The sequence below is a fragment of the Labeo rohita genome, chromosome 4 (genome assembly GCF_022985175.1).
Source record: "Labeo rohita strain BAU-BD-2019 chromosome 4, IGBB_LRoh.1.0, whole genome shotgun sequence".
Lineage (NCBI taxonomy): Eukaryota > Metazoa > Chordata > Actinopteri > Cypriniformes > Cyprinidae > Labeo > Labeo rohita.
In genome coordinates, this window is record NC_066872.1 from 39,703,278 (window position 1) to 39,764,225 (window position 60,948).

The 60,948-nt window shown below is 33.0% G+C and overlaps 2 protein-coding genes across 2 annotated transcripts in view; both read right to left on the minus strand.

Annotated features, from left to right (window-relative positions):
• The window catches only part of ovch1 (ovochymase 1), an 8,403-nt gene extending 3,247 nt beyond the window's left edge, over positions 1-5,156 (minus strand). The window contains exons 1-6 of the mRNA XM_051108116.1: positions 4,963-5,156; positions 4,807-4,875; positions 4,549-4,735; positions 4,394-4,469; positions 1,271-1,460; positions 1,035-1,174 (exon numbers count right to left, since the gene is read on the minus strand). Of these exons, the coding sequence (XP_050964073.1) occupies positions 1,035-1,174; positions 1,271-1,460; positions 4,394-4,469; positions 4,549-4,735; positions 4,807-4,875; positions 4,963-5,038 (738 nt within the window). The 5' untranslated portion in view covers positions 5,039-5,156. The remainder of the gene's footprint in view (positions 1-1,034; positions 1,175-1,270; positions 1,461-4,393; positions 4,470-4,548; positions 4,736-4,806; positions 4,876-4,962) is intronic.
• A 3,362-nt stretch (positions 5,157-8,518) lies between these two features.
• Positions 8,519-59,932, minus strand: tmtc1 (transmembrane O-mannosyltransferase targeting cadherins 1). Its single transcript, XM_051107551.1, has 20 exons — positions 59,499-59,932; positions 51,297-51,474; positions 42,442-42,515; positions 40,468-40,644; positions 31,691-31,772; positions 31,057-31,160; positions 28,159-28,237; positions 27,968-28,078; positions 21,140-21,261; positions 18,745-18,912; positions 18,392-18,505; positions 18,068-18,211; positions 16,401-16,509; positions 16,176-16,278; positions 15,912-16,047; positions 15,666-15,810; positions 13,071-13,208; positions 12,580-12,702; positions 10,292-10,369; positions 8,519-8,913 (listed from the first exon to the last, which is right to left on the minus strand). Exons 1-20 carry the CDS (start codon positions 59,807-59,809, stop codon positions 8,791-8,793), a joined length of 2,619 nt encoding a protein of 872 aa, XP_050963508.1. The 5' UTR covers positions 59,810-59,932; the 3' UTR covers positions 8,519-8,790.
• Between the last annotated feature and the right edge of the window lie 1,016 nt (positions 59,933-60,948).

The window sequence follows — 60,948 nt, forward strand, 5'->3', positions numbered from 1 at the left end:
TCATAAAAGGTCAAATTATATTTTAAGAGACTAACTGACCTTGACACATATTACACACACACACATCATCATTAATATATTATTTTTACATAATTATAACAATGATTGTAAGTTTATATACTAAATAATAATCTAATATTATATATATATATATATATATATATTATTACTAATATTACTTACTTTAATGAACTATAATATACTAAATAATATATATATAAAATACTTACATTTATTATTTTATTATTATTTATAATAATAATAATAATAATAATATTTATATATCATAGTAATATTAAATTATTATATAATATATAAATTATATAAAATATAATTATTTTTTATCATTAGGGTTAGGGTTATTTGACATAATAATAATAGGAATAAGTTTATATAGTTACTATTTTTTTTACAAATTACTACTAATATTACTTATTTTAATGAATATATATATATATATATATATATATATATATATATATATAAGTTTATATAGTATATAATAATCTAATATTATATAAAATATACACTTAAAATTATTATTATTTTTTTATTATTTGTTATAACAACAATTATTATTATTACTATACATTTAAATATTATATAATACGGAATTGTTGTATGCATTATATATATATATATATATATATATATATGTATATATATATATATATATATATATACATACATATACACACACACATATATATATATATATATATATATATACACACGTTTCTTTTATTTATATTTTTATATTTTAATTATTATTCAAATTTATTGATAATTCCTATGCGTATTTTTCTAAGATATAAGAATAATGACTTAATTAACAAAAAGTAATTTTAATGAGACTTTTTTAAATTCGTTAAGATATCAGTGTAGTTGTATGACCCTGATATTTTTAATTCGAAAACGAAAAACATGTACATCACATATTCTTGAATAAATAAAAAAAAATATAAAAAAAAACATAAGTGCCTCTTCTGGTATTTTTTGGTATTAAAAAAAGTAAAATAAAAGCAAGTGTGTACCTGACATGCATCCATTCCGCCAGCATCTGCCCCAGCACACATCATAAACTTGAGCATTTTCCCTCCATAATATTTGTTACACGTTTGTGGCTCGAAAACAGTTACATTGACCTCTTGAAGTCTGGAAGCACGAGGCCCATCTATAAAGAGACAAATTAATCTAATCACTTATAGTATAACCACTACTAATGAAGCTCATTACACAGGTTAATATATTCCTGCTATTAAGTGCTTACTCTCTCTGATGGCGCCCCAGCCGGTGACAGTACAGCTTTCCTGAGGGGGCAAATCACCATTTAAGATGGCAACAGGCCTCACACACTCATTAAACTGCAGGGGACTCTCCAGTTTCACCAGGGCAATATCATTCTCGTTTGTCTTCGGGTTGTAGTCCTTGTGGGAGATGATTTTTTCCACCTCTATGGTCTTTACATAGAAAAGGGAAAAGAGTTATCCACCTTTTTCTTTAACGCGGAAGTAAGTCTATGGGTGATATTTCCGGTTTTAACAAAAACCAAAAAACGTGGAGTAAACGGTTTGCAATAAACCAATGTGTTCATAATTAAGACAATATGTTAAAGGAGAACTCCACTTCCAGAACAACAATTTACTCCACGATGTTCATGTCTTTCTTTCTTCAGTCGTAAAGAAATAAAAACATTTCAGCATTTTTCTCCATATAATGGACTGATATGGTGCCCTGACTTTGAACTTCCAAAATGCAGTTTAAATGTGGCTTCAAACGATCCCAAATGCATTTGTAAACAATCCCAGCTGAGGAAGAAGGGTCTTATCTAGCCAAACGTTTGGTTATTTACATTAAAAAAAAATACAATTTAAATACTTTTTAATCTCAAACGCTCGTCTTGCCTTTCTCTCCCTGAACTCTGTGTATTCTGGCTCAAGACAGTTAGGGTATGTTGAAAAACTCCAATCGTATTTTCTCCCTCAACTTCAAAAATCATTTTAAAATCATCCTGCATCGCTGCAGAAGTACCGACCCAGTCTTTGCAAAGTGAACATGCAAAGAAGATCAAACACCCTTAACAAAAAAGGTAAAACAGCGATATAGGACGATTTTGAAGTTGAGGGAGAACATAAGATGGGAGTTTTTCGACATACCCTAACTGTCATGAACCGGAGAGTAAGACAAGATGAGCGTTCGGCACTAAAAAGTATATAAATTGTATTATCTTTATTAAAATAACTGATCGTTATGCTACATAAGACCCTTCTTTCTCGGCTGGGATTGTTTACAACCGCATCTGGGATCGTTTGAAGCCGCATTTAAACTGCATTTTGCAAGTTCAAAATCGAGGCACCATATCAGTCCATTACATGGAGAAAAATGCTGAAATGTTTTCCTCAAAAAACAATTTCGTTACGACTTAGAGAAAGAAAGACGTGAACATCGTGGATGACAAGGGGGGTGAGTACATTATTTGTAAATTGTTGTTCTGGAAGTGGACTTCTACAATCTATAATTTGCAATATCAAGCAGTAAAACAAGCAGTTTTGTACGCTAAAAATAGCGCTCATAAAATTTAAAAATGGCGACGCCCGTTCTTACGAGAAAAAAAAAAGTGGATACAAATTAAAACGTAATAATTTAAACTAGATGAGTAAAGTTTGAGAACAAACTTTAAGTTGGCTTGAGAAAGCCTAACCTGAAAGTTCGAAGCAGTTGTAAAAGTATGAAAGCAGCTAGCATGATTTAACACATTGCTTACATGATTTAACATGTTGTTAACATGTTTTAGCATGATTAGCTTATTGTTTGTATTTTTATAGGCTGCTTACAATGTTGTTAGCATGATTAGCATGTTGTTATAATTTGCAAGTTACTAGAATGTTGTTAGCATGATTAGCCTGATTAGCATGTTGATAGCATGTTTCGCACATGATTAGAATGTTACTAGCATGTTTCTAACATGGCTAACATGTTACTAGCTTGTTGTTAACATGTTTCTAGCATGATTAGCAAAGTTGCTAGCATGTTTCTACCATGATTAGCGTGTTATTAGCATGTTGTTAGCATAATTAGCATGTTACTAGAATTTTGTTAAAATGTTTCTAACATGATTAGCATGTTATTAGCATGTTGTTAGCATGATTAGCACGTTACTAGCATGTTGCTAATATGATTAGCAAATTACTAACATGCTGCAAGCTGATTAGCATGTTGTTAGCATGTTTCTAACATGATTAGCATGTTACTAGCATTTTGTTAGCATGTTTCTAACATAATTAGCATGATTAGCATGTTACTAACATGTTGCTAACATGATTAGCAAATTACTAGCATGCTGCAAGCTGATTAGCATGTTAGCATGTTTCTAACATGATTAGCATGTTACTAACATTTTGTTAGCATGTTTCTAACATAATTAGCATGATTAGCATGTTACTAGCAGGTTGCTAGCATGTTTCTATCATGATTAACGTGTTATTAGCATGTTGTTAGCATGATTAGCATGTTACTAGAATTTTGTTAAAATGTTTCTAACATGATTAGCATGTTACTAGCATGTTGCTAGCATAATTAACATGTTACTAGCACGTTGCTAGCATGTTTCTATCATGATTAGCATGTTATTAGCATGTTGTTAGCATGATTAGCATGTTACTAGCATGTTGCTAACATGATTAGCAAATTACTAGCATGCTGCAAGCTGATTAGCATGTTGTTAGCATGTTTCTAACATGATTAGCATGTTACTAGCATTTTGTTAGCATGTTTCACACATAATTAGCATGATTAGCATGTTACTAGCACGTTGCTAGCATGTTTCTATCATGATTAGCGTGTTATTAGCATGTTGTTAGCATGATTAGCATGTTACTAGAATTTTGTTAAAATGTTTCTAACATGATTAGCATGTTACTAGCATGTTGCTAGCATGATTTAGATAGCTAGACAGATTAGAAATATTAGAGTGGAAGCTTAAATGAGTCTAAATGGATTAGAAATAGTACATAGAAGGGAAGCTTGATTGAGCCTCAAGGGATTCTGGGAGTTTAGATTTGAATTTTGTCAGTTGGAGTTTGAAGAGTGTTGGCTCATTTGAACAGTCCGTCAATGTAAGTCTATGGGATTTTTGGTGGTTTTGATAGTCTGGTTTACGAAAACCGTAAGGCGGATCAGTTAGAAAAGACAGAGCACACCGAGTCAGACCAGTCTGAAGGTCTGGGCCGAGTTTGGTGGCTCTAGCTTGAAAGCTCTAGGAGGAGGTAGATACCGAAATTTGGCTCAGAAGAAGAAGAAGAATCATCTTAAATAGTAGATCAATACTTTCTCAAGACAACTTAACAACAGATCAACATAAGGAAGTGAGAGGTAAATACACACAGACACTCACTTGATGGCAGGATTCATTCACATTCTCCAAATTGTGCATCCCAACAACTGCGTTCCACAGTGACGCCTTTTTGTAACTGTTCACAAATACGGATTTTGGTTTTAAGACAGGTTTGCACTCACAGAGGTTTTGTAGACCACTGCAGGTGGGCTTACCGTTTGAAGCAGTGGCAGGCGGTAATAACCCACCGCAGGTCGAGGATGGCACCCCCGCAGGCGGGCATATCGGAGTACTGCAGGGAAACCTGCCACGGCCATGAATGTGCCCATGCCTCCTGCCCACCTATAATCCGGCTCTCCTCCTCATCCTCCTCTGGGGTAAATGCACGTACGCCAGCCTGGTCTGGAAAACAGTGCGAGGAATTCATTTGCAAACCAGCAGATGAAAAAACTGCTGCATTATAAACGCCTTACCATAACACCCATTGCCAAAGACGCAGTTTGTCTCAGCCGAAACGCTCACGTTGGGATTCTCTTCAGCATCTTAAAAGAAATACGTTATATGAAGTTGGAAATCACATAAACAAACCTTATTTATAATTTAGGTAAGAGGATCAATATATGACATGCCTGCCTGCGTCTCAACAGGGTCAGCTTTAGTCCAATTAAGAGAGAGTATTAAAATAAATAAATACTTTTTACACATGTTCACGTTTATATTATTAAAAATGAACCGGTAGCGTTATAATACCAAGACAACAACACGAATGCAAACACAATCCCTCAACACCTGGGGTTTAATTAACTGAGTGGCGTAATTGAAGGTTTCACCACTAGATGTCAGCAAAGATTCAAGCTCTCACGGGTAAAACTACACCGTCACTGTAAAAATGTGTTGATTTTATATTTATAATGTACTGTTCACCAATCTGCATTATTGTTCTGGCTGCAGTCACACCAGTTGTAGCTAGGCATAATTAACAATATTTTTTTACAACTAATTTTCATTGTCTGACACAGGAATGTGTCTCTTATTGAAAAGCCTATCACATGCTTACTGTATCATTCATGCAGTAACCACTAGTATAAAGCTTAAGTTGCATCTTTTCGTTACAATAATATGACGGCGTTGCCACGTTAAAAAACAAACATAAAAAAATCTATCCCTCTGGTTTCATAGACAAGGCTTAAACCTAGTCCTAGACTAAAATGTAAATCTGAGCTTGCACTGACTGATCTTAAAATATATTAGTGCCTTTGTTTTGTCTCAAGATGCACACCAGAAATGTTTTTACTAAGGCATGTTTATAAAAATGACTTAAATGTCCTAATTGAGCTATGGCCTTGTCCTAGTTTAGTCTAAACCCTGACTGTAAAAACAGGCCAAAGATTATGAGATTAAAGTCATAATATTTTGAGAAAAAAAGTCAAAATTATGAGAAGAAAGTTAAATATTTTGAGAATAAAGTCCAAATTATGAGAATAAAACTGAATATTCAAGTAAAAAACTCGAAATTAGAAGAATAGGCAAATATTTTGAGAATATAGTCGAAATATTTTGAGAGTAAAGTCTAAATTTCAAGAATAAAGTCAAAATTTCAAGAATAAAGTCAAAATTAAGAGATTAAAGTCATAATATTTTGAGAAAAAAGTCAATATTACGAGAATAAAGCCGTGGCAATATGAGAATAAAGGCGATATATTTTTAGAATAAATTTAAAATTATGAGAATAAAGTTGAAATAGTTTGAGAATAAAGTAAAAATTACGACAATAAAGTAGAATATTTCGAGAATAAAGTCGAAATTCTGAGAATAAAATTGAATATTTTGAGAGTAAAGTCAAAATGACATGGTCAAGTTGAATATTTTAAAAAAAGCCAAAATGACAAGACTAAAGTCGAATAATTTGAGAATAAAGTAAAAATTATGAGAACAAGGTCTAAATATTTCAAGAGTAGTCAAAACTACGAGAATAAAGTTGAAATTGAGAAATTAAAGTTGTAATATTTTGAGAAAAAAGTCAAAATTACGAGAACAAAGTTGAAACTAAGAGATTTAAAGTCATAATTTTAATAAAAGACAAAAAGTCAAAATTAAATAAATAAATCAATAAAGTCATTGCAATAAGAGAAAGTCAAAGTATTTTGAGGTTAAAGTCAAAATTCAGTATAAATTTGAATATTTTCAGTATGAAGTCGAATATTTAGAGAATAAAGTCAAAATAAAGTGAATAAAGTCGCGTAGGTTGAGAATAAACTCAAAATTATGACAGTAAAGTAGAATATTTCGAGACTAAAGTCAAAATTCTGAGAAAAAAATTTAGTATTTCGAGAGTAAAGTAAAAATTACAAGAATGAAGTCCAATATATTAGAAATAATGTCAAAATAACAAGAATGAAGTTGAATATTTTGAGAATAAAGTTGAAATTGAGAGATTAAATTTGTAATATTTTGAGAAAAAAGTCAAAATTTCGAGAACAAAATTGAAATTAAGAGATTTAAAGTCATAATAATTTCAATAAAAGAGAAAAAAATCAGAATTAAATAAATCAATAAAGTCATGGCAATAAGAGAATAAAGTCAAAGTATTTCGAGATTAAAGTCAAAATTCAGAGTATAAAGTGGAATATTTTGAGTATGAAGTCGAATATTTTGAGAATAAAGTCTAAATTATGAGAACTAAGTCAAAATATTTTGAGAATAAAGTCAATATTACAAGAATAAAGCCGTGGCAATATGAGAATAAAGGCGATATATTTTTAGAATAAATTTAAATTGACAAGAATTGAAAGAGTTGAATAGAATGAAGTTGAAATTCTGAGAATAAAATTGAATATTTCAAGAGTAAAGTCAAAATGACAAGAATAAAGTTGAATATTTAAAAAAAAGTCAAAATGACAAGAATAAAGTCCAATACATTTGGAAACAAAGTAAAAATAACAAGAATAGAGTTGAATATTTTGAGAATAAAGTGAAAATTATGAGAGTAAAGTCTAAATATTTCAAGATATATATATATATATATATATATATATATATATATATGTATACATGTGTGTTCACATTTAAAGCATTTATAGCTATTTATGCCATTTAATTTTTTCTTTTTACATTCTCACTTTAGGTTTTTAATGTATTCTCAGTAAACACGGATTTTCAAAGCAGTATTTACACTTGTGAAAAAGCTGTTTAAATATGAAGAAGCTGTTCGTTTTGTTCAAGATCATGCAGGATTCTCCCATGTACCAATGTCTGAGATTAAAAAAAATACTGTTAGGTTAGATAAAATCAAATGTGAATAATATTTTAAATTCAGTTGAAGGAGTCTGTGTTGCTAAATCCCTATTTCCCTATTATTCTATTTCAAATCTGTGTGTATTTTAATGATGATTTGGGATGTACACTGAAATACATAATGCATTTCTGTGTGTTCGAGTACAGTAATTTAACACCTGGCCTTGACTATTTTGACAAAGTGTTTGCACACTTACTTTCCCACTCAATTTCAACACCTCCAAACACAACAACGCATTCACTGGCATTGGATAATATTTATTAAATAATCATACATTACTTCACATTGGTTTCTGCTATGACATGTTTAGCACGGCTGCTTCTGCTGAATTCAAGAAATGTTCTTGATAACAGTTCCTATGGCAACGAAATGTAAGTGCAAAGATTACGGTGTAATCAAGAGTACCGCATGACAAACTCCGGCCACCGAAAATAATGAGGATAGGTCATTATGTATAATATAATCGTAATTCCAATCTCAGGAGACTTCAATATTATAGCTTATGAGGATAAAATGATATGTAATTCACTGCACAGGTCAATATACCTTTAGTCCAAGATACATTCCACAATATTGATGCATGTACAAGATAAAAAGATCAAATTAAAGCACATGATGAACGACTTTTTTCCTTCATTTAAAATCCTGAAAATACAAGCAGACCACCTGCAGTACAACTGATCTGCCGTGTTCATGGAACACAGTCGACGGGTAGTCATATTTGATAACTCGCAGCATTTTTTTGCAGGCTTTGCGATCAGCCAAGCGGAACGGAGCCGCACTGGTCGAGTGGAACGGCTCCGAAAAACCCCTCTCAGAGATGGCACCTCAGCTCCGGTTAAAACAAGAACAACAAACGCTCAATTTGTGCTGGTCTGAGCGCTCTCAAACGACACGTGGGGAAAAATGATGAGAGCTTGTGAAATATGTTGCTGTGAGATACTGCAGCGATGTGTTGAGGTCAATGGTATCTGCGTGGTCCAGCCCTGGATGTAGAGGCTAAAAAAATTCAGTCTTGCGGATTAGTTCAATCCTAGAGCCTCTGTGTAAACTCTGGAGGGGAAGGAAGCGGTCATTAATCATCTCCGTCGTTTGCATGTCTTCTGTCTCTCGGTTGCTTGTCCTTCATCGTTTGGCTGATAGTTCAGGTCACGCTGCTCCTCTAGGCCCCTTGAAGTTTTTTCTCTAGTCTGTCCAGCTTGGCCAGGTTTTCCTTCAGCAGTTTGGAGCCGGGTGAGAGGAGAAGAGCTCTTTGGTAGTACATTCGTGCTGCTGCATAGTCTCCCTATTTATTAAAATATAAAAAAAAAGCGCACATTAGTTCGGGTTACAATAACCTAATCAAGAAGAATTTATACATGCATTGTGACAACTTTGATCATACTTTATAATAATGATTCCATTAAGTTAACATAAATTCTAAAGTTAACTTCACATTCTAAAGTATTTATTATTGATAGTTCCAACATTTACTAATACATTAGTAAAATCAAAAGTTGGATATTTTAATATTATTTAATGGACCTGAGCTAAATTAATAAATATTTATTGTAATTTAGAATAATTTTTAATTTTTTAAAAATGGTTTTAACAAAATGTGATTAAATTAAAATATTAGCATTATTTTTATGCTTTAAATTATAAATGTATCAAATAATTATTATGATTTATACATTTAAATATGTTCTAAATTTACGCTTAATTGAAATTAAAATATATAATTCCTTAAAAAAACAAGTCAAATTAGTTTATGTAGTCTTAAGAAAATGCATACTATTTTAAAATATATTTTTATATAAAATGAGATAGTAGTGATTCAATTTATTTATTTATTTCAATTGTTTTATTAATTTTTACAATTTCTGTTTTTGTTTTACATATTTTTATATGACCATTAATTATTTATTTAATTATTTTACTTAATACTATTTACTTTTAATTATTTTCATTATATATATATATATATATTATATATATATTTAAAATACAGTATATAATTTCTTTAATATTTAACTTGTATTACTATATATTTATATATATAATAAATTTAAAATATATAATTTCTTTAATATTTATATTATTATTAATATTATTTCTTTAATATTAATATATTAATGTGAATACATTATGTCTTCCTTCAGATTACAGAAATAGGAATTTATTTTACAAGAATATCACAAAAATAATGTCACAATTATTTATGGTATTATATAAATAAAGAAAGAAAGAATTTAATCTTTAATTTAATTTAAACTTCAATTTATTACTAGGTACAATAAAATGTAATTATTATTATTATTAACATTATCTTTTATTCATATTAATATTACATAATTACATTTATGTGAGCATATTGTTATATTTATATGACATATAATTCTTCCTTCACATTACAGAAATATGAATTTATTTTACAAGCTATCACAAAAATAATGTCACAATTATTTATGGTCTTTTATTGATATATATATTAATATATATATATATTTAAGTTTTTATTTATTTTACAAGCAACTGATAAATATTACCTTTAAAATAATGTAACCAAAGGTTTCAATTTCCTAATGCAAACTATTTATTAATGCAAAATATATTTTTCCTTTTGATTTTGTGCTGAAATATCATATCAGTTTTCATCAGACCTCAAAGCTCAGCCATCATACCTTGATATGCTGAATGCCGCCCATATTCATCCAGGCTTGTGATTGGTCAGGTTTGAGCTCCACAGCAAGCTTGTAGCTCTGGAAACATTAGACCAAGACATGACATTTTAAATACTGTATTTACATGACATTTAGCTAAATGATGATTTCAACAGCTTTGAACCACCAGTGGGATTCAACCTTTTCTAACAGTTTTGGCCCGTGTAAGAAACACGATCCATTCAAGATTTTAAAAAGCACTGGAGGCACATTTAACAGTCTGGCTCTACCGCAGATGTGGTGTTGAAATACCGCAAAAGCCTTTTTGTTCAGGGCTTTATAACCGAGCTTTTAACTGGATAGCTGAATTATGTAAACCTGAAACCAGCCTGTTCTCGTCTCTCCTTTTGTGGTCTAAATAAAAGTAGAACTACAGGCCAAATATTAGCGGGAGACCTGGAATGAGTCCAGGATCGAAGAATGCAACCAAAACAATCCTTGTGTTAACCAGAAATCCTGCCAGAGAAACACAGCCCTTTTAAGGCAGCCAGGATGTTCAGAAACACAGAGGTTAAAGACAAAGATTCCAATGCGAGACCAAGTCTGGACTGTTTATATTTGGAGATGAAAGGAGGCGGGTGATGTTCCTGTGACAGTATCAGGGCACTGGCAAGGAACAGTGTGAAGGTGAGAAAAGCAGCAAGCAGCAGAATGACCCAACATTTAGTCTCATGTAACAGACCATCAGCAAAACTTATCTATATTGCAGGTTATGACAGACTTAAATAGGAAGAGGCATGATTGACAAGTCAAACAGTTTAAAGGTTTAAAGCAGAATAATAATCAATAAGCAATATGTCTAAGAATTTGCCACTTGCATTTTGTTTTTTATCTTAGATATTTATATCTAAGATAAAAAACAAAATGCAAGTGGCAAATTCTTAGACATTCTTAGTATTTGCAGTCTTTTCTGATCACACAAACATATGTGAATACATATACATTTTAATTTGTAAATGGAAAATATGCACATCATACAACAAATAATCTAAACGTGAAGATGTTATTGTCTGTATGATTTACATTTCTGCATATATTTAAAATAAGTTGTCATTACTGTAAAAAAAACTAGTAATGAAAAAAATTAGTAATATGTAAAGTAATGTGAAGGAAGAAAATATTGAACAATTATTTAAATAAATAATACAATAATAAAAAATAAGAAAAATGATAAAAATCTCATTATTTTAATGTAATGAAAATGCAATCCAAAAATTCTGAATTAATTCTTTTTTTCTAGTTTTTTTTTTTTTTTTTTTTTTTTTTTTTTAAATTGGCATATTGGCATAATTTTTATGCTTTAAAGAGGATATAGAAATCGGGAAAAAAAAATCTCATTATTATTTTAATGTAATGAAAATGCAATCCAAAAATTCTGAATGAATTAATTTTTACCGTATTATTGGCATATTGGCATTATTTTTATGCTTTAAAAAATTATAATAAGAAAATTGTATATATGTATGAAAAAAAAAGAAAATTGCATAATTTTAATGCAGTACAATATATACATCTATCTATCTATCTATCTATCTATCTATCTATCTATCTATCTATCTATCTATCTCTCTCTATATATATATATAAATATATATATAATATATAATTTTACTAAAATGAGTAATTATTGTATGCAATGCAATAATACAGTTTTAGAATTGTGCTTTATATATTAATTTTGATATATTACATAGCAAATTTGAAATATTTTATATTTTAATTTTATTAAAATAAAAATAAAATTTATTTATTATATTATAATGTATTATTCATATTGAGATATTTAAATCATTATTTTCATCCTTCACATTATATTTATAGGATTTCTTTTATGTTCTTTTTTTTTTTTTATAAGCTATACAAGCTATTGAGAATATATTGTCCAAAAAATATTTATGGTCCTAAATTAAAGCTTTTCTGTCTTTTTGAAAAATATTATGCTTTTAATAGAAGGTAAAAAGTAAATCAATTGTTTCGAAAAAAAAAAAAATAAGCCTCAAATCTTATGCTGCCCAGAGGACTGATAGAAACCTGTGCATCTTTACTCTTGGATTTTGTATAAATCCAGGCAAATCAAATTAGAGCTTTCCATTTGGATAAAGCTCTTGCGATTTTTGTGTGCGATGTGCATCAATCGGTCGGTGAACTGTCTACAGGCGAGCAAAGCCATAGTAAACAAGAATGTGAAGAAAGGGAATATTTAAAGAGCTCTTCCCTCACACTGACAGCAGCAGGTGAAGTTACAGTACCTGGAAGGCTCGATCAAGCTCGTTCATCTCTCTGAGCTGGTTGCCCATTGAGAAGTGCAGCTCTGCCCTCACCGCAGGGTCTGACGGCTCCTGCTGCAGTGCTGTCTTCAATGCATCCAGCGCCTTAAACACACACACACACACACACACTCATTAAGCTCAAAACTAGTGCTGAACATTCTTGAGTTTCTTCGTCTCTCAGGAGGCGCAGAGAATTCTCTTTGAGGAAGAGAACCGCTAAACTAAAGTAATAAAGTAATGAGTAAAGGCATGAGTAATAAAAAGAAATTATATGCAATTTATTCTACTATAAGACGCCTCACTGAGATTCAATAAAATGTTCTTTGAACTGCCAAATGCAGTGGTGAAATTGGACCCTGGCAAAATTAACATCCGGGATGAATTGATTCACAGCATTAAATGAACTGAAAAAACCTTATGTTTGTGTGTTTTCCGTTTTAGTATGAGGGTAATAAAAGAGCGCGCCTCACCTCAGTGTGGTTGCCTTGTTTGCTGTAGATGGCAGACAACAAGCGGTAACATTCAATGCAGTTGCCGGTCTTTGAAATGATGCCCAGGGTCATTTTCTCTGCCTCCGCAGAGCGACCTGCCATGGCTAAGACCTGCGCCTGTGGAGACAACGAGATGGGAAGAGACAAAACGAGTTAAAAAAAGGAAAGAGGGAATGAAAGACTGACCCGAGAGGTCCCGGCCTCTGTTTCTTAAGGCGGTGATGTGAATCACAGTGAAGGGTCTGCGGAGACTCAATTAAGCTGACGTTATACGGCTTTGAAACACTGCAAGCAAACCATTTTCAAAGACCACTGCCAATGCTGACAATGAAAGAGATAGCTCAAACAAAAATGAAAAATTGCTGGTAATTTACTCACTCTCAGTCCATCCAAGATTTTTTTTTTCTTCAGTGAAATAGTAAGGACAATTTGTAGCTGGAACTGTTGTCTTTGGTAATTTATAAAACCCAAAAATCAGTTTGGGCGATGTCTACCAAATTAAAACATCGGGGCGGGGGGCGTGAATCCGTATTCGGAAAGGCACGGAAAATAAATAACAGGTTCTATGAAGCCACTAAAAGCGGTACCCTGTTACATTACAGTACATAAAATTTCACTTACCACATAAACAGAGTAAGGAGAGATGACTGATGTGTGTGTGACTGATGTGTATGTGTGATCGCAAATCTCGAAAGTGAAAGTAAAAAGTGAGCGCACATTCAAAAGCGATTTCAATGCCCCGCATATTAATAGTGGCTCCCTGGTGCCCACAATGTATATACAGTATAATTACCCAATGACATAATTGTGAGAGAAAGTATTGACATATTTTTTGCTTCCACCTGTATTTTTCGGGGATGGAGGTAAGGGAAATTACAATGCCCAACCCTACTGATAATAAATTATGGTCTTATGAAGCGAAATGATTGGTTTGTGCAAGAAACTAAACATTATTTTTTACAACATTATAAACTGTAATCTATAGCCTCAGGTGACTTGGAAATCTGAATCTTTTCCACAAATAGTTCAGTAGTTTGCTGACATAGTCAAGCAATGATGTAATACGCAATTATATTATTAAAGCACCAAATAATAAGTTTTACATATCTAAAGCATACAAAGTAAATAAACTAGACTTCATTAGTTTACCTTTTCACATAGACAGTAGCTGCATTTTCATTACACTTCAAATTGCGCAAATTGAAATTGCGAATTGAAAATACGCCTAATGGAGGCACATCAATTTCGCAAAAACTCCAATATATCTCATAAAAGTTTTTATGCTTGCATGAGATGTTTTTTCAGGCAATTCGAAAAAGGAATATTTCGCAAAACTGCAATGAAAATGTCTTTTTCGCATTTACAGTTCACCTTGTGTACAAGTCACATGATCATTCTTTAATGTAGTATAACCTTAAAAAAAAAACCTAACAACTGGCCGCTTACACAAGCATTGACTACACAATGCTTGAATAAGGGTCTTTCTTTCTCATTAAAGCTTGGATAACCCCTTATTTACACTGTACAAGTCTGCAGCGCTGATCGCTGCCACTCTAGTCATTGCTTGTGTTTATATCGTTTCAGTTTCTTTTGTAAAGATAGATGCCTGCGTCTCCTATGATTAAAACCGATGGCTAGTGTGGTGGCTTTGAGATACGTAAACCTACCAAATCTACCAACATCCATCGCAACGACTTAATGCCCGAGGAAAAAATATCATTTTAGTCACATAACATCGGTTAATGGAAACGCAGTCATTTCGCAACAGTTTTTTATCAACATTTATAAAACACCGCAAAAGTTTTGCGCAAATCTGTAATGGAAACAGTAAGAAACCATAAAAACATGAAAACAGTCAGAACTGTTTCATTAGCTCAGTGACTTTTGGAGGAACTGGAGCGCTGAATGAGCTGGAAAACCAGGATCATACGATCATAGACAGCAACGCAACTACTACGTTCAAGGCCTAGAAAGGTAGTAAGGTCATCGTTAAAATAGTCCATGTGACATCAGTGTCTCAACCATAATTTTGAAGCTACGAAAATACTTTTTGTGCGCAAAGAAAACAAAAATAACGTCTTTATTCAACAATTTCTCCTCTTTAAAATATGTTTGAACCACTGATGTCACATGGACTATTTTAATGATGTCCTTATTACCTTTCTGGGCCTTGATAGTTGCGTTGCTGTCTATGCAAGGTCAGAAAGCTCTTGGATTTCATAAAAAATATCTTAATTTGTGTTTAGATGATGAACGAAGGTCTTTGGGTTTGGAACGACATGAAGGTATTTAATGACAGAACTTTCATTTTTGGGTGAACTATCCCTTTAATTTTGTGCCTGAAAATGGGCAGCCACTGACTCACCAAGGGTCATGATTTCAGCTAAAAATCTTCTTTACTGTTCTACTCAAGAAAAAAAGTCATCTACATCTTGGATGGCCTGAGGGTGAGTTTTGGGTAAACTATGCTTTTAAAACACTATCAAACCTAAACATAACTGGGTGGATTGCAAAAAAAAGATTGAGATAGGAAACGGTGTGACATTTTTTAGGCTAAAATGTGACTGATCTCACCAGAGCGAGCCAGATATCAGTGCTGTCGGGCTGAAGTGTAGCCGCCTCTCTGTAAACCTCCAGTGCCTCTTCGTATCTACCCGTGTTGTAATATAAAGCCCCCAGAGGAGTCAGGATATCCACTTTACGAACCACTTGCAGGGCCCTGTGAGACACACACAAACACACCCACCTGTGATTTAGTTTACAGTTGTGCAAGCCAGATACACCGTTTAGACTATACGGTTTCATTTGATCTCATCTTACCTTTTGTACCATAGCTCCGCCTCTTTATTGTCATTGGACGAGCGAAGAAGACGACCCAGGTTCACCATGGCAACATAGTGAGATGGCTTGAGACGCACTGCTTCCTGGTAATGAAAGGCTGCACGATCCCCATGACCTAAAATGGAGACAGGTAATATGGAGGATGTGTATAATACGTGTTTGATATAAGCATGTAACAAAACACATGTAGGGCCCTATGATTTCTGAGTTAATCTAGTTTAAAGAGTTCTAGAAATTTCTTACCTGTATCCACTAGGAACACACCGTAGTTGTTATGGAGGTCAGAACTGTCGGGGCAGTTCTCAATTCCCTTGGTATAAATTTCATTTGCTTCTTTTGAATGTCCCTACACAAAAAAGAGGACTTTATTAGGTAATGCAAAAAAAAAAAAATAAATAACAGGCCAAAAAAGATCACTTTGTATGTGTATTATTTTCTAAAACAAAAACAAATGACAGAGAGCAAGACCTGGTCAGCATATAGGGAGGCCAGGCTGGAGTACGCATCAGCGAAATGAGGGCCGAAACGAATCGATTCCTTCAACATCCTCTCTGCCTCTTCCTCCTTCCCCTGAGACCTGCAAAACAATATCACCATCATCCTCTTCCTCATATACACGGACACGGTGGCTGTGTCCGAAACCAAATTCAGCAGCACAAAAAACATGAAATTACTTCTGTGAACCACAACATCAAACACTATTTTTATCCTTTCCACCATTCAGATGTGCCTGGGTGCCTTCCAGTCTTGGCATACGGCACACATAAGCTGCATTCTCAGATTTCGAACGCAGGCAAAATTGGAATAGCATTTGTGTATTTACTTCAGAAGGTTACCACTTTGTGTATATTACGGAAGTTTGTTTTCACCACTGAATAAAAAAAGGTAATGGCGATATTTTAATCTCAAAATTCTGACTTTCCCCCCCTTACACTTGTGTCATATAAACTCGCAATTGTGCCTTTTTTCTAAGAACTGTGAAACAATAACTTGCAATTGTGCACTGTAACCTCAAAATTGCATGATATCAAGTCGCAACTGCAAGTTGCAAGTCAGAATTGTGAGATTGGACTTTATAACGTGCAAACAAGTCAGAACTCAGAGAAAGAAAGTCAGAATTACGAGATATAAACTTACCACTGCAAAAAACAAAAATACCAATTTGTGTCTTTACTTCAGAATGTAACCATTACTTCAGAAGGTTACCAATCTGAGTTTTTACTTCAGAATGTTACCAATTTGTGCATTTACTTCTGAAGGTTACCAAATTGCGTCTTTATATCAGAATGTTACCAATTTGCGTCTTTATATCAGAATCTTACCAATTTGCATCTTTACTTCAGAATGTTACCATCACTTCAGAATGTTACCAATTTGAGTTTTTACTTCAGAATGTTACCAATTTGCATCTTTAATTCAGAATGTTACTAATTTGTGTCTTTACTTCAGAATGTTTCTATTACTTCAGAATGTTATCAATTTGGATATTTACTTCAGAATGTTACCATTACTTCAGAAGGTTACCATTTTGAGTTTTTACTTCAGAATGTTACCAATTTGTGTCTTTACTTCAGAATGTTAGTATTACTTCAGAATGTTACCATTACTTCAGAAGGTTACCAATTTGAGTTTTTACTTCAGAATGTTACCAATTTGTGTCTTTACTTCAGAATGTTAGTATTACTTCAGAATGTTACCAATTTGGATATTTACTTCAGAATGTTAGTATTACTTCAGAATGTTACCAATTTGGATATTTACTTCAGAATGTTACCATTACTTCAGAATGTTACCAATTTGGATATTTACTTCAGAATGTTACCATTACTTCAGAAGGTTACCAATTTGAGTTTTACTCCAGAATGTTACTATTACTTCAGAATGTTACCATTACTTCAGAATGTTACCAATTTGTGTCTTTACTTCAGAATGTTACTATTACTTCAGAATGTTACCAATTTGCATCTTTACTTCAGAATGTTACCAATTTGAGTTTTTACTTCAGAATGTTACCAATTTGAGTCTTTACTTCTGAAGGTTACCAATTCGCGCATTTACTTCAAAATGTTACCAATTTGTGTCTTTATTTCAGAATGTTACCATTACTTTAGAAGGTTACCAATTTGCGCATTTACTTCAGAAGGTTGCCCAGGTTGAAGAGAGCTCTGTTGTGTTGAGGGTTAATATCCAGCGCTCTCCTGTAATAAACTTCAGCCTCCTCAGCCTGGTGAGTCAGGGTGCCCAGATTATTCAGAGCACTGGCATGTCGAGGGTACAGTCTATACAAAAACACAGAGGCAATTTAGGGATTTACATACATAATGAAAGCACTGATTCTTAACCAAAAGTATGAAGGAAATTGAGGTATTTAGGTGTACTTTGGCAACTGGAAATGCTTCCTTCAGCAGACAAAACCATTCAGTGTCAAATTGTTCTCATGCCCACATGCACACACTTACCTGAGGGCTGTTTTATAATGGTAAATGGCTTCTTGGTTTCGTCCTCTGTCTTTCAGGAAGTTGGCATAGTTGTAATGAACTTTAGCATTGTGAGGTAAAGTCTGAATGCCAGACCTGACGGAGGTGAAAGAAAATACTTCAGGACCCAGAAGGCATCCAGGATTCACTTTTTTAAAGGATGGAAATCCAAAGAATGCAAAATTTCATGCTAAATGAAATGTTACTTTAATGAAAAAAAATGTTAACTGAAAGAAAATCAGCTACTGTGTTGCAAAACCCAGCCTTCATCTTAAACTGCTATATTCTTGATCTTCCAACAGGAAGTGAATACGAACATTCACACACCCACACACCTGAACAGGGCTTCTCTGGAGAGCCAGATCTCATTCTGTTGGACGGTCTTCCAGGAGAAGAGGAGGAGGACAACCAGCATGGACACAGTTAGTGCGGCCGCTCCCCACCGGCTGACAACTGAATACAGTCTGTTCAGCCCGTGCACCACCAGAACACAGTAACCCATACTGGACAGACACACAAAGAGACTGTTGTTATGGAAAAATCCTTTGTAATGTGAGCAACACTGCATAGATGGACGAATTAAAGCAATTTTGGATCAGTCCTTTGTGTATATTCTACAGGTAATGTACTGTAGATAACACTGTGGGTGGAAAATGGCACATTTTAAACTGTGATGCTAATGCATTTCAGCATCTAATGTTCTCTCATGTATTTAATGTTATTTTAGACAGCTAAATAACCATTTCCTAGGTGGAGTCACCTAACTCTCAACTCTCAAAAATGGCAATGGTATATCCTTTAAAACGATTATGTCTATGGAAGACTTGAATTTTATTTATTTGTTTATTTATTTATTTGCAACACTAAATATTGCTAATTATTATAACTCTGGTATCATCCACCAGGTAAGCATTTAAAATTGCAAGCACAAAATCAGAACTATATTTGTCGACCTGAGTGCATATTTGAATGTAATTATGAGAAAGACAAAACGCCCTTCAATCCTTTAGTCACAGGAATAGGGGCCGATCCGATTCCACACCTCACACTGTTTATTCTCAGACATTGGTGTCACTGTTGACGCAGTTAAAAAACGGTTTGGGTCAAACACAATTACATGAATCTCCCACACGGAGAATATTACTTACTAGTGCTGAAAAAGTCTGTCAATGGAAAAAGTGAGTTATATCAAATAGCATATTCCCTGGGAATATCTGTTTCATGTTTTTGTTATAACTCATTCAGTGCTGAAGTGTTTCTGGGGCTTAATTTGCATTCAATATCCTTCAAATCTCATTTTCTTTTCTTTGTCTCTCAGCTTTGCTTCCCAGAAAGTGACACCTCCCTTTCGCCATCAACACCCACTCCTCAAAAACAGAACATATGAGGACTCCTGCAGCTTCACACACACTTTCACTGCTTCCCACAAACGCACACACACTTCTAGAAACATGTGGTACATTCACAGTTCAAATGAATTTGTCTCGTAATTCTGTTTTGAAGACACATCAATTGAACAAGAGTTTTACTGAAGAAAATATGAGTGCGCTTGGCCATGCAAAACTTGCATCCATAATGCTAAGGCGTTGCTTTTTGGTTGCTAAAATATGCAGCATTGCAATGCTCTATGATATTTTGGTCTCTAGATATGGTTTAGATTCTTCCTTCTATATAAGTATATAGGATTTTTTTGCATAGTCTCAAAGTCAACATAAGATGAAAATTCAGGATGAATGCACATTGTGATGTTTTTATCAGCTGTTTGGACTCTCAATCTGACAGCACCCATTCACTACAAAGGATCCATTGGTGAGCAAGTGACATGCTAAATTTCTCTGCACATTCTGATAAAGAAACAAACTCACCTATATTTTGGACAGTTGAGGGTAAGTATATTTTCAGCGAATATTCATAAAAAACAGTTGAATTTGAGGTAAATTATGACATTTTACTAAGACGAGCAATAGTAACAGTGATGTTTCACTTATATTTTTGCTTCACAGACACAACTAAAATGAATCAGAGCCTGAGAGCCAACTCACATTCCTCTCATAGCTTTGCACTGATGTGTGTGTGGCTGCATGTGTATATAAATGGTTTGGCCTCTGAGCCGCAGTGCTGCTCTCACGTGTCTGATTACTATTGCTGTTAGCACTAACAAAGACAGCGCTACTAATATTTACCCAGCACGCATTGAGAAGTACCGCCTAAACGCCAAGATAAGTGCCCATCTGATCCTAACACAGGCCATTAAATTCACTGAGCACAAACTGCTCATTACTCATAACTAAGTGTACTCAGGGATGTAATGCTGTGTGTACTTGCATTTATGTATGTGTATGTGGCTGTTTGTCGGGTCACCGCTACACTCCGAGCTAATAAGATAATTTTTGAACAACCTCTTTTAAATACCTTGCCTCATTGTTCAAATTTCTGTTTAATCTCTACAGTTCACATAAATACAAACACACACACATACACACATTTATAACAGATCAGTGGTGCATTATGGGAAGCAGGGCTCAAGACAGATTATGTACTGTTATCAGTGGTGTGTGATCCCCACAGCGGGATGAAGGAGAATGAGGGAGAGAAAAACGGAAGATGAATTTGTAATGCTTTAGCAAAAAAAGTCATCTGAAGAGCAAGGAATGTTTTTAAAGGACATTTTCTTCAGCCGTCGCAATATATTTTTACAGGCACATCCACACTCTACACACGCACACAAACCTGGGCATGTAGAGAACTCTTTCCGCCACCACAAATCCCACACGGAAGAACAGATTACTGGCTGGGATGAAGGGAAAGACCAGGAACAGGACGCCCACCAACACCTCCTTGCCTTTCATCTTCTACACAAAGAGAGAGAGATGGAGAAAAAGTGAGACTGATAGAGAGAAAAAGCAGAGGCTGTTTGCTGTTAGAGAAACCAAAAGTTTTCTACATTTCCTGCAGAAAATGTCAGTGGGGCTTGCCTATGCAAAATCTGCAACCACTGTTATTTTGTTGCTAGGGCATTGTTATGATATTCGAAGTGTTTATACAAAAAACACCAGCAAATTAAGAAAACAGCTTACATCAGTTTGACAACACATGCTGCAAATACTCAGAATGCAGCCAATACAGAAACATCCTGCAAATAGCACAGGCCACAATGGAAATGTTTCAAGGGGACCCCAACAAGTTGTGAAAGCAAGTTAGCCAGCTTACATAATGTTTCACAGAGAGTTGTGTATTTCATTAGATTATTTAGGCTAATAAAATCCAAAAGCCTAAGGAATCATCGACCAGGATGTTAAAATAAACAAAAACTTAACTTTCAGGTCATTGACAACACCACTTACCAGTAAACACTGAACAATAAGCATATCCCAGGCAGATTTGTCACTTGTTGGGGGGTCCCTTTGAAACACTCGCATTGTTTTTTTGAGTATTTGCAGCACGTTTCTGGGTTTAGTTTTTCTGATAACTTGCAGTGTGTTTCTGCTTTTAGTTTTTGTGAGTATTTGCTTGCATTGTGAGTATTTGTAGTGTTTCTGTATTTGGTTGCGTTGTGGGTATTTGTACCATGTTTCTGTATTTTCTTGAGTTGTAAGTACTTGAAGTGTTTTTTTTTATTTGGTTGTGTTGTGAGTATTTTTAGCATGCTTCTGTATTTGATTGAGTTGTGAGTATTTGTAGTGTGTTTCTGTATTCGGTTGCGTTGTGAGTATTTGCAGCAAGTTTCTGTACTTCGTTGAGTTGTGAGTATTTGCAGCATGTTTCTATATTTGGCTGCGTTGTGAGTATTTGCAGAGTGTTCCTGTATTTGACTGCACTGTGAGTATTTGCAGCACGTTTCTCTATTTAATTGTGTTGTGAGTATTTTTAGCATGCCTCTGTATTCAGTTGCATTGTGAGTATTTGTAGTATGTTTCTGTATTTGTTTGAGTTGTGAGTATTTGCAGAGTGTTCCTGTATTTGGTTGATTTGCGAGTATTTGCAGCATGTTTCTGTATTTGGTTGAGTTATGAGTATTTGCAGCATGTTTCTATATTTGGATGCATTGTGAGTATTTGCGGTATGTTCCTGTATTTGGTTGAGTTGTGAGTATTTGTAGCACGTTTCTCTATTTAATTGTGTTGTGAGTATTTTTAGCATTCTTCTGTATTCGGTTGCATTGTGAGTATTTGAAGTATGTTCCTGTATTTGGTTGAGCTGTGAGTATTTGTAGCGTGTTTCTGTATTCGGTTGCATTGTCAGTATTTGTAGTATGTTTCTGTATTTGGCTGAGTTGTGAGTATTTGCAGCATGTTTCTATATTTGGTTGCACTGTGAGTATTTGCAGCACGTTTCTCTATTTAATTGTGCTGTGAGTATTTTTAGCATTCTTCTGTATTCGGTTGCATTGTGAGTATTTTTAGCATTCTTCTGTATTCGGTAGCATTGTGATTATTTGTAGTATGTACCTGTATTTGGTTGAGTTGTGAGTATTTGCAGCACGCTTCTATATTTGGTTAAGTTGTGAGTATTTGTAGCGTGTTTCTGTATTCGGTTGCATTGTGAGTATTTGTAGTATGTTTCTGTATTTGGCTGCGTTATGAGTATTTGCAGCATGTTTCTGCATTTGGTTTTGTTGTAAGTATTTCTAGCATGTTTCTGTATTTGTTTGAGTTGTGAGCTTTAGTGGCGTGTTTCTGTATTTGGTTGTGTTATGAGTATTTGCAGCATGTTTTTGTATTTGGTTGGATTGTGCATATTTGCAGTGTGTTTCTGTATTTGGTTGAGTTGTGAGTATTTGCAGCACGTTTCAGTAATTGGTTGCATTGTGAGCATTCAGTGTTTTTTTGTATTTGAGTCATAAGTATTTGTATTCTCCCAAATTGCAAGTTGTGACTTTATAACATGTTTCTGTATTTGATTACATTGTATTTGTAGTGCATTTTTATATTTAGTTGTTGTGAGTAAATAATCTGTATTTGATTGTGATGTATGTATGTGCAATGAGCTGTCAAACTGATGAAGATGTTTTCTTAATTTGTTGGAGTTTTCTTGTATTTGCATGTGCTTTCTATGATATTATATTTCTATATATATTATATATGAGTGATTTTTAACTGGGTTGCTACGAGGTTGTTAGGATGTTACTATAAGGTTGCAATGTTTTTTTGAGTGGTTAACTGCATTGCTATGATTTTCTATGGTATTCTGGGTAAAACCAAAAATACAGAACACACAAACACACACACACACTTTTCTTCATACATGATTGACACATTGTTTACTGTCTAGGCAATATTTCCACTACTAAGATGGGCTCTTCTACACTGCTATTGAGCTCCCATGTCTTTATTTGTGTAATCTGAGTATGTATCATTGAAATATGAGCTGGAGTTGTTTCTATTGATGTATAAGTTCATTAAATATGACAGCCGCAGAATGAAGGGTCGATACAGAGATATGAATTGGATATGAAATGTAAGCTAGAACAAGAGAGGTTGGGGGGAAGATGAAATCATAACTGTATCACGCTCGGTTTACTTTGAATAGGCTGATACGCTGATAAAAAATAAATAATAAAACCGAAGCTATTGTCTGGGGTTTCAAATTCAAATCCACAGACAGGATATGAATGTTTTAATATTGATTTCTACCTTCCAGTCCATCATAAACATTAATTAACTTCAGATTCAGCAACAAATGAGAAGACAAGCAATGACTGTGTTATGAAATAAACAAAGGCTTGTATAAAAATGTGCTGATAACATTCACAGCCACAAATCAGTACTATCGACTCGTTCTCAGGCCTGCGTGTTTTCGCGTGTGTTTTGCATGAGATAATTAGCCTAGTAAACATTCCTGAGGAGACAGATTGGAAAGTCATTAGGGTGAATCGTTGGCACACAGCTCAGCGCAGCTGATCGGGGGACGGCTGCCAAAAGACGTGCATGATAAAGGCGTGGCCAAGCATGGTCATGTGACTATGGGAATATTTCAGTGACAGGGGAAGCTTTACATTTTAAGTTTCTGATGTCAAATAGATTGTTGTTTAGGTTCAAAAGTGTTTAACAACACTGACTACCAGGCGCCTGGTTTATATCACCTCAGATGACCCCAATCAAGTTACTAAGTTGCATAGCAAAGCATTATATACGTTTTTTATTATGTACGTTCATTTAAGTCATTTTGTTTTGAGCTTTTGTTCTATCTGTCTTATTTTTTATTTCTGTTTGTCCATCACTAGAAATCGAAAGCAATGCAACCACAGACAGAGAGAGACGCAAAACCAGACAACACTTATATACACACAGCCTAAAAGCTTATGTTTTTCTGGGAAATATTAGAGGGCTAAAGCTGGGTCATGAGAATGATGATAGCTTTGGCATTATCCTTTTTGCCAGTTGCCATCTGTTGTCATGGCAGCACAAACAGAGGTCATCCGCAGTCTGTCCCAAAATGTCACTTGGCCAAACTCCATTCAGAGGCCCTCTATAGACTAACACCTCTCTCTCAGATTTGCTCTTTCATTCTGATTCTTCCCCTCAGTCCTTCCTTTATTTCCTTTCACCTTGGCTTTTTTTCAGGCCTTCAGTTCCTTTCTATCATAATTCCCCTCCCTGAGGTAAGAAGCATAGTTGTGCGATAACACAAGACGCTGCCAATGCAATAATGCTATAAATAGTCCTTTAAAGTCCCCATGGCTTTGGCTTTTAGCATGAATATGTTAGTCTTAAGGTTATCTATAACCTCAGTGTGTTCCAAAACAATTACAAAATATGCATTTGGAAGATAAAAGCATTTAAAATTGACATGGATCAGCAATTTTGATGACATCACCCTGCACTTCAGCTTCTCATTAAACATTCTGTCCAATCAAATGCTCTCTAGAATCCAAAGTGTCCCGCCCCCATACTATAAATAGACTTTGAAGCTGTGGCTGAAATCGGTCACTTGTTCATAGAGTTAGTATTTTTTTCTCGATTCAGACAGTGTACATATGCTTTCCATTGGGGCAAAAGAAGTCTGGTTTTGCACTGTGTCATATGAATCACCAGAGTGCACACACAGTCTGCTCCGGTCCAGAGAAACGATAGCACAGAGCGGATCATGTGCGTGAATCAGAGCAGACCACAAAATATCTCAGATCTATTTGAATTCTACACATAATGCTGTATTTTAGAGCAATATCCAGGAGAAATGGTTAGATAAACAACACTGATGAGTAAAACACACATTTTAAACTACACAAATGGGTAATCTATTAGACTGTGGCTGTCAAATGCGGATTTACCGAGCTTAAAGGCCATGATGCAAGCTATAATATAAATTAAACGCTACTGGCTATTTTAAAAAGGGGGCAGGGCTGCTAGATATATCTCGCCCTGTCTTCCTGTTTCAGTTGAAATTACATCAACACAGAGAATAACGTTGTTTCACAAGCACTTCAGTGGACTTTTAATATAAAACAAGGTCCAAAAATGAGGTTGAAGTCTGAGGGCTCTAATAAAAATGCTTCTAATTTGTATTTTTGTAATTTAATGCACACTTAACATTACAGTCTGAGTAAAAAAAAATTACATTTCGATTATGAGGCATGGTTTGAAAAGGATTCAAAGAGCTTCAAAGCAAGAACATCTATCTGTACAAATGAGTCACATGATCAATGTCACACATTTGCTTGATAAATTTGATTACTGACCAGTGTTATTATATATACTATTATAGTTTTATTAATGGGATAGTTCACCCCAAAATGAAAATTCTGTCATTAATTACTCACCCTCATGTCGTTCCAAACCTGTAAGACCTTCGTTCATCTTTGGAAAATAAATAAGATATTTTTGATGAAATTCGAGAGCTTTCTAAACCTGAATAGACAGCAATGGTACTACCACGTTCAAGGTGCAGAAAGGTAGTAAAGACAACGTTAAAATAGTCCATGTGACATCAGTGGTTCAACCTTAATTTTATGAAGCTATGAGAAACAAAAACAACAACTTTATTTAACAATTTCTTCTCTTCCGTTTATAACATCACGGTTTAAACCACTGATGTCACATGGACTAATTTAACAATGTCTTTACTACCTTTCTGGGCCTTAAATATGTCAGTTGAGTTGCTGTCTGTGCAAGGTCAGAAAGGTCTGATTTTTAAATTAGTTGTAGTTTACAATAACTGTTACTTACAAAAAGTGCACACTATATCAATATATTAAATATGTATTATGTTATAATGTTTCTTTATTTTAAAATCTTAAAATTCTAAATTTAAAATCAAAATTCTAAAACTGCCGGTTTACTTCCAGGTTTAAATCCCACGTGGCCCCCAGTGTATACAGAACAAATTTCGACTGGAGGAACATTGTGAAACATTCATAGAATATGAAATCTGTGTTGTCTCTATAAAACCAAATGAGAAAACCAGGTTTTTTCAATATTAAACATTTGCACACATCCACACGCCTCAGCTCAATCAGTAAAAGGAGCAGACAGTTTACTGACATTGGTCTGTCAGCTTGTCTCAGACACACACTATGAATTATTCAGTCAGTAGATATGAGATCTGCTGATCAGGGACCGGAATATTCCCTCTCTTTCTCTTTCATTTTCCCTCTGTCTTAGTTTCTTTGCATGGAGTCGGACCAGCCATTCTAAAAATGATTTGCTTTCCACAAACTCAAGGGCTGGAGTGCAGAAACGTGAACGTTTCTAATAATTCCCTTAAGGACACAGAGGCAAACAACTAAAAGAGCTTTCTGGGGCCTGACAAAGACCGATTTGACGTGCTTTGATCGCAAATTCTCAAATGTTTTATAAAACAAGCCTTGTCGGTGAAGCTCTCAAGGTCTCTAAACCTTAAATGCTTTTCTATTTTCTTAAATGCACCTGGGGTTATTCACTTCAAACTTGCATCACCCATTATGTCACCTTATGACCATTTTCCAAAAATGCTGGTGTACTTAAAACTAATGAACAAATAAACATGCATTTAGGCATATTAAAAAGTTTTAGGTTGATTAAAGAAGGTTTTTGATTGCAACAGCAAAGTTTTAAAATGCCCGAAGATGCTCTTTGACTGAAATGTTGCTAATAATGATTTGCAAGCAGCAAGTCTTTGATGCTAAAATTACATTCATACGCCATACGAAAATGATGTATGACGAATTCCTCAGTCAGCATATGCATATGCCTCACAAAAACGGCAGGATTGAGATGAGCAGAAATAATTGCCTGAAGAACTGAATAAAAAGATAAAAAAAGAAAACATCTCACTTCATGCACAAGAAAAATGTGTGCATTAGCTCACGGCAAACATCTGCTTCACGTGAGCGTTTGCACTCATTTACACAATCGCTGCTATTTTTCACGGGTTGCTATGGCGATGAGTCGCGAAGAACCGCGTTGGGAACGCACGGGAGTGAACAGCGGGGTGTGAGACAGCATGAGCGTAGGCTTTTATGTCTATCGAAACAAGAAAGCTACATTCGCGTGTGTGTTTTTCATAAATGATGACAGAGCGAGTCCGCAGAGATGCAGTTCCTGCGGTTGTCTTGACATGTGGAAATGTGTGTGTGCTCACCTGTAGGCATGTAACACAGTTCAGGCTCAGTGCCAGCATGACGAGAGCCAGAGTCAGTGAAGCAATATTTCTGCCGTCCCACAGAGACTCCACTAAAGGAATGCTGCCCACCTGTCAATCACAACTCATGGAGTCATCAAGCGTTCACTGAGATGTAGCGATTGCTGTGTGTTTATGTTGATGCCGTTTACCTGCCAGTCGTAGCAAAGCACTATGGGAGCCAGTAGAAGCCAGGCGTTGAAGGCGAGCAGGTAGCAGTATGTAAGAAACCTAAATAGATAGCAAAAACAAGCCTGGTTAAATAATTTAATACTGTAAATGAAAAAATACACTACCAGTCGCAAGTTTTTTAATGCGTTTTAAAGAAGTCTCTTCTGCTCACCAAAGTACAGCAAAAACTGTAAAATGCTGAAATATTTTTACTGTTTAAAATAACTGCTTTCTTTTTGAATATGTTTTAAATTTTAATTTATTCCTGTGATTTCAAAGCTGAATTTTTAGCTTCATTACTCCAGTCACATGATCCTTCAGAAATCATTATAATATTCTCATTTGCTGCTCAAAAAACATTTATTATTATTATTATTTTAAACAGCTGAGTAGATTTTTTTCAGGTTTCTTTGATGAATAGAAAGTTCAGAAGAACAGCATTTATCTGAAATCAAAATGTTTTGTAACTTTATAAATGTCTTAATTACTTCTGAACAATTTAAAGCATCCCTGCTAAATAAATGCAATAATTTCTATAATTTCCTTCCCCCCAAAAAATGGTATAGTGCATAATGTTACAAATGTCACATAATGTTTGATCACAGGAATAAATGACATTTTAAAATACATTTGAATAGAAAACAATTATTTCAAATGGTAAAAATATTTCACAAGTTGTTTGATGTACTTTGAATCAAATAAATGCAAGCTTGGTGAGCAGAAGAGACTTCTTTGAAAAACATGAAAAATCTTACTGTTCAAAAACTTTTGACTGGTAGTGTATAAAGTTGAATCCTTGTTCTGCGCTGAAAATACTATAATTTGCTGTTCTCTATAAAAAAAAATGACCAGCCTTTAAAATAGCTCATAAATCTCTCATCTTGGATTCAAAATTGGATTCAATACAATTGGTTTTGTATTCCCTTCAGGAACTGATTGTTCATAGGCCTCATTGATCTGAGCTCATGCATCTCAGTTTTTGAGTGAATACTGCCAACATTATTCACAAATAATGCTTTTTTCACTCAATAACTGAGGTGCTTAAACTCAGATCAATGAGGCCTACGATCAATCAGTTCCAAAATGAAATACAAAACTTGAACTAATTGAAGAAAACAAGTTGATGGAAAGAATGAACAAATGTTTGGCTAACAATATAGCAAAATGAGAAATTTATAAGCATTTTTTGTAGGCTGGTCACCTTGTGCAAGCAAAGCCATTAAGTTTTAGTCCAATGTAATAACAATTCTTTTTTTTTTTTTTTAGGAGAAAGAAAATCCTCTCCTGGTCAAAATGTCAAGAACACAACGTAAGGTTAAAAACCTATTGTGTTTTAAAAAAATTCCCAAACAGGTCATAACATGGGTATTTTAAGAAACTATTAAGAATTGTTATGCATCCACATAAAATGTTAATGGTCCTTTAGTAATTATAGAAGTCCAAGTCATGCACACCAACACACATTAAAATACTTTAGTAATACAAGTAAAACAACAGTTCTCTCTGTTATTTATGGATGGGAGGAAATGTTAAGTTTTTCCTGCTTTTCTGCATGTTCCAAACCACATCAGACCCCATACTGGTTTTAAATTGCATTATAGTCCACACTAGGGGTGGTCGATATGACCAAAATCTTATATCACGATATGTGTAATTTTATTTCACAGTAACAATATCTCACAACATAGTTATTTCTGGTCTATATAAGGTCTTTGTGATATCAACATTTTTGATACCATAGAGATTTTATTATTCTAGTCACCAATGTCAGTATTACAAAAATACTAATACTAGCTTAAAAACTCACTGAAGACAAGTAAACAGTCAGTGATTAAATAAGAATAAGAGAAACTAATTAAGTAAGTAATCAAATGTATAAAAACTAGGGCTGTCAGTTGATTAAAATTTTTATCTAATTAATTACATGACGTGCCGGTTAATTAATCAAATTAATCGCAAAATAAATTTGACTGTGAAAATACCCCAAAAAGATTATGTGATAATAATGAGAAAGTATTAAGCAGACATTAGAAATTGTAGGTTTAAACATTCTCAGTGGTTGTGTAGTGAGGAGTGACAAGCCTGTTTACTTTAGCCGCATTTGGCCTCTAAACTTGCTAAGTAGCACATTATTAGGAAAGGCGATCGCAAAGATTCATAAAAAAAACCCTTATACTCACTTCTGCTGTAAGTGAAGCTGGATCACGAATAATTTGCACAAACATAGACGGATATATGTAGATCGGGAGGCGCATTCCTTTCACAAACAAACGAAACCCACTGCATCTTCAGAGTAAATGACGACCACTACGTTCATTATTACATCCAGCAACACAACACCTCAATCGCTCAATCTAACTGACATCCCTGCTCCAGCATCAAAACATGGAGGTCTGACTGTTACAACTGATCTGAGGTAAGACGCTCACGTCAATCAACTATCGTGGGAGCGGCCTCTGTGGGTGTGACGCCAAAACGACAGGCATCTGAGAATGGCTCGGTTTGAAAAAGGGAATATTATTTTTACAGATTAATTAAAAACCACTGCATGGAGTTTTATCATTATATGGTAGATTTGTACATACACTGCCAACACACATTAATGTTCAAACAACATGTAAAAGTGAACTTAGCATCCGATTACCCCTTTAAAAATGCATGTAAACAATACGTTTTTGTGACCATATGGCACAGCAATGTCACGTGAGCTGGTAACTGCGATAGAGGTGACCTTTACAGGTTGACAAATTTCTACCGGTTAATCGTGTCTGTTGGTATATCGCCCACCACTAGTCCATACAGTCTTCAATGGATGAGAACATATTTCTGTGTTAACTCTTTTAAAATTAAAATGAATGAGGGGTGACAGTCAGACCGACCTGGTGAGCAGATACGGAGAGAAGGATGCTGGATTGTCTTGCTCTGAAAACAGCGGCATGGATCCACCCATCAACCATAAGCGGATAGACATGATGACTGTAACCTGCAGAAAAAAAAAATTAGTAAAAAAAATTGAACAAATGAGCACTTGAGGTTTTGGGGTTTTATGTAATGATAATAAAAAAATAAATAAAATGATTAAATATATATATATATTAAATATTTAAAATTTGAACATTAAATGGGTGCTTGTAAAATTATGATATTAAATTTTAACACTATTTATAAGCAGTTATCAGCAAGTTTGAGAACCCCTATTAATGTAAGTGGGTTGCTAATATTATTAGATGGAGGGAAACTAAAAGTGTGTTTAAAGAGCACTTTTATACTGGACAAAAATGTGGATATGCTCCTGAAAGAAAAAAAGCCATCACATTTTTTTTCAGTTAATTTAGAAGGAAGGAGAAATACTGTGAATTTTAAATGCACATATCTGCCGGCTTTTAGTAGATTGCTAGCATGACGTGAACTAACCTTTGCTGTTATAAAAATAGCACAGGATAAGGAAATTAGAGCTAAACTAGGCAGAAAAGAAGCATTGTGACACTCGGCAGTAAAAACGTAGCTACTTACGTGTAGCGAGATGACGCAAGCACGTTTGATGAACGGGCTGGAAATTCTGACAAGCTCCTTCAACCCGGAGCGCGACAGGTGCCTGGAACGAAAGCATAACCAGATGTGACAGTCATTTAACAACTCCATAACTCAATCAGTTGATGAACTCATTTTCATTCATTAGTGACTTAATCAAACCACCAGCCAATTACTTTACGGGTATATTAATCTGTTTACTGCTGCTTTCAATTAATTACCTTTCCATCTTGGAAAACAGAGCTGCAAGAAAACAAGTGAAAAGAAACGCACACAAACACTCACAGTCCTTATTAAAAGTCTTTAAAACGCCACTCTAAACTGGAACGGCATCATCCTTCTTTGCGAGTGCCGGGATGTACAGTGAATTTTAATTCGCCGTGACATGACACCATGACAGCTGTGACTGGAAATGTGGGTGAGATGAATGAAAGAAAAGAAGAGGCGAGAGAAGGCGGTGGGGGAGGAGCGGAGCTCAGGCAGTACATCGCACTTTTGCTGATTGATTCAGTAAAGAGCCAGAGAGAGCTGGGCTTAATGACTGTGTGTGCGCGTGTGTGCGCATCAGTGCTTTTCAGAGCGTATTGTACTCCAGGGATCGGTAACCGGGCTCAAAGGCAGCACGGTATTTTAAAAAATGCAAGCCTCCCGCCTCTATCCTTACCCTTTATCGCTATTTCCATTTTCTGGCATTTTTGTCTGGTTATAAGAAAACGAGAAGATATGATTGCTTAATTATTTTTTTCCAATTGCTGTTCTTATTGTGATTGATTCATTAGTGCATGTTATTCAACACAAGAAACACAAATGAATACAACTGAAACAACTTTTCTTTTCTAATGATATCATCAAAGCCAGCAAGTTGCAACCAATGGAGAAGTTCCCAGTCTTATGGCAAATGATTAATTTGTGCATGTTAGTCTAAAGTAATAAAAATATACAATTGTAGATTCCATCAAAATATAATCACTTTTTCTTCCTCTGTAGTGAATCTGCTTTTCTGATGACATTACCAAGGCCACCAAGTTTCAACCATTGAAGAAGCTCCCAGCCAATGGAGAAGCTCCAAGGCTTTTTGTGAATTATTGGTTTTTGCATATTATTCCAAAGAAATCGAGATGTAAAATGTAGATTTCATCCATATTTATAAACACTTTCTCTGCCTCTGAAACAAATTTGCTTTTCTGATTCATTACCAAGGCCACTAATTCTCAACCAGTGAAGTTCCCAGTCTTACTGTGAACGATTCATTTGCGCATGTTAGTCTAAAGTAATAAAAATATAAAATTGTAGATTCCATCAAAATATAAACACTTTTTCTTCCTCTGAAGTGAATTTGCTTTTCTGATGACATTACCAAGGCCACCAAGTTTCAACCATTGAAAAAGCTCCCAGGCTTTCTGCGACTGATTCATTTGTGCATGTTATTCCAAAGAAATCAAAATATAAATGTAGATTTTCACAAAATATAAACACTTTCTCTGCCTCTGAAACAAATTTGCTTTTCTGATGACATCATCAAGGCCATCTAGTTCCAACCAATGGAGAAGCTCCAAGGATTTTTGTAAATTATTGGTTTTTGCATATTATTCCAAAGAAATCGAGATATAAAATGTAGATTTCATCCATATTTATAAACACTTTCTCTGCCTCTGAAACAAATTTGCTTTTCTGATTGCAAAGGCCACTAATTCTCAACTAGTGAAGTTCCCAGTCTTACTGTGAACGATTAATTTGTGCATGTTATTCCGAAAAAATAGAAATATAAACACTTCTTCTGCCTCTGAAACAACTTTCCTTTCTGATGACATCAATAAGGCCATCTAGTTTCAACCAATGGAGAAGCTCCCAGGCTTTCTGCAACTGATTCATTTGTGCATGTTATTCCAAAGAAATCGAAATATAAATGTAGATTTTAACAAAATATAAACACTTCCTCTGCCTCTGAAACAACTTTCACATCTTGACATCACCAAGCCCAAGTCACCAAGTTTCAACCAATGGAGAAGCTCCCGATCTGATGACATCACCAAAGCCCCCATGTTTAAACCAGTGCAGAAGTTCCTGATCTTTCTGTGACTGATTTATTTGTGCATGTTATTCCAAAGAAATCGAAATATAAAATGTTGATTTCATCAAAATACAAACACTTTCTCTGCCTCTGAAACGAATTTGCTTTTCTGATGACATCACCAAGGCCACCTAATTTCAACCAATGGAGAAGCCTTGGGCTTTTAGTGAACTATTAATTTGTGACTTGTGTGAAATTGAAATATAAAATGTACATTTCATCAAAATATAAACGCTTTCTCTGTCTTTGCAACGACTTTCCTTTTATGATGACATTAGGGGTCATTTAGTCTATTAAAATACATTCAGAATTCCCCCAAAATTCAAGATAAGAGGGCAAAAATGCCCCCACATGAATTTTATTTTTATGTAATCTGCTATAGTTAATATCACACAAATAGTGTACATTTTCTCAAAATATCAGCACGATTGCTAATGTAATATTGATTTGATGAACAGCTCAATAAACAAGAAATTAATATTAAGTGACTTACATTTTAGACACAACCGTTCCTGTTTTTGCTGTATTTCAACAAAAATAGTTTCAAACAAAGCCACAGCAGAACTGTTTTGCATCTCTGAGCAACACACAACAGTGTTTCGATATTGAATCAATCAGCCGTTTGAACAAATCGGTTAAGTGAATGGCTCAATGACTCACTCATGCAATAATTCGCTGCCACCTACTGGCAATTTTAGGTTTATATTTAAAGTATATTTCCATTTTTCCTCCCAAATAATTTTAAATATTAGTATTCAGTATTTACACATCAAAACATTATTAATGCATTTGTAACTGGTTAAATGCATTCATGTCCTGCATTAAAGTGTGTAAATGTATCTAAATACCACTTCTGATGCAGATTCTGTGCCACCTCTGCATTGCAAACACAATTTTTGTTGATACTGATTTAATTTGATATATAGTATAGATATATAGTGTCTTACTATTTAAATTTATTGATACAATTTAAGAATACGACACAAAAGATGATGCTTACATGATGCTTAGGTTAGAAAAAAATAGCCTTATAAAGGTAAAAATCAATTTTTATCTTACTGGAAAAGTTAATTTCTACTAACCACCATACTGAATATGAAGAATATCAAAAGCTTTGGGAGTCAAGCTGTCCATGGGACTATTAAACCTGCCAAAATACCAGCACAATAACATGCTCATTACCGCTATCGACAAAATTCCAGAAAATGTCAGTATTATTTTTTGTCATTATCATAGTGCACATAATTCCAGAGAAATCAAAATATAAAATGTAGATTTCATCAAAATTCAAACATTCTCTGCCTTTGAAACGACTGTCCTTTTATGATGACATCACCAAGGCCATCAAGTTTTAGCCAATGGTTGCTGGTCGTGTTTCAGAAGGGGAGGAGTCCTACAAAAACTTGCACAGGAATTTAATCCTGTGGATAAAATGAAGTCCCGTCTGACATTTCCTCCTCATTAAATATGCTCTTTCACTTGGAAGTATGTGATCTTAATGGAAATAAAATGAGTTGCAAATGCAGTTTTTATTTTAAAATGCCTCAGATTTTTACATTTCTGCAAACAAACATAATTAGACCCCTAACTATGAATATACAAATAAGACGTCAACATCTGCTGTGCCATTAAATGCTTTATAGAGAGTAAGACAAGTCTGGCATGTACAAACGCAGATAAACAATCATGTTAATGGAACTGGGAGCATTTACTTAGTTAATGTCAGGCGTTTGTGAGGTGTTTGTAATTGATACTCTTATAACAATTTCACTGGTGTAGCGATAAAGGAGAGAAAACAAGTGTCGGCTTATGCATTTAATAATAACAAAGCCCACAGGAGACACTGCAAACACACACACCCCAAAAAGTACACTGAGAGACAGCAAGTCTGCAGGCATTACGACGACTATCAGTCACAATCACACACTCACACACTCCACACTGTGTGTGTGTGACAGAGTTTGTGTCTTGTGTCCTCCCCAGGGTCACGGGTAGCGGCAAAGGTTTATGGGCACTTTTGAAAATCAAATAAAGCTGCAGAGCCCTCATTCCCCAGAGGGAGATGTAGACGGAGAGAGGAATCTTCCTTTGCTGTTCTTTAAAGCTGCAGAGTGTTATCATTGCCGCCAGCGAACCCACAGCCCAAGTCGCATGTTTGTATAAGTGTCACGGATGTTCTTTTCTGCTGCGTCTATTAACGCCCTGCTACTATAATGTCTGATTAGCTCATAAATATTACTTTTAGGTCTAACGATTTACCTAATAAATATGCATGGCACTGTCAGTGAATGGGGTGCAAAATGAAAAATCGTAATTGTGTTACTTTTCCTACTTTTTAAAAATAAGAAAATGTACTTTTTCACCAGATGGTTAGTAAAAGGAGTAGTACAATCATTAGCAAAATCAATGTGAGGAGATCAAACTATAAATAAATAAATAAAGAATTACTTAAGTTTTGCAATGCTGTTACTAAAATCTGGGACATGCTTAAACACAACCATGATTTTTGTTATGTGATTTTTTATTGAATAAACATTAAATAAACGAAATAAAAAAAAAAAACTATATTTCTTTTTAAAAAAATATGAAAAAGTAACATGGTTGCAAATTTAAGGATTTTTTATTTTAATGGAAAATAATGTTAAAGGGACACAAAAATATTGAACACTACATATTGAGTTAAAGCTAAATATACATATTTGTGGAAATTATTGTTTTAATAAGTAAAGTTAATAATTTTAAATAGATTAATTGTATGGTATAAATTCCATGATTATGATTGAGAAGGTGAAAACCTTTGAGTGAAAACATTTGAATCTCTGAAAACAAATAAATAAATTTAAAAAAACTTTTGACAATACTCAATGTATATATTGCAATATGTTTAAATTTGCTCAGAAATAGCATAAAGGGATTTTTTTATTCTGATTTTTTTTAACCAAAGATTTTTACAATAGCAAATCTTTTTTTAACATTAAAAAACATACTTTTTATTTTCATAATATAATATAATATAATATAATATAATATAATATAATATAATATAATAAACTGCGCCAGAATGCATAAAAATGCATAGCATGGTTGTATAAGACTAAATATTTTGTTAAAGCTAAATACAATTTTTATTATTATTATAATTTTAATAATTACAGTTAATATTTAAAAATAGTTTCATTGTATGGTATAAATTCCATTATGATTATGACTGAGAAGGTAAAAACCTTTGAGGTAGGACAAATAAAAAAATAAAAATCAAATACATTTTACAAAAAAAAAAAGTAAAAATTCAACACATTTTACAGTTAAAAAAAAATGATTTTAAATACAAATAAATGTTAAATAAAATAAAACCTTTTTTAAAAAGTAATATTTTACAGTAAAAAAAGAAATTATTTTAAATTAAAATAAATGTTTAAAATAAAATAAAATAAAATAAAATAAAAAATTGTACAGTCATGATGCATTTAAACCCACTTCACATGCTGGTTAATTTTATTTTAGAAAATACTTCAATAAACATATTCAGTGGGTTTTGCAACAACATGGGCTATGCGACTCCATTGCTTTAAAAAATATATATATTGAAGATCCCATATTTGTGCAATGTGGCACATGCATGCACGTAAACAGATCTGATCTATATGAAATGTCTTAATAATGGATTAAAGGAGCTTTTGCTACTAGATGTTTGATGTCATGTTTATCTGTGAGGTCTCTGCTGTCCCTGAGGTTATGCGCTCTGTGACTAATGTGGAGAAATAGATGCATGTCTTGTGTTTTTGATCTCTGCAGAACACATGGGAGAGACGACAGACTCAAACATCACAGGCACTGAACATAATTTAAGTGCTGTCGCGATATGCGCTAGACAACATAATGCATTACTGCAACATCACATACATATATATGCATGGATGCAAACTGTATCAAAGATGTTGCAGTTGGCCAGATAATTCTCCCTATTATTTGCAAGGTGGTTGCTGAAATGTTCAGAGTGGTTAAAATGCAGTTAGGACTGTTAATGTCAAAATAAAACCATAAAATCACAAAATAGTGTTTTTTACAGCATCAAAACGGCAAGGCTGGGACAGCAACTTATTAGCCTGGGGGAAGAAGAATGAGCTTGGGATTGTGTGCGAACGTGTGTACAGGGGTGTAATATTCGCACACAGCACTCAAGGATCAGTCTGGTATCTCCGTCGTGCGTCTCCTTCAGTAATGAGAACCCAAGGGCCAGTCAAGGGGTCCCTATCTATTTTCCACTCACTGATGAGCCCCTTTGTTCAGCTTTTCACACTCTCGGAGAGTGAAGACCCACTGGACACAGAGCACATTTTAAGTAGCTGAGACTGTAATTGAAGCAAATGAGGTTCACACTAAGAGAGGGAGAGAGAATGAGAGAGTTTGGGTTGAGTCGGAGAGCGCGATTGCTGTTTGTCTCGGCTGATTGACTCTCTTTGAATGCCAATTACCGCCACAGTCGAACGAAAGAGCTGAGCTGTAATTGGAAGATTGCTTTGTGTTTTCTCCATCGCAGGTCTGCGTGCTGATCTTTGGTTAGTTCGTCTGCTCGCAAGTTGTTTGCTACCAGTCAAACGGTCGTCTTTTAAATTGATTAAAGAAGCGAAAAACAAATTTGCTTTCATTTGAGTAGTCTACCTGTATGTGATAAATACACACATGCTGTAATGAAGAGTAATTTGCGGTCATGCAACAAATGGATAATTATATTATCTTACATATATATGTATGTTTTAACTTTTGACAATATATTGCAATATCTTTGGATTTGCTCAGAAATAGCTTAAAGAGATTTTTTATTTAGAAATATAGCAAAAACATATTTTTTATATTCTTTATTATATATAATATAATATAATTTTGCACCAGATTCAAAATGTTTAATGTAAAATAGTCTTAAAACAAAATAGAAATTGTTTTGCTAATTGTTGAAGTAAAAATGTTTGGCTGTATAGTCATTTTTTATATAATATAATATAATATAATATTATATTATATAATAATGTGTTTCATAATAATAAAACACTCTATCAGATCCAAAATGTTTGTTGCAAAATAATTACAATAATTACAATAAAAGAAATTGTTTTGCTAATTGTCTAAGTAAAAATGTTTAGATGTATATTAAAAATGGTTTATAATATAATATAATATAATATGATACAAAATGCCTTATAATAATAAAACACATTATACACACATATTATATTATATTATATTATATTATTATATAGTGATATAGTTTAAAGCCTATATGACAATATTCAATGTGTATATATAGCAATATTGTAAAAGTTAAATTTTATTTCAATTAAAAAACAAAAAAAAACAAAAAACTATTTTTACTGTACAGCCAGATTTTAACTAAAAGTTTTTGCTTAAAAAAAAAATAGTAAAACAATTTCTATTTTTTATTAAGATTATTTTACATTAAAAATTTTGAATCTGATACAAAATGCCTTATAATAATAAAACATTATTATATTATATTATATTACATTATTTTATATTATATCATATTATTATATTACATTATATTATATTATATTGTGATATTGTTTAAAGCCCTTACGACAATATTCAATGTATATATAGCAATATTTTAAAAGGGTTACATTTTTTTATGTCACTTTAGAAAAAAAATTACTGTACAGCCAAACATTAGCTTTACAATTAGCAAAACTATTTCTATTATTATTAATTTAATTTTAAATGTAGATTATTTTACATCAAATACTTTGAATCTGATACAAATGTTTAATTTAAAACACTCAACATAAAAAAAACTTTTATAGAAACATACATGTATATAAACACACACGTACACATAAATAAAATTTGTGAACACTTCTTGAGCAATCATGCAAACTAATAAATAAAGTTATGAATAAATGTACCAAAAGTGACAACCTGCCACTGCGTTTTTAAACGTGAAAGCAGTCCAATGGCAAGCTTTTTAGAAATGGCTAAATAGAAAGCACATTAAATCATTGTAATATCTGTGATGTTGCTACACATTTTCAATTTCAAATAAAATCATTGTGTGTGTACATATTTAATTGCAGAAAAGCGACACACTAAATCGGTTCCCTGAAAGGTCACTACCCAAGGTCAGACTCTGTGTCTGCAGGCTTTAGCATGTTTTGATGAGCTAAGATTATTTTCAAACAGTAATACAAGCAGTCAACGTCCGTCCAGGGGCCGTCGATCTTTAACCGTCTCCTAATGAATTGAATGAGTGTCTGTGCTATGTGATCCGACTGCATGTGATGAATGTGTATCAGTCACTTATAGCACCGTCTCAGCCTTGGGCTGAAGATTGAAAGCACATGGCTGCTCCGATGCTCTGGCAACAGTGGAATTCTCCATAAACATTCCGCTGAAGATTCCGTCAAAGACGGAGACAGACGGCCTTCCTCGAGACCTTTACATGCCATTTATATATACTACACACCGGCGAGGGATTTAAATGATTGCTATTTCAGATCTAAAAGATGACTAACTAGTCAAAGAAAACTTGAGAATTCTTTGAAAAGTGATAAAATATAATGCATGCTGACTGTAAAAATTCCAACACAATGACACACAGCTTTCCAAAGCCATGCCAGCTGACAATAATCAGTATGTGCTAATATTACAACTTAGCAAACACAAAGACACTTACGAGATGAGCGGTTTGCGGCAGAGCACCAGGAAATCGTATAGGACGCACACACCAAACACCGTAATGCCCGTCTCTTTCACCAGCATGGCACAGGTGCCCAACAACAGACTGAGAGACAGTGACAAGGCAGACACTGTGGGAGGAAACTCGTCCGCCATTCTGATCGCTGACACACTCCTGAAACAGGAAAAAAGAAGTGAAAGTCACCACATTCACAGTACTTTTGGGGTCAATTTTTAAAAGCGGACATCAGATGGCTGTTTTCCACAAGCTGCTATGATCTTTTAGGGTCTTTGTGAAATGCCTGCAACATACTTTGATTAAAATTCCTCAATGGTTGTGTAAAACAACACCTTGTCAAAAACAGCTCTGCTCATAGCAAGTCTTTTCGGTGCATGTCTCTTTAAATGTTAATGAGCTACTGCTCACCCCGCCCCCTCTTCTGTTTTGTGTATTTGGTGGCACGTTACCATCAACGTTCTATGTTCACTTTTACATCCAACTACAAAACTGCATTGTTTACGATGTTGCTACAGCTGCTCGAGCTCGGAAAAAACGGCGGACAACGTACAACTGGCTGAGGGTGGAAATATGATAATATCCATCAGCAGACGTGGATGGGGCTTGAGCATTATGACATCATAAGGCTCAGAAAATCAAAACGGCTTGATAATTAAGACTGTTTAGGTTTTAGGTTATTGTAGGGTGGTTGTGTCCACACACTGCTAAGACACATTTATATGCAAACACCATGTAAAAGTGAATTTTGCATCTAATGTCCGCTTTAAAGAAATTAACGATTCTGTTAAGCAGGGATGCATTAAGGGGAGATACTGCAGACAAAAACACAGTTTTTTCATGCACCTGTCAAAGGCTTTTTGTTTTGTTTTTTCAAACTAGTGGAAAGAAAACATCCAAAAGACATTGTTAAGTGTTTCTTTTATAGCACTTTATCTATTTGTGTCAATAGATTTCAATTACAATACATGTTTTTAAAGGCCATTTTCCCAAAATGAGCTTTTTCTTCTACACTGAGCCATAAATCTCCACTTCAGTAACACTCACGCTCTCACACAGCAAACATTAAATTTTTATTCCTGTCTATATCCTGAAGGTTTTTACAGAGGGACTTGTTCATATATAATTTACCTGATTATATACAACATTTTATTCCCCAAATTTCTAAAAAAAAATATATATATATTGTTTTCTGTTTTAAGTATTTTCTGAATTATGGAGTGACAAAATTCCCTCCGTAAAAACATGAAAACAAAAAAATTAAAACAAGAATTTTGAAACTGACTTCATCCAGTGTTTAGATTTTTATACTAGAAATGTATGCAAATTAATGCATATTTCATTAAATAATGCATCATTTGCATATTTAAACCTAACATTTAGAAAACTTGTAATACAAAAAATGTTTGCAGTTATCAATGTAATCAACCAACTGGGTAAGAAAGGCGATAACTCTTAGTTAAGTTTTTTACCCGATACACCTGCAGAGTCTCGCCTTAAATTGCTCAAAAGTGAGAGTAGAGACATTTACAATATTACAAATAATTTCTATTTCAAATTAATGCTGTTCTTTTGAACTTTATATTCATTAAATCAAAAAAAAAAACTAAATAAACCAAAAATATTTTTAAGCAGCCTTGATTTCAACCTTGATTATAATAAGAAATAAGTAAGACTAAAGTTAATAGCAGTAAAAAAAGTCTTGGTTCGTGTAGTTTGATAATGATTTCTCCATTGCTCGGTTTGATAATATTACACAGACATAATTGGAAGGACAATTTACACAAGGTTTCACATTCACAGATTAAACAACTGTATTTCGGATTAAAAAAAATAATACATAAATTGTTTTGTTTTTATAATTACACTCACTAATTAAATTTTGTAAACAATGCATTACATTTTCATTGTCAGATGCGTTTTCTTACAATCTAGTGGAAAATACTCTGCTGTTACCTAATATAGGAGAGAAAGGCCAGGAGGAATAACACGCTGGCTAACACATCTGCTCTCCCGACAATCCCAGACACCTGAAACACACAATTATGACACATTTATAATTCATTATGTTAAAATATAACATACTTGCCTCCCCTGAGCAACTTTGAGTTTTAACAGACACCCTAAAGCAAGTGGTGAGTTTGTTGGAGGGTAGTTAAGAATGAATGGGGGAAAATTTTGTGAGAAGAGGCAATATGATTGGATATGAATGGTTATGTTCGGCTGTGATTGGTTCATGCGATAAATCCCGCCTTTTGCATTCGTGCACGTTCTGCGTTCATAAAACAGCTCGAATAAACAATATAATGGTGTTAACGGGAAGACTAATATAAAAAAGTAAGTAAACAACTCACACACTTAAATATAACCACTTTGTTAAACCAAAATAACCCTTGAAATGACATAATCTGTGGGAGTTTTTAGTAAGTAATCAGCTTGGTGAAATTAAAAAGTAAATCTCCATCTCTGTGACCAGTATTTACTGAGCTTTGATGACTGATGATCAAAAAAACTAAAAATACAGCCAAAAGTGAACTATATAAAAAAAAAAAAAAAGAAACATACGTTCACAAATGAAATATATTGTTTAAATTGTTACTGCCTTAAGTTATTATTTTGGAATAAATTTAAAATGATTTAAAACACTAAACTGATGAGAATTACACTTGGCTTTAATTAATAGAATGTTATTTTTAAATTGATTCTATTTTATATTCTCACATTAACAATGTAATCAATTAATAGAATGTTGATTACATTGTTAGTGTGAGAATATAAAATAGAATCCATTAAAAAAAAAAGTCCTTGCCACCTCATTTCAGAACACCAGTAATATACTAGCACACACACCGCTTCAAGTTTTTCTTTTTTACTTAATAAATGTAGCATAAAATAGTCTTAGGGGAAAAAAAAAAAAAAAGTAATTTTGCTCAAAATTTTAATGTCACCGTCACTGAGCCTTTCTCCCAAAACAACTTGAGTGCTGACGCCCGTTCCTGATGTCATCCTGCATTCTAATTATATTCACTTCCATTGTGGCATAAAGGGTGGTGTGAAAGTGTGAACTGTGTGAGGAAAAGGTGGATACGTGTGCGTTTGCAGTGAAGGAGAGCCACAGCACATTCATTGCTTCTTTGTAAGACAAATGGAGGAGAGTGAAATCAAATGAGGGGAGAGAAAGAGCGGGAAGGAGAAAACGAAAACGTGAGGGCAAGAGGGAGAGAGATTTATATCCCCGGTGCTGTCGGCTCCGTCCTTTTATCTTCCCATCCCCCTAAAAACGTACATCATCCATAAAGTCCTCTCCAGTCTGTTTTCTTGGACTTTTTCCTGCTTGTTTTTGCCAGAGGCAGAAACGTTAAAATGATCCCACAGTTGACACACTCCACATCTGGAGGGATTCTGAAGCCCATCCCCCAAACGCAGAATTCCATGGAATTATACACACACTTCCAGAAGACACACCCCGCAGCAACACACCATACATGCACCGCTGGTGAGGGACAGGGAGCATATGTGTGTGTGTTTTTCACTACTCTCAGACATCATCTTAAATGTAAACATAAAAAGCCCTGCGGCCCTTAATACATCTCGGAGTCTGTGTGGTATTACAGTCCGGCTGCAGTGTTTATGGGCTGAATACAGATATAAATGTTGGGCCAGTGGACAAATCTAGCGCCAGACAGATGCTGTAATAAAGCACTGTTGCAAACACAAAATCACCCACTAAAAGCATGTATAAATGCTGCCTCCGGGTTGTGTCGGAATAATAGTACTTATGAGATAAGCACACATAAAAGCCACCCTAATGTCATAATGCATGCAGCAACTAGGAAATACTGCATTTAGCATTTGGACTATTTTTTAGTATTATCCATTATTACAATATTTAGATAATATGTGACCCTGGACCACAAAACCAGTCATAAGTGTAAATTTTTTTAAATTGAGATTTATACATCATCTGAAAGCTGAATAAATATGCTTTCCATTGATGTATGTTTGTTAGGATAGGACATCATTTGATGTGATATACAACTATTTGAATATCTTTAATCTGAGGGTACAAAAAAAAAATCAAAACATTGAGAAAATCACCTTTAAAGTTGTCCAAATAAAGATCTTTGCAATGCATATTACTAATCAAAAAAGTTTTTATATATTTACGGTGGGAAATTTACAAAATATCTTCATGGAACATGACCTTTACTTAATATCCTAATGATTTTTGGCATAAAAGAAAAAATCTATAATTTTGACCCATGCAATATATTTTTGACTATTGCTACAAATATACCTGTGGTACTTAAGACTGGTTTTGTGGTGCAGGGTCACATATGTGTAATTTCTATATATATATATGTTTGTGAATATAAAATACACAAACATGCATGCATACACATGCATGTACAAAAATTATTATTATTTTTTTTTATAAAAGTGCATACACACAAAATACAAAATATAGGTTTTTATATTAAAAAAATCTGTATTTCTACAAAACTTTCTAAAAATAGTATATATATATATATATATATATATAGTATATATATACAAACATACATGCATGCATACATACACATGCATGCACACAAAATACAAACCATTTATTTTAATATTTATTTAAAAAATATTATATCATGCACATACCAAAACCAAATCATTTATTCTAAATATTTATTTAAAAAATATTATAAAACTAAAAAAACCACAACCATGCATAATGCAGTTTGTGTAGTCTGAATGACCCTGTAATTATCAGTCATTCCATTAAACTTTTATATTATTTGTCACCTGTCCTCCTACACATTTCCCACTGTTTGTTTCAAACAACAGGCAATTACCAGCACTAATCAACTCTTATCCTGCCTCCTATAATGGAGTATTATACCCTGGACAGTTGCAGTTGTGTGAGTACCCACACACACGACACAGTAAAAGATCATGTTCCTGATCTATTGTGTTTTAAGACATTTGGTCCATAAAGTGCATCCATTTATCTCTGTCTGAGGCTCTTTTAAAGGTGTGGATTCAATTGCGACTGCTAGTTTCCCCATGCTAAGACTACGCGATTAAATTTGCATGCACACACCACACGGGTTGATTGTATATCAAGCTGGGGATCTGAAACTCTGCACTTCTGAGAAAGACCCACAGCTATACCTCATTTCAGCCAATTACCTAATTCAGTAGGAATTCCTCAAAAACAGCTGCAGTCGGGCCCTGCCCTGCCAACGGAGGGTCCGCACACACACACACGCAGCATCCAGCTGCTGTGAAATGAAATCTAGGAACCGTTTTCCCACTCACACTGTAAATGTAAACCATTACGAGGAACAAATAGTGTAGAGAAATATACACAAACACACTTTATCGCACACGCACAGCTGAAAGCCGAGCAGGCGCTGGACACGAGCCGAAGTTCCCGTGCGATTTTAAATAAACAGAAGAAGGTGCACGAGTGTGCTAGAAAAGTTAAGATCAGGAAAATATGACTCATATATCCGGAAAGGTCTGAAACTGTATGAAAAGTAGGGATTTAACGATTCACTCAGCTTATGATGATGCGATAGAATTCATGATACTGATTTAACAATATGATTTTATCACCATTTTCTTTTTTTAATTAAACAAGATTTATATGGAAGACTGTTTCCGCCACTGAAGAAAAAATGTAAAAAATTATTGCGACTTTTCAGCTCACAATTCTGACCTTTTTCTTGGCAAATGCAAGTTTACATCTTGCAGTTCTGACTTTTTTCTCAGAACTGTGCAACTGGCAACTGCATCAAAATTGCAATTCTAAGAAATAGTTGCAATTCTTAGAAATAAAGTCAGAATTGCAAGATATAGTGTAAACTCACAATTCTGACTTTTTTCGCAATATCTCACAATTTATTCTCAGAATTGTGAGTTAAGTCAGATTTGCAATTCTGAGAAATAAAGTCAGAATTTCAAGATTTAAACTCACAAATCTGATCTTTTTTTTTTTTCGCAGTATCTCAATTGTGACTTTTTTCTCAGAATTGTGAGGTATTAATTTAGAATTGCAATTCTGAGAAATAAAGTCAGAATTGTGAAATATAAACTCACAATTCAGAATTTTTTCACAATATCTTGCAATTGTGACTCTTTCTTTAGAATTATGAGTTAAGTCAGAATTGCAATTCTAAGAAATAAAGTCGCACTTCTTAGAAACAAAATCAGAATTGCAAGAAACTCACAATTCTAAATATTTTTGCAAAGTTTTTTGAAGCTGTGACATTTTTTCTCAAAATTATATTATAAATTATATAAAGTCACAATAACCTTTTTTAATTTTTTTATTCAGTGGTGGAAATGGACTTCCATAAATTTAAGACAGAATTAGAAATTAATTATTTATTTAATGTTGCACATTTCTTTGTTAAACTGAAAATATGTCAAATAACAAAACTAAATAAATAAAAAATACAAATAAAATACATTTCTATATATAAACAAACTAAGACTTTGTTCTCTTTCCATTTAAAATTAGAACTAGGCAACCACTGCATTTTAATCACGATCCAAACAAAGATGTTGCATATATACAGCATGAACGGTTGTTGATTTAAATTAGATTGTTTCATTTCAAAATGTGAAGCAAAAACACAATGGTCTGACTTTAGCTTTACAAAGCTGTACTACGTAAAACATCTGAACAAGCAGACGGTTTGCATAAGAACGGGAATTTATTCTCTGCCAGCAGGTGGCGCTTATGGAACAGTGGCAATATAGCGTTTCCTTGGTTACCGCTGTAAACAAAGCAGCTCTGCACTTTTAAATACTACATTAATATGCATTATAAGGCAAGATGGAAAGAAAATACCATCTAAACTTTTCTAAAGACAGTGAGTTCCCCACAGAGACGCATTTATATAACACCCCCCAACTGAAATTGTATCACAATTCGTTTAACATCTCAAACGACTTGAATCGTTGCCAGCTCGGGGTGCATCGTTACATCTCTAATGGATAGTAGAATCACCTTATTTTTCCCACTTTATGGGTCAGGCTTTCGGTCTGATCCGCGTCCAGCTATTTTTAGCTGTACAAGACAGCTTGTTTTGCTGCTTGATGTTGCAAATCGGTGTGTCTTCCCATATTGTTTTAACGTTTTATCTTAATCATGAACACACTGATCTGTACTGAAACAGTTTTACTGTTTACTGCACGTTGTTATTCTTCTGCATATTTCCATATAGCGGCTGATGGACAGGAAGTCTCGCCTATAGGCTGAGTTCTGTGCTGAAGAACAAGTTGGATAGAATAAGAAAAGAAGTGCAACTAATGCATTTTTTCAATTACAAGGCAGTGTGATGACATGGGCAGTGGCCAGCGGCGGGTGCCGGTGGGTGGCTGTGAAGGAGGAAGTGGGACAGATGGTCAGCAGGTTGCAGGCAGGCTTCAGTACAGTCTCCAGGGAGAGACAGAATGCCAGTGAACGGAGGCCTTTCATCCTCCATCAGGAGCCTGCTGATGCCTGTCAAGTGATGCTCCTCTCGACTAACAACTAGCCAACGGCCTGCCGGCAGTCCCCGCTGTGAGGACAAACCTTTGGTTGCAAGCTGAGTGATGCACATCTCTAGTGCGAACCGAGGGAGCTGATGTAACCTGATTACCTTAACGGATATCATTCACTATGATACTGACACCAAATAACCGCTATTTTGTTTCATGAGGCACCATGGAGAACATGTGAGGCAATTTTAAGACAAAAAATGTGATGTTGTTTTTAAATGTGATGAGAGAGAAAGCGTCACTAACAGTCAGATGTTTGGAATAAGATTTTTTTTTTTTACATGTAAAATAAAGCTTCTTTTAATATGTAATAAAATTTTACAATATTTTTACATTGTAAAAGAACCGTTTTTATTTGAATACATTTTGCAACGCAATTTATTCATGTGATGGCAAAGCTGAATTTTCAGCAGTCATTAATCCAGTCTTCACTGTCACATGATCCTTTATTCTAATGTGCTGATATTTTAAAATAGAAAACAATTTTAAATTGTAATGTCACAAATAACAGTTTTTACTGTATTTTTACTGTATCTAAAAATTGCATAAATTAAATAAAATTATATATTATTGACCCCACCACACACAAAAAAAACCTCTCCAACTTATTTTCTATTGATCTATTGAAGCCCATTTCTGCCACTGAATAAAAAATTAAAAACTTACTTTTTATCTCAAAATTCTGACTTTTTTCTCACAATTGCAAGTTTACAACTCTCAATTCGGACTTTTTTCTCAAAACTGCATGATATAAACTTGCAATTGCGATTTATAAAGTCAGAATTGTGAGATATAAATGTGCAATTCTAAAAAAAAAAAAATATTTTTACTCCTTAGAAATGAACTTTATAACTTGTAACAGCAAGTTTATAGCTCACAAATCTAAGAAAAAGTCAAAATCGCAAGATACAAACTTGCAATTTTGATAAAAAAGTGAGAATTGTGAGTTTATTTTTTATAGTTCTGACTTTATAACTTGCAAATGCAAGTTTATATCATGCAATTTTGAGAAAAAAGTGAGAATTGTGAGTTCATTTCTTGCAATTGCGATTTTATATTTTACAGTTCTGACTTTATAACTTGCAAATGCAAGTTAATATCATGCAATTTTGAGGAAAAAGTCAGAATTGCGAAATATGGATATAGTTGCAACTACCTTTTTATTATTCAGTAGTGGAAACATAAAATGTATCTAATTTAAAACTCAAAAAATAAATTTGTAATGATAAAATATATAAAGAACATTTATGATTATTTTAATTCAATTTATAAGATTAATTTCTAACATTAATGATACTATTTAGTCCAGCATTATGCATACTTGTTTAAAGGGAGCACACTTTTAAAGGAACATCACATCCTGAAGTGTAAACTGTGATTAAACTTGCTTGAAAAGTTGATTTATGTTCTGTCAGAAAATGATCCTCATCTGTTAACTGCAATCTTTAATACATTATGCTGTGGTGTCCATTCAGTTAATGTGAGTTTGTATCTGGCTTGTGATTTTTATTTTGCAATCTCATTATCCCCACTTCGTCCATCATTTCTAAATTCTCATCTCTCGCTGTCTCTACTTTGAAAGTGGCAATAAATAAAAGACACAGAAAACTATGATAATTCTAAACAGTTGGATAAGGCACCTCCTCTTTGTCTTTTATTTATCCAGAGACTAATTATATTTCTGCTTGATCAATCAAAACTCAGAGGACAGCACCTCCTCCAGTGGCAGTGTGTGTGTGTGTGTGTGTGTGTGTTTGTGTTTGAATGTGAGTCTCATTAATGCTGGTGGGATGCAGCTGTTGATGTATGGTGTTTACACAGAGCTGATGATGGGAGTCTGGCTCAGTGGCATGGACTCACTCCAAACAACCCAGCAAACGTTTGACTGTTGACAAACTATGCAGCTCTAAAAGAGACGGCCTGCCACTGTAAACTCAAACACAGTCTTCCCTTCAAATTTCACAAAACATTAAACACAGAAATCCTGAATATTAAATTATATATTTAAATATATTAATACATGACTTTTGAATCTATTAAATAAAGGAAATGTGCACAGATATATTATTTATATATTACATGTTATATAAAGATTACATTTTATCTATAGCTTTTATAACAGATAGATGTGCAAAATGAAATTAAAATTCTCTTATATTTGTGTGTATATTGACATACAATAATATAATATAATATAATATAATATATTTTCATGGAAATGTTAAATATTAAGCATTTATAAATGTATAAATAATAAATTAACATAAATTTATAAATTAATTCATTAATTAATTTTAAAATTATTATAATTGTAATTTTTTTGTAAATGTTAATATATTATAATATAATATAATATAATATAATATAACATAATATAATATATGTATAGATAGATAATAAATAGATAATATAATTTTTCTTCACAATAAATGTTTTAAAATAATGTCTAAATATGTAAATTCTCTTAAAATAAAAATAAAAAAATAACTTAATTTTAAATGTTTTTAAATGTCAGGTTTCATTCACAGTATAATATAATATAATATAATATACTATGATATAATATAATATAATATAATATAGTTAAAAATATTATGAAAATATAAAATATTATTTATAGCATTTATATTGATCAAATACAACTTTTTTGTCACAAAAAAAAAAGTTTTAAAATAATGTCCAAATAGGAAAATTCTCTGAAAAAAAATAAAATAATAAATAAATACATTTTTGAAATGTGTTTAAATGTTAAGTTTTCTTCACAGTATAATATACTATACATATACATATACATATATATATATATATATATATATATATATATACTATACTATAATATAATATAATATAATATAATGGATAGATAATAAATATATTATACATTTGCCCACAAATTAAAATTATCTAATATATGTATTCATTTATATAATTGACATATAAATTGTATATAATATAATATAATATAATTCATATACTAAAATCTTATGGAAATACTAAATATTATTTATAGAATTTATATCAATCAAAACATTGAATTTTTCTTCACACTGTTTTCAAAAGTGTATTAAAATAATTTTGCTCAAATATGAAAATTTTCTCATAATTAATTAATTAATTAATTTATTTATTTATTCTCCCTCATGCCACTCCAAACCGCTACACTGTTATGTTTGTTATTAGCATTGCACAGCTCTTGCCATACAACATGTATGTACTCAGACTAGATGACAGTCAAGTATAAATGCAGCATGTTGTGCATGTAGACTCACAGCTTCGGTGTGAATGGGGTGAACAGAGAAAAGCAATGCGGTGAGGAAAGAGAAGTTGCTGTCTTCAAACACACACTGTTCGCAGGTGTGCATGAGCAGCGCCGTCACCACGCAGTGCAGAAACACGTTCACCAGGTGGAAGTAGAATGGAGTCATGCCGCCCAGCAAAATGTTTAACCTGCAGCGAGAGTGAAAAAGAGAAATAGTCACGTTAAAAAGACATGAGCACGTCCTAACCAGCTGTAACACGATGACGATCTCTTGCATGTAAATCTCAGTTTTTTCCTAACCAGGAGAATTTTGCTGGTTTCTACTTCTGCTTTCTTGCCGTATCATTGATATGTTTTGATCGACCATGATTGTGTTCAGTCAAGCAGCATTTTTTTACTATGAACAAACAAATTACTTTAGAGAGGGAAGTTGCATTTTCATGGTAAAAAAGTCGATTTCAGGTCTGTCTCAGCATGGCTAAACAAAAAGACCTGACGGCGGAAAAACCTCTGATGTTCAGTAAACACATTTGCTTGACCTTGCGATGCGGCAGCACAGAAAGCCCTTAAAGTAAATGAGAGCGAGAGACCGAAAGAGATGAGAGAAAAGAACAATTAGCCTAAAGCAATGCAACATTAATGAGGTTCCATGGTCACCTTGACTTGCAGGAGAGATTGCATTAAAATTTAGCAAGAGCTCCAGAGGCAGAACATGGCATGGATTATGATGAACATAAACTCATTTCACAATACACTGAGATGTAATATCACCTCCATCCGATATAAAACCATCCGGTTTTTAATGACTGTATAGAGGAAAATAAATGATAAAATAGCTATATTACAAGGTTTTGTGTTGTGCGATGGTTTCTTTGTGATTGCTAATGTGTGCATATCCATATCATGCAGGAAAAGTTAATACTAAATGTATTTATTTTATTATATATATATATATATATATATATATATATATATATATATATATAGAGAGAGAGAGAATTTACTTATATACAATATATAATTTTGTTTATATTTTGCTATTTTACATCATATAACAATTTTGTTATATTAAATAATCTTTCTAAATTATTTCATTTATATATTGTAGTATGCATATATGTATGCAAATACACACACACACACACACACACACACATATATATATATATATATATATATATATATATATATATATATATATATATACAAAATATGTGTATACATATATATTGACTATTTAATTATATATATAATTTATATAATATAATATATATATAATTTATAATTTTTTCTATATATTTTTATTGTGTTATATTTTAATTTATATAAATGTCATTTTTTTATTTTATTTTGTTACATTAAATCATTTTTCTAAATTATTTATATATTGTAGTATGCATATACAGAAAGTGAGAGAGTATTTATTTTATATAATATATCATTTATTTATTATAATATATTAATTATTCATATTTTGTTAGATTTTAATTTATATACATTTAATTTTTTTATATTAATTTTTTTTTCTAAATTGTATTTAAGTGAGAGTGTTTACTTCATATAATTTTGATTTATATTTTATTCGATTTTAATTTATATATTCTAATATGTGCATATATAGAAAATGAGAGAGTATTTACTTTATACATTTTGTTAGATTTTAGTTTATATAAACTGAATTTTTTTAATTTAATTTTGTTACAATAAATTATTATTCTAAATTCTAAATTATTTAATTTATATATTGTAGTATTTACTTTATAGAATATAGAATTTTTATTTATAGCATATTGATATAATATTTAGATAGATGTTAATTTATATAAATTTAATTCATACAAATTTGGTGTTATTAAATCATTTTTGTAAATGTAATTTATATATTGTAGTATGCACAGAGTATTAAAGAGTATGCACTTTATAAAATATAGAATTTTATTAATATTTTGTATATATATATATATTATATATATACACACACATATATATACACACTCACACACATACAGAGACAGAGAGTATTTACTTTATATAATATATAATTTTATTTATATTTTATTTATTTTAAATTTTATTTTAAATTGTATTGATATATATTATATTTGTATTATAATGGATTTTCTTTTTTTTTTTAGCAATGTATATTGTTTTATGCTAGAAATAATAATTATACTGTTTAGACTTTTGTCAAGTTTTTTGTTCTCACTTTTATACATTTTATATATTCAGATTTTTTGACCAATGAAAATTCTCTTACTATTTATTCTCCCTCATGTCACAAAAACCCTTTATGCTGTTATTTATTTAAATTATTTTGGTTATTCCACTAAACCTAAGTATAAACTACATTAATATTGATGGCACTTACTAAAATCCAATTACCATCAAAATTTAATCATGAGAAGATGTTTAACTTGTTTCCTCTAATTAAAAATGATTTTGAAGGAACTTTTGAGCATCCCCCCATTTGGATTGTAAAAAGAACAAGACTTTGTCAGGATAAATGCCAGATCACAGTACTTTGTACAGCGTACTTTGTTATGCAAGCATAAAAAGCTGTCCACAAAGGTTGTACATGAGTCACTGAATACACCTGCCACTTAATATTTAGCTCCGAGCTTGACGTTCGGCGCTCAGGGTCGACAACGAGCCGGAGTTACGAGAGGAAATGGAACGAGAGCGAAACGGGTGACAGTTAATGAAATGATGGAGGCAAAACAATAATGACTGTGAAACAGTGTGTACATCTACAGGCAATAACAAGCCTGTGTTTGTTTAACCACCGCTGATTAATGTGACAACGAGACGGGAGTGTGCGCATTACAGTCTCTACTGGACAACAAGAAAAGGTCTTCAGGCCTCATCAGAGCTGAAAATAAAAATCTCGCCATCTATACTGAGCGTGCAGTCTTTAGTTTCCATCAGTCAGCATCATTAGGGCATTCTGCAATCACAGAGCCATGAAAAACTCTTGGTCACCGCTAACATCACATAATTGCAATGCTCTCAGCGAGAAGAAAAGTGAGTGCAATTGATTTGAGGAAACTGTATGAAAGGAATAGTTCACCTCAAAGTGGAAATTCTGTCATTATTTACTCACCCTTGGTGCTATTCAACAGCATGAACACACACACAAAAACACAAAAGCACAAAAACATGGGCTGTGAAGCTCCAACAACTCCCAAATGCATTACAAAAATCTATCTATGATATTTCTGTATTGTTTACGGTTTTATTTTATTATTTTATTACGTTTATTATTATTTTTCACATATTTATGATATAGCACTAAATACATATTACTGTATTTTTTATACAGGTCTATTATTTTATTATTCTTATTTATATATTTATTATGTATTTTATTTTTTATATTTCCGATGTAGCTCTAAATACATATTTCTGTATTTTTTACTGGTTTGATTTATCATTTTATGGATATTATTTATATATTTTATATTTATATTATTTTTTATATTTATGATATAGCTCTAAATACATATTTCCATACTTTTTTTTACAGTTTTTATGGTTTTATTATTGTTTTATTATATATTTATGATTAAATATTTTATATTTCTAATTGTCTTACATATTTCTGTATTTTTTACCGTTTCATTATTTAATTTTTATTTTGTTATATTAATTATTATTTATTTTATTGTTTTAGATTTGTGATAGCTCTACATATTTCTGTATTTTTTATGGTTTTATTATTATTTTATTATTATTTTATTATTATTTTATATCTTATATTTATTATATCGATTTTAAATTTAATTATATATATATATATATATATATATATATATATAAAAATTTAAAATCGATATAATAAATATAAGCTCTAATATATATATAGCTCTAAATACATATTTTTTACGGTTTTATTATTTTGTTACATATTTATTATTAACATTATTAACATTATTATTAACATTATTATATTATTATATATATATATACACACACACACACACATACACATTTCTGCATTTTTACTGTTTTATTATATATTTATTATTATTTTTATATTTATTTATTTTATATAAATTATATTTTTTATTATTTTATTATTATTTTAATTATATATTTATTATTAATATTAATATTATCTTATATTTTTATATCTATTTTATATTTATTGTATTGTATATATATATATATATATATATATATACACACACACACACACACGTTTTTTTTTTTTTTTTTTTACTGTTTTGTTATTTTATTACGCATTTAATAAATTTTTTATGTAATCATTTTAAAAAAAACATTTTTGTTCCAACTCAATGGACAAAGTTTTGCTAGAAAACAATGCAAGACATTCGTGCAACTTCTATATCCATGTTATACAGCTAACCTCATCTTGGTGACAATTCAGCAGAATTTGCAACAACAATGTTGAATGAATTACAGAAGACCAACTGTTTCAGTGCACAAGACATAAAAATAGATGTAAAGGTCAACGAATGTAAGATTTTCAAGTGATTGTTCCCCATTCTTTATTGTTTGGCCCTTAATAGCACTGAGAGAAGAACACTAAAACTTAAATCGTAAATTACTAATAACCATAACATCTGCATGAGCTATTTTTACTCTAGATTGTGAGTTCTTGTCTGCCTTTTTAAATTTCAGCAGCCATGATCACTATAAACTCTTGCTCTGCACCAATTCTCCAAAATCATCTGCTTGTGTGCTCCAGGCAAGAAATAACAGCATATGGGTTTGGAGTGACATGAAGATGAGTAAATAACGACAGAATTTTCATTTTTGTATGAACTAATCCTTTAAATTGGGAGGCAGCTCTAGCATTGTGTTAAAGGCTCTGCTCTAAGCTCCAACTATCTGTGCACGTCTGAGAAAGACAGCTGAAGTTTTTCAAGAGTCTGTGTCAAGTTGGCATCAAAGAGCAGATAAAAGACATGAGGATCAAGCTGAGATACAAGAGCGACTCTGCCTGCAAGCTCACAGCTCTCTCTCGCTCTCACACACGCGCGCCCGTGGGCTCAAGGGTACTCGTTTTATCTCTTTTTACTCATACACACACAGCGGGGAACGAGCAGCACCCATTCGCTTTCTCATGATATACATGGCACAGCTGATACGCCTCAAGACTGACGAATGATAAAATACTAGAGTTACCTTGCTCGAAACCTCTACTCTAACTATTAAACTTCAGCACGTAACTCGTCCCACACTTGGCTGTCAGGGTGGGAATAAGTGGGAACCTTTTCCCAGGCCACATAATAACGTGAGCCAGAAATAACATTTTATGTTGTTTCATTTATGTTGTTCTTCCAAGGTACTTGCCAAGTCAATATTTTCACTGACACTGCCACAACAGAATAAGGCGCTTTCAAAATATTTTGTATTTTTATATTTGCTAGAAATAATATTCATATGGATTAAATGTATTTTTTATTACATTTTTAAATGTTTTAAAATATTCAAAGATATATTCAAAGATTTCTATTTTTTATTTTATTTAAATTGTTTAATTTAAATTTAAAATATTTGTACTTTCCGGGCCAACATGTTCACTTCCACAAAAGTATTTATTTTTACAATATTTTATCACTATATTACACATACACACACAACTTTTAATACAAAATATAATAACTTGTAACAAAAGTATATATATATATATATATATATATATATATATATATATATATATATATATGTGTGTGTGTGTGTATATATATATATATATATATATATATACATATATAAATACATACACATATTAAATAATGGTATACTTTTATTAAAAATGCCCCAATATATTTATTTATTTATTTATTTATATTAGGGCTGTCAAACAATTAAGTGTGATTAATCGCATCCAAAATAAATGTATTATGTTTATATACTATATGTGTGTGCACTATATATATTTATTATGTATATATAAATACACGCACATACATGTATATATTAAAAATATATATTTAGTATAAATATTTTATATATAAATTTTATTTTATTTATATATAAAAAACAAACTTCTAATGGAAATGTATATTATTATATATTTATATATTATAATATTATATATTTAAAATTTTATTTTATTAATTTTTTCAATTTCCCTATTTATATTTCTCAAGATGTTTTTTTTTGTGGGGTTTTTTTTTTCAAATAAATGTTGTATTATTTTTTCTGGAAACATTGTTTGATTTAACTTTTTTAATAATGTAACGTTTTTAATAATAATAATAATAATAATAATAATAATAATAATTATATATATATATATATATATATATATATATTTACACACACACACATATACATACATATACACATATACACTTAATACAATTGCATTATTATAAAATTATACATGTTATATATAGATTATAGTTTCAATACAAAGCATATATTATATTATGTTATACAGTATATAATGTGTATTATATATATATATATATATATATATATATATATAATGTGTATTTTATATATATATATATATATATATATATATTTTTTTTTTTTTTTTTTTTTTTTTTTTTTCCCTCAGATTTAAGTAATATACAACTCTCTGAATGCAACATTTTCTATTATGCCATAGAGACTTTAGGGTTGGGAAAGCAAGCAGCCACCTACCAACAACCTGTCAAACTGCATATCAGTGCACTAACTATTACTTTGTACACTTTACTAACTACATAGCAACACCCTGGAAACCATTTATCACACCCTAGCATCTGGCACCACTCACAATTTCTTCAAAAAATATGAAAATCTCCTCTTTTCAGTTACATATAACTCATGCATTATGCATACCCAAAGGTCTTTGAGTTCTGAAACATGACTGTGCTAATATTACAACCTACACATTTACGAAAAGGCACATCTCTATGCACTAAAGAGCAAGGCAGTGATTTATAGAGAAGGAGAGAGATCAGGAAGTGTCTGGCTGCTCCAGAAATAAAGGAGATAAAATATGAGGCAGAGTAGGCTGTTAATTGCCTTGCTATAAATACACAACGCCTCCTTTCAGACTATAAGGAACAAAGTCCTCCTCCGTTGTCTTTGTGTTAGCGCTGGCGTGGATGTGGATCAGTCCCGATGTTGCAGAACTGTCAGACGCCCGCGCCATATGGACTATGACGTCATACACGCGAATGGAACGCCCCGCGTTCTGAATCCGGAGTCAAAACACGCGCTTATCTGTCTGTAACTCCTACACTCGGGCTGGTCTGTTTCATTTCAAGATTTACGAGCACTTTTTTTGTAATGAGCGTGTGGTGGTTCACTTTGAGAGAAAAGTAGCAGCTCTGTGTAAACTGCGCAACAAGTGTTTACTAACATGTGTCAACAAGTAATCCGAAAGAGTGGACGTGCATTTGAACATCTTTAAATGTGCGTGAACGCACAACATGTTTCAGCGTTTCGATTGTTTGTTTTGTTTTCACACGCATTAGACTGGCGTCACGTCGTGAGCGTTGCGTTGTTAGGGCGGTGTGTCAAGTTCAGTTTCCTTAAAAGTAGACGTGAACGCATTTAAACATCTTTAAATGTGCGTTTACGCACATGTTTCTGCATTCCGATTTGTTTGTTTTTTCACACGCATCAGACTGGCGTCGCGTCATGAGCGTTGCGTTTTTAGGGCGGTGGGTCAAGTTCAGCTTAAATGTTTTGCGCTTCGTTTCTAAATCCAAAAACAATAATTTAACAGAGCATTTATATATGTTAAACACCCTGACACATGATAAACATTTTTTCCAATGTATTAGTAGATGCACACCGCATGAATTTCTTTTAAGTTAGTTCAAAAACAGTTTTATTGCTGGTGGGAAACCAAAAACATGCTCCAAACTATTCACCAAAATATTTTCTAACACAATTTTCCATGCAACTTTTGTAGAAAGGAATAATACGAATTGCAAAATATTATTTTTAACGTTTGCTTTTATTTAATATAGCAATGCTTTAAAATCTACACTTTAAGGTAATCAATTACTTGAGGAAAATGAGGCTTATTAATATATGGTCTTCGTGTTTTATGACATGCACAGATATCATCTTTCAAAGGAATTAAACCGCTCTGGTCATGTGACTCAACTGTTGTTATAAAAGTTACTAATATTCATAACTTCGCGTAAAACGCGACTAACAACTCTTTTTAGACCTTTAAACGCATCGGACAAACTATAATGTGCAACTTCAGGTCTCATCTTCGCTTTGGACTTACTTGAAAGTGAGGATGCAGAGCGGACGGTAGGATTTGTGGCTGGTGTTATCCGCCATCCGTTTGCCCCAAAAGTCATTGGTGAAGATGCTCCGGAGGCTGGAGCCCGGTCTGACATCTGGATTGTTGGTAATGGCCCATATATCATCATGCACAAACTCCCCCCAGAGAGAGTTAGTGTAGCAGAGAGCGCACACCGCCACCAGCGCGGCGTACCGGAGCAGTCGGACTCCGGCTCCCGGCCTCGGTAGCGCGGACTGCCGCCGCTGCGCTGGGGGAGGAGCGGCTTTGGTCCCTCGGCTGTTCGCTGTCATGTCGGTCCCCGTCTCGCATGCTGCTCGTGGGAGTGGAAGAGAGGAGAGTCGTCCCGTTCCATAGCCCGTGTGTGCTGCACCGAAGCCCGGACAGCGTATCAGCTCTGAATGCGTAATATTAGCGAGTGTGAATGTGTATAAGGTGTTGAAATCTAAGGAACCCGCCTACCGGCGCATGCGCAGAAGAGAGAAAGAGAGCGAGAGAGAGAAAGGGAAAGAGACTAATGTAATTGAGAGAGAGAGAGGAAAGAAAAGAGAGAGATGCAAATTAGAAAAAATGAGCACTGGAGGAAAAGAAAATAAAAAACAGATGGAAACAAAGATAAACGAAAAGAAAAGGGAGACATAACAAAATATGGAAAACTATGATAGTTATCATTACATTCCCCCATTTAATATTTTTACCTCACATTTTACGTTTGTCTGCCTTTTTTGCATTATTTTTTTTTTTTACACTTAATTAACTTTTCATATTTTTAAATATGAAAGCTTGTTAATGCTACAGGAAAAAAAGTAATTGTAACTTTTTAATCTCACAATTCTATTTTTATTACAGTCCTGAATAAAAAAAAAAGTCAAATTGCAAAATACAAGTAAAAAATTGTAAGATTTAAACTTGCAATTGCAAAATAAAGATCTTCTTTTCCTATTTATTTATGTATTATATTATTATTTAATATACACTACCAGTCAAAAGTTTTTGAACAGTAAGATTTTTTATGTTTTCTTAAAGAAGTCTATTCTGCTCACCAAGCCTGCATTTATTTGATCCAAAGTACAGCAAAAAGCAGTAACATTTTTAAGTATTTTTACTATTTAAAATATCTGTATTCTATTTGAATATATTTTAAAACCTAATTTATTCCTGTGATCAAAGCTAAATTTTTAGCATCATTACTCCAGTCTTTAGCGTCACACGGTCCATCAGAAATCATTTTAATATACTGATTTGCTATTCAAGAAAAATTATTACTATGATTATGATTGTTATATATATACACATACTTATTTAGCAAGAATACTTTAAATTACCTTCAATCAAAAGTGATGATAGACATTTACAATGTTACAAAAGGTTTCTATTTTAGATAAATGCCGTTCTTCTCAACTTTTTATTCATCAAAGAAAGCTGAAAAAAT

Bases quoted from the DNA above. Each gene is read 5' to 3' on its own strand.
- tmtc1 (XM_051107551.1), bottom strand. From the start codon at position 59,809: ATGACAGCGAACAGCCGAGGGACCAAAGCCGCTCCTCCCCCAGCGCAG. The intron at 42,516-51,296 runs GTGAGTCTACAT...TGTGTGTTTCAG, and splicing joins ACCCCATTCACACCGAAGCT to GTGTCTGGGATTGTCGGGAG. The intron at 28,079-28,158 runs GTAAACGGCATC...TGTGATTGACAG, and splicing joins TGCTTTGCTACGACTGGCAG to GTGGGCAGCATTCCTTTAGT.